At 34.2% G+C, this 72,089-nt stretch overlaps 4 protein-coding genes across 4 annotated transcripts; 1 reads left to right on the forward strand and 3 right to left on the reverse strand.

The window, feature by feature from the left end:
* Window positions 1-7,159: 7,159 nt before the first annotated feature.
* On the reverse strand, window positions 7,160-10,149 carry LOC131629589 (calreticulin). The gene is made up of 11 exons (XM_058900369.1): window positions 9,983-10,149; window positions 9,272-9,379; window positions 8,982-9,174; window positions 8,613-8,871; window positions 8,415-8,519; window positions 8,251-8,337; window positions 8,107-8,164; window positions 7,952-8,016; window positions 7,770-7,865; window positions 7,633-7,680; window positions 7,160-7,535 (listed from the first exon to the last, which is right to left on the reverse strand). Exons 1-11 carry the CDS (start codon window positions 10,080-10,082, stop codon window positions 7,386-7,388), a joined length of 1,269 nt encoding a protein of 422 aa, XP_058756352.1. The 5' UTR covers window positions 10,083-10,149; the 3' UTR covers window positions 7,160-7,385.
* A 28,932-nt stretch (window positions 10,150-39,081) lies between these two features.
* On the reverse strand, window positions 39,082-40,415 carry LOC131629613 (RNA pseudouridine synthase 1-like). The gene has a single exon (XM_058900402.1). It carries the CDS (start codon window positions 40,320-40,322, stop codon window positions 39,234-39,236), a length of 1,089 nt encoding a protein of 362 aa, XP_058756385.1. The 5' UTR covers window positions 40,323-40,415; the 3' UTR covers window positions 39,082-39,233.
* A 4,477-nt stretch (window positions 40,416-44,892) lies between these two features.
* On the forward strand, window positions 44,893-48,388 carry LOC131629591 (uncharacterized). Its single transcript, XM_058900371.1, has 3 exons — window positions 44,893-45,274; window positions 45,422-45,537; window positions 47,837-48,388. Exons 1-3 carry the CDS (start codon window positions 45,167-45,169, stop codon window positions 48,201-48,203), a joined length of 591 nt encoding a protein of 196 aa, XP_058756354.1. The 5' UTR covers window positions 44,893-45,166; the 3' UTR covers window positions 48,204-48,388.
* Window positions 48,389-49,591: 1,203 nt separating this feature from the next.
* Window positions 49,592-50,799, reverse strand: LOC131629590 (uncharacterized). The gene is made up of 4 exons (XM_058900370.1): window positions 50,515-50,799; window positions 50,257-50,430; window positions 50,071-50,177; window positions 49,592-49,961 (listed from the first exon to the last, which is right to left on the reverse strand). Exons 1-4 carry the CDS (start codon window positions 50,773-50,775, stop codon window positions 49,664-49,666), a joined length of 840 nt encoding a protein of 279 aa, XP_058756353.1. The 5' UTR covers window positions 50,776-50,799; the 3' UTR covers window positions 49,592-49,663.
* Window positions 50,800-72,089: the final 21,290 nt, after the last annotated feature.

Consider the following 72,089-nt stretch of genomic DNA (forward strand, 5'->3'; position numbering starts at 1 on the left):
GTTGTCGACCCCATATCTTTCCTTTTTTGTTCACCATTGAAGCCTTTGAAACTTTTTCAATAGCTTCTTGTTTAGGTTCCATCATTCTTAATGATGTTAATCTCGATCTCTGTGGAATAGGAGAAGCAAACGCAATATTTATTTCCTGTGTCTTTCTATCATGATTGATGAATGTGTCCATGTCCATGTCCATACAAATCAAACAGTGCCCAAAAAGCATCAAGAGGACAATGGTTTTTAGAATCAAGTCGAAGCCATGGTTTACCACTCCCATACCAATGAAGCGAATTAACAGGGCCAACATGTAAATCTCTTCAACTTTCTTCACATTATCACCACCTAATCCATATTGATTCCACTTGTGTTCAATACACGTTGTTGGTGATTTTAGTATCATCAATGTATTTTGGTAGTAATGTGATTTACTGTAGGCCGATGCAATTATGCTTTAAGCTTGAAACGAGTTAGGGTAGTGCGGAGTGCACACTCGTAGAGCCAAACATGCAATTGAATACGAATAATAGAAACGGGGTTCCAAGGGGTGGAGCCCCTGGCGGGGTGCGGGGCAGCACCCCGTCGGAGTCCAAGGGGCAGAGCCCCTGGCGGGGGTCCCGCTCGAAATTTTGTTCGAATAGTTGTACCCTTTCCCAACCGGCATAACCGTTTTTACCGAACAGGTGTGTCATTTCCCAACCGATATAACCATTTTTACCGAACAGGTGTGTTATTTCGGTTTCTGTTGTTGATCTCCTATATAAGGAGTCATTTGGCCTCGGTTTCGGATACAAAAAATTATACTTCCTCTCTACATTCCTAATCATTTTCTTTTGCCAGAAATAGATTGTTCTTCGAGAATTATTCCCGCAAAGATTTCGTGAACCCAGGCAAGAATAGGGTCGAAATACTTTGTTCGGAAAGTGTACGAACACGATTCTTCGAAGTTATCCAGGATTATCATACCCGATTTCTAACAAACGAACAAAGTAATATTTCTGATAATCAAGGAGATGACTAAAAGTTTCGGAAAATTGGATAAGTTTCAAGGACAAGACTTCAGGCGTTGGCAGAAGAAGATGCATTTCATGTTGACAACGTTGAAGGTGGTGCACGTCCTGTCCACACCAATTCCAGAACTCGTGGAGGATGACGCGGTTGAAAATCTGAGACGCTGATCAAAGGGGGAGAGCAACGACTACATATGCAGATGGCACATTCTTAACGGTATGTCTGATCTCTTATTTGATATTTACCAAAATGTGGAATCTGCAAAGGAATTGTGGGATTGTCTCGAAGCCAAGTACATGGCAGAGGACTCATCCAGTAAAAAGTTCTTGGTGACCGATTTCAACAATTACAAAATGGTTGAATCGAGGTCTGTCATGGAACAATTCAATGAACTCCTCCGAATCTTTGGACAGTTCACACAACACGGATTGAAGATGGATGAAACAATATCTGTCTCAAGCATCATAGACAAGTTGCCTCCTTCATGGAAGGATTTCAATCACAATCTGAAACATGGAAAAGATGAACTGTCTTTGATCCAACTTGGAAGTCACTTGCGCATAGAGGAATCTCTAAGAGCGCATGAGGACAACAAAGGAAAAGGCAAAGAAATTGCTGGACCCTCGGTTAATATGATCAAAGAGGATGGTAAGAACGATAACAACAAAAACAAAGGAAAGAAGCGTGCTTTCAATAACAAAAAGGGCAGTTTCGGTGGTAACAAGAAACCGTAACTAGAATGCTGGAAATGTGGCAGAATAGGCCACTTCAAGAAGGATTGTCGTTTCGGCAAAAAGCACGACAACGCGAACACAAGTGGTTCAGGAAAGGGGTCTAAGGACCAATCCGAAAACCAAGGATGATGCTATCGCGTGTAGTGGATTGATTATGGCGCCACAACACATGTTTGCAAGGATCGTTTCTGGTTTTCAAGACTCTTGTTCCAGTGGAAGATGGTTCTATCCTCTACATGGGAGATGATCACTTCGCTCCCGTTGAAGGTAAAGGAAACGTGGTGCTAGAATTCAGTTCTGGAAAGACTATTACTTTGTTTAATGTATTGTATGTTCCTAAGTTACGTAAGAATTTAATTTCTGGTCCTGTATTGAATAAGCTTGGATACAAGCAAATGTGTGAATCCGATAAATATGTTTTATCGAAGTCTGGTGTGTTTGTAGGATTTGGATATTATAATAATGGAATGTTTATGATGAATTTGAATGGAGTTCCTAATGATTCTGGTTCTGTATTTATGTCCTCTTTGAATGTTATCAATTTTTCGTTATGGCATGCTCGTCTAGGACATGTACATTATAAAATAATGCATGAAATGTCTAAGGACGATTTAATTTATGTTTTTGATGAAAGTAACGAAAAGTGTAAAACTTGCATGTTAACAAAGATCACTAGGCAACCTTTTAAAAGTATAACAAAGAAATCTGTCATTCTTGAATTAATACATAGTGATTTATGTGATTTGCATGCTACTCCATCATTAGGGAATAAAAAATATTTTGTCACTTTCATAGATGATGCATCTAGATTCTGCTATGTTTATTTGTTGCACGCTAAGGACGAAGCCTTAGATAAATTCAAAATTTATAAAACTGAAGTTGAAGTGCAACAGAATGTGCTGATTAAAACATTACGTACCGATAGAGGTGGTGAATATTATGATCCTATATTTTTCCAATCCGTAGGAATCATTCATGAGACTACGACTCCTTATACACCTCAACAAAATGGTGTGGCTGAAAGGAAAAATAGAGTTCTTAAAGAAATGGTAAATGCCATGTTATCTTACTCTGGTTTGAGTGAAGGGTTTTGGGGAGAAGTTATGTTAACGACTTGTTATTTGTTAAATAGGGTTCCTAATAAAAGGAACAAGACTACCCCATATGAACTTTGGTATAAGAAAAGACCCAACTTAACATTTCTACGTGTTTGGGGTTGTAGGGCCGTGGTTAGACTCCCGGACCCAAAAAGGAAAACTTTGGGCGAAAAGGGTGTAGGTTGCATCTTTGTTGGATATGCTGAACACTCCAAGGCTTATAGGTTTTATGTTATAGAACCTAATGACTCGATTTCTATTAACACGATTATAGAATCATGAGATGCCATATTTGATGAGAATTGTTTCTCTTCTATACCTAGACCAAAGATATCTATACCTAATTCAAATAAATCTCTAAGGGATGATCATTCAAATGATGTGCCAAGTGAGACACTTGAACCCCGTATGAGCAAAAGAGCTAGAAAATCTAGATCTTATGGATCTGATTTTCAACTATATTTAGTTGAGGGATCAAAGGATCAGATTGAGACTCAATACTATTATTGCTATAGTGTAGAGGAGGATCCAAGAACGTATCATGAAGCTGTGAAATCTCGAGATTCTGTTTTTTTGGAAAGAAGCAATTGATGAAGAGATTGGTTCTATCATGGAAAATAATACTTGGGTATTATCTGATTTACCACCAGGCTGCAAACCATTGGGTTGAAAATGGATCTTCAAAAAGAAGATGAAAGTCGATGGTACAATTAACAAGTTTAAAGCTAGATTAGGTATCCAAGGCTTCAGACAAAAAGAAGGGATTGATTATTTTGATACCTATGCTCCAGTTGCCCGTATCACTACTATTAGATTGTTGATTGCTTTGGCGACTATTCATAATCTAGTGATTCATCAAATGGATGTCAAAACAGCATTTCTAAATGGTGATTTGGAAGAAGAAGTGTATATGAAGCAACCTGAAGGATTTGTAATGCCTGATAATGAGCACAAAGTGTGTAAGCTAGTTAAGTCGTTGTATGGGCTGGAACAAGCTCCAAAGTAGTGGCATCAAAAGTTTGATGTGGATGTTTTGTCTAATAGTTTCATTCTAAACCAAGCTGACAAATGTGTATATAGCAAATTTGATACATCCGGTAAATGAGTTTTCATTTGTCTATATGTTGATGACATGTTGATCTTTGGCACCGACCAAAGTCAAGTCGATAAAACAAAGAATTTCTTGTCATCAAAGTTCTCCATGAAGGATATGGGAAAAGCGGACGTTATTCTTGGTATTAAGATTAAACGGGAGAATAAGGGGATTGTAATTACGCAATCTCATTACATTGAGAAAATACTCAAGAAGTTCAATTATGAAAATTGTTCTCCAGTAAGTACTCCCATAGATCAGGGAGAAAAGCTTATGCCAAATACAGGTAAACCTGTGGATCAACTCGAATACTCAAGAGCTATAGGCTCTTTGATGTATGCTATGATTAGCACTAGACCGGATATTGCTTATGCGGTTGGAAAGTTCAGCAGATTTACTAGTAATCCTAGTAGACATCATTGGCATGCAATAACTAGGGTATTCAAGTACTTGAAGCGTACTATGAATTATGGATTGTCATATATGGGATTTCCTTCGGTGTTAGAGGGTTATTCGGATGCTAGTTGGATAAATAATGTTGAAGATTCATCCTCTACAAGTGGATGGGTGTTCTTGCTTGGGGGAGGTGCCATCTCATGGGCTTCCAAGAAGCAAACATGTATAACTAGTTCCACAATGGAATCTGAGTTTGTAGCATTATTTGCTGCTGGTAAAGAAGCAGAATGGCTAAGGAACTTGGTATATGAGATTCCAATATGGCTTAAACCGATATCACCAATTTCTATCCGTTGTGATAGTAGTGCCACACTGGCTAAAGCATATAGTCAAATATACAATGGAAAGTCTAGACATTTGGGTATTAGACATAGTATGATTAGGGGATTAATCATGAATGGGATGATATCTAATGAGTTTGTTCGGTCGCAACAAAACTTAGCTGACCACTTGACGAAGGGGTTAGCTAGAGACTTAGTGAAGAAGTCGGTAATTGGGATGGGATTAAAGTCCATTTAAATCTATTAGCTATGGTATACCCAATTCCCTTCTAATACAACGTTAGAAGCAGGATTCAATGTGGAAAGATCATAATTAAAGATTGGAGCAATTGTGTTTATCTTCCCAAGGTATGTGCTTAGACCTGCAAGTGATGGCTAGGTTGAAGTATATTTTATTAATGGTTCTTTTGAAAAATAGCAAATGCAGGTGCAAGATTAAAAGGATCACCTATGTGAGCATGAAGTTTTGTCGCTTCAAGAAGCTTGGACTTGGCTTCCTATATGCTTATTAATGGATAAGGACGCATGGCTTGTAAAGTGTCAAGTATGAATAGTAGAGTATTGTAAGAAACATATGTGTACTATATCTTCAGATATTCAAATGGATTGACGGGTTCAATCATTGTGACACCCCGATTTTCGAGTATTTGGAATGTGTATTTGTACTAAGATGAAAATTCAATCGCAAGACATTTTCGTCTATGCATTTGTTTGATCGTTATACTTGTGAGTAAATCAAGGATTACACTAAAATGGGGGGAGTTTGTTGGTGATTTTAGTATCATCAATGTATTTTGGTAGTAATGTGATTTACTGTAGGCCGATGCAATTATGCGTTAAGCTTGAAACGAGTTAGGGTAGTGCGGAGTGCACGCTCGTAGAGCCAAACGTGCAATTGAATACGAATAATAGAAACGGGGTTCCAAGGGGCGGAGCCCCTGGCGGGGTGCGGGCAGCGCCACGTCGGGGTCCAAGGGGCGGAGCCCCTGGCAGGGTGCGGGGCAGCGCCCCGTTCGAAATTTTGTTCGAATAGTTGCACCCTTTCCCAACCGACATAACCGTTTTTACCGAACAGGTGTGTCATTTCCCAACCGACATAACCGGTTTTACCGAACAGGTGTGTCATTTCGGTTTCTGTTGTTGATCTCCTATATAAGGAGTCATTTGGCCTCGGTTTCGGATACGAAAAATTATACTTCCTCTCTACATTCCTAATCATTTTCTTTTGCCAGAAATAGATTGTTCTTCGAGAATTATCCCTGCAAAGATTTCGTGAACCCAGACAAGAATAGGGTCGAAATACTTTGTTCGGAAAGTGTACGAACACGATTCTTCGAAGTTATCCAGGATTATCATACCCGATTTCTAACACACGCGACGTGTCCTGCAAAAACTAGAAGAAACAATGGCAATAACCAAGCTCATAGATCCTTTCACTCTTCTGAATATCCATCCATTTTTTTTATCTTCTTTGTGTACCCTTCTTTTCTCCACGGTACCAGATCCATAACCATGTGTTGAAGTAGCAAACCTTTCTCCTCTCAAAAGTCGCTGCAAAAGCCGATTCTGACCAAAACTCCGTTGTGATTTATACAAATTGATGAAACTTGTTCTTTTAAACTCTAGACTTAAATCATTAATTTTTTTAGATTCAAGTATAAGAGCCCAACAATTTATAAAATTAATGATTCAAATCTAGAGTTTAAGAAACGTACTAGTGCATCAAACTAATTTTTTTGTTTTAAATACATATTCAAGCATAAGAGCTCGATATTTTATAAAATTAATGTTTCAGTTCTAGGGGTTAATAAAAAAACTGCTACTCAAAAACTTTAAAAACCTCACTAAGAAAATTATTATTATTAATTTATATTAAAATCAAGAGTTCTAATTTGGAGTATATTTAAAGAATTGTTATTTGAGTCAACGACACTACTCTTTTTAATCGTTATTTTCTTTAGAATTTAATAATTCAAATCTCAAGGATAAACTGTTTTATATTTGACTATATTAAACATAAACGTATAAACAATGAAATGGTTAATTTAACCTGCATTTCTTTGATAACTCAGCCGGTTTTGGCTTGCATGTAGTAATTTTATAGTAGAAGAATAAGTTTTGGGTTGCAACATTTTTATCCGACTTTTTTTAATGAATAAATAATACTTCAAAACAATTTTGAACATTTTTACCAGACTTTTTTTAATGTCTATACCCCCTTATATACTTTACATCGCATTCTCATCACATGATTATAATTCAAATCTCATTTATCCATATCCTTTTGGATAAGAAAAAAATTTGGTCAAAGCTAAGTTACTAGTAGGTGTGCTTTTTGTTTTCCAATAGATTAGTTTACCATTATTTATATTCTTATAATCATAGCTGGCCATAGATTATCCAATGCATAATATTCTCCTTTTATGGCAATTCTTTGGGACCGTAGAAGCAGGCCGATTGACAAAATACTTTAGAAAATTAGAATTTGAGGCATCCATAAAAGGCAAACTCGATCAAAACATAATAAACGATAAACTCAAACGAAACATTGTTGTTTGTTCTAATCAGCTGAATAGTCTAATGGGATGAAGCAAAAAGCTCGAGCTTTTGCTTACAGTTTTAACGGTTTGCTTTATCTAAAAAGAAAAATACTACACAGCTAAAAAAAAGATAACATCCACTCAGGAATAAAACTTTTGCTAACTCTGGCATAAACACCCTAGAGCTCATCATGTACATCCTCTTTATTGGTTTCATCACTGTCTTCACCAGCTTCTGTCTTTGATTCAGCATCAGAGTCATGGCTAGCATCATCAGTGTCTTCATCATCCTCTTCCGCATCAGAGTCAACTGGGTCATCCTTTGATTCCTGCCAATTAGTACAATACAAAGTTTATGATCTTCCACAATAAATTGGTAAAATGAGAGTGATAAGTTTCAAAAATGTTTTCAGAATGAGAATTTACCTCCTCTTCTTTCTTCTTCTCAGCCTCTTCAAATGCTGCCTTCTCAGCCTGCAAAGTGTTTTCACCAAAGAGATTAACATTCATTCAGCATTATAGAGTAATAAGGGCTACGGGGTTGGTGAATATAAACAACTTACATCCTTCTGTTTGCCCCATGTTTCTTCAGCTAGTTGTTTGGCATACTCGGGATCATCAGTAATAACAACATTGTCAAACAAGGTACCAGATTTCACCTGCCAGGTTAAGAAGGTTGCTGGTCAGAAATTGGGTAAAAAGGCTCAAATGAAAGTAAGTAAAGCAAACATAATGAACACTTTACCTGCCACAATTCAATACCAACATACTTCAACTTGAAAACATATAGGTCAGGATCATCCTTGAAGTCTGTCAAATATATATACTTCAAATGTTCAGAATACACCGTAACAAAAAAATTACATAACATTTATTGTTAATACAAGGATGAAACTAAACCTGGGTTGTCAATCAATGGTGCCTTCCACTTTCCGCTGTAGTTGGGGTTCTTAATTTTCTGCAGAGACAGAACACAAAGTTAGTAAACAAATTCATCCTAAAACATACTGGAAAAATGCCGTCAATTAATGTTTCCACACAAACCTTTGGCTTCCATGGTCCCTTGTACTCTGGGTTGGCAATAGTAGGTGCTGTCCACTCACCATCTTCCTCATCATCCCAGTCTTCAGGCTATAGCAAAAACTAGTCTAATTAGTAACCAAAACATAATGAGGGACAAATAAACACAGCAATAGGAAACAACAAACCTTCTTGGCATCAGGGTCTGCAACCTCTTTAGGGATGTCATCGTATCCCTCTGGTTTCTTATCCTCAGGATCAGGAATAAACTCTTTGTCATCCCAATCTTCTGGCTGTGATTGGACAGATTACAATTGGAAATTATGAGCACACAACACAAATAGGGAATCAGACAATTAAATTATTAGGGTAGGTGGAAAAGGTACCTTCTTAGCCTCAGGATCCTTAATTTTCTTTGCAGGAAGAAGATTCCAATCAGTGTAGAGGCTACCGGTTTGCTTCTCAACATTATCGATCAAGATACTGTAGGTAGCATCAGGACGGATGATGAATGTGTATACATGTGTAAGTTGGTCAGTCTCACATGGAACATCCTTCTTTATCAACTGGTTTGTGTCATTGTAGGTCAAAATAGCATGTACTTTCTTGGTACTGTAACCACAGATATCTGGACCAAACATGATACTAAAAAACAACAAATGCAAACACAAAAAAATCAGTTATTCTCCATCCCATATGTCTAAGAAAGCATTATCCATGAAAGAGAATTGAATCAAAGGGGTCCTATGTATCACCTGTAAGGAGTGTCACCTCCAAATTTCTTCTGATCAACATCGCCGCTAAGCAACTTCATGTATCCACCACCACAGTCAAGCTTCTGTTCATGCTTGACAGAAAATTGGAATACAAGTGTGTTATCCTTGTTGGTGAATTCAGGGAATTCAGCAGAGATAGCATAGAATCGGTAATCTTCGCTTGTTTGAATACCTGAGGAGATATAAAAAAAAACCTTATCATTATCATCTCCATTTCAATTAAATGTAAAACACCTGCAACAACAATACTTTATTACAATCTACGTTACCTTTATCATTGGCATCTCCATTCCATTGACCAGAGGTGTAGTTCCATTCTCCGGCCAAATTCTCATCCTTCTTCCATTCAGATTTTACCCAACGACTTTCCCATCCATCTTTATCAATCATCATAATGTAGCAGAACACAAGTTAGAAAAACGTAATATACCGATTAAAGATACACTAAACAAAAACTAACAGCCATAATACTATAGACTATGACTATCATCAATCAAAGAGATAGGATCAAACATAATTCTCGCAGTTTTTTATAGTTAAACTACTTAATCCATTTAAAAATATTTTAAAACAACATGAAAATTAAAATACAGTTAATTGTCAACACTAATTACTCATTAATATAACTAATCCATGATCGTAGGAAAATTAACCTAAAAAAACGTGCATAAACAAAAAACCATGAGATTCAGTGCAACACTCGTTTCTTCAAGTTCATTTTTCAAAATCCCATTCGCAGATCTACTCCAGAAAACGACACTTCATATCAGAACTTGACGTTAAACTCAAAATACAAATCAAATTAAAACATAGTCGTTCAGATCGAGATTCAAAAACACATTGTAAAAACACCAATCGTGAAAATTCAATATCAAATTCAACGAATCACAATGCACAAACAAAAATCAAAATCCTAAATCCTAAATCGAAGGTTCGCGATCTAATAAAATGAAATGAAAATGAAGGAAATGGAAAGCTACCTTCGAAACGTTCTTCGAAGAAAACCTTAGCAGAAGCTACGGAGAGAAATGAGATAATAACAAGAGAGAGAACGTTAGGGTGACGAGCCCTAATCGCCATTGTTGCACGAAGGAATATTCTGTTAGATCGAAAGGGATCAGTGAGAGCTACTTCGGAACTTGACTGAGCATTGGGTTCTATATAGCGGCTCCTTCTTACATTGTTTCTTTCTGTGCAGTGGGTAAATTTGGTAATTTACGTGGCTATGGCTTACGTGGACAGGACCTGGCAGAGTTTAGCCAATGAGAGAATGCCACGTAGGTACAAGTTGTCATTTGTATTGTGTGGCGAAGTGTTATTGGTAATTACTGTGACTGTGGGAATTGGACACGTGAGCGGGATTATGAGATATTTACGGTATTGCCACCGGGCTGTTACATTTACGTTTTTGGAGGATGTTGAGTGTTTAACACCGTTATCATTACTCTTTCACTCCTTTTTTGGGATCAAATAATTTATTTTTGACGAATAAAATAAAATAAAATATAGCAGGTTATATTACATTGTGAAGTTGGTGTGAATAGATAGGATTTTGATATGATCGGAATTATTAGATTATAGTATCATCTCTATATTGTTTTTTTAATCATAAAATACTCGTGTCTAATTTTATTAGGAGAAAAAAATATGCAATAAATTAACTTTACACGGCTAATCAATGACAAGTATATAATTTATTAAATTAAATTGAAAATTCTAAATTATTTATATAACGTGAAGAATGATATATTTTTATTTGATAACAATATAAAATTTTAAATTATTAGAATATTAAATAAAATAATTATTCAAAAAAAATTAAATACAATATATTAAGTGTAGTTTATGCTAAATTATTAAAAAATAGTATAAATCACACATTAAAATTATATATAAAATTTCTCCGTTATTTACATGCTTTTGAATTAATTTTAATAATTGAGAATTAAATTAATAAAATAGTAATAGTATAGAATATAACTAACTGTTTATTATAATTATAATTTTTTATTTCTGGCATACATTTATTTTTACATATTCTTACATATACTTATTTGGATTTACTATCCAACTTTTCATTAATCAGAATATTATTTTTTTATAATGGGTTTATTTGACAATTAGTAACATATCATTATTATTAATAAATAATAATAATAATAATAATAATAATAATAATAATAATAATAATAATAATATGTCAAAGTCCAAAATGCATAAATAATAATAATGATATATCAAAGCCGGAACGACAACTTGGTTAGGAGACAAATTCTTATAGTTAATGAACAAAATTGCACAACAAGCTGTGATCAGTGTTAGAACAGGGATCATATCTTTGTTCGGTGTAATTTTTATGGGCAAATTTAACCTCTGATTGCAGGTTGGCTAGGGGGCTCATCAGCTTGTTCTACTGACATTCGGGAGCATCAAGATCACTTATTGACATTGGGTGGTTGGTCAAAGACGGGCGGTTCTACTTTTCACATCATTTAGCTGACAGTGGTGTGATCATTTGATAGGCTCGGAATCATCAAGTTTTTCAAAGTCGCTGCAAAAATTTGACCTCTATCATAGAAAAGGTTAAGCTTCAAACTTTCTAATGGTTTAAATCGTTAGTATTTTAATACCTCTTTTGGAGATTGAATCATATGTATTACAGCTAGAGTCTTAGTATAACTAGGGATGTCAACGGGGCAAATATTGTTCGGAGGATGCTTCTCCACTCCCCGCCCCGCCCCTAAATTTAGTCCCCATCCTCATCCCCAATCCCCGCCACGGGGGAATATTTCCCTCCATCCCCATCCCCACAGATCCCCACGGATATCCACGGAGATCGAATTTTAAGAAAATTTCTACACTTTTTGATCAAAACTATGACACTAGTATTTTGTTTTTTTTCCGTATTTTTTAAAACGCATATATTTGCATCTTTATTTTAGAAAAAAAATCAAAATACATCTTGCATCAATAATAAATAAAAAAAGCAAAAGAACTTGATGTTGCTAATATTTTTTATGTAAAAATAAATAAATAGTAACATAACTTCTTGCTACCGTGCTTCCACTAATTTACTACCACAATACCGATGTCGTCCAGCGCAAGTGGTTGATTATGTGTGACAAATCTATAACTTCTAATGACTCTTCATTTTCTAATACATTGTAAAATTATATAATTATATAATATATAAAATATATAAATTAACATATATCTTCGGAGTCGGGGAATCCACGGGGACGGAGGATACTTTCCCAATCCCCGCCCCAAAGTGTTATCGGGGGAACTTTTCCCTCCATCCCCATCCCCACGGGGAAAAAAATCCCCAACTTCGGATCTCCGCACAGATATTCCCCACAAGGATCCCCATTAACAGATGCAATTGACATCCCTAAGTATAACTTTGTCCTTCTTTCTTTTTCGAAGTTACATGTATAGTTTTTTTTATTTGATTGTATTTATAATATCTAGTCCTTAGTATCCCTTGTGCTTTGTGGTGATTAATATATCATTTTAGTTTTTTAAAATAATAATAATAATGATATGCCAAAAATCAAAATAAAGAAATAATAATAATAATGTGTCTTAACTAGTCTGACAAATTACAAAAATTAAAAGTATTTTTATTTAATATTTTTAATTTAGATTTCTATTAACAACACTAGTGAAAAATAAAATTAATCAAAAAATAAAAATAAATTAATTAAATAAACCTCACACTTTATTTTTATTGTGAAATCTCTCTACTTATTTGTAAAATGGAAAATCATAATCATTCATTAAATATCTCTATTATTTTTATGTTTTTTCAACACCTTCTCTTGCTAGCACACATTTAATTGAATTAACTATCCCATTTTTTCATTTATTGGAAATATGATTTTTTTTATAATGTATTTATTGGATGATTTATAACATATCAATATTATTAATTACAAATAATAATAATAATAATAATAATAATAATAATAATAATAATAATAATAATAATAATAATAATAATAATAATAATAATAATATCTCTTACCAGCCAGATAAATTACATAAAAATTCAAAATAATTTATTTAAGATTTCTAGAAACAATCACGTTTGTGGCATGTATCATACAATTTCAAATTTTAAAATAGTTAATCATAAACAAAATCTAAAATTGGTATTTAAATGAATTGTAAAATCTATTTTAAATATGTATAACTACATCACTTATACAATATATTCAAATTATTATGAAATTACATAGTACAAACTTATATAATATTTTAATACTTAAATAAAATTAAATAAATCTCATAATTAGTTGAATAATTTGATTATAAAATCTAGGTTTAATTGCAATTTTAGTCCCCTATTATCATTTTTTTTTAGTTTTGATTCCTCTATTTTAAAATCCTGAATTTTAGTTCCTTTATTTTAGTTTTTTTGAGGATTTTGGTCCCCTTGCAAATCCGAAGGCAATTTTTAATGAAATTGAACTCACATTGATGACATGTTCAACATAAATCTTATAGTAGTATAAAATTAGTTTTTTCACTGTTGAACTGACACTGACACATCATCAATATGAGCGTCATTTCATTTAAAATTGTCTTCGAATTTGCAGGGGGACCAAAATCCTCAAAAAAATAAAATATAAGGACTAAAATTCCGAATTTTAAAATAAGGGGACCAAAACCCAAAAAAAATGATAACAGGGGAGACTAAAATTGCAATTAAGCCTAAAATCTACTATACTTATTGGTAAATAGTAAATTATAATCATCATTGTGACATTACCATTTGTTGTTGGAGGAGTCCATGAAAGTTGGAAATACCAACAGACCCCAGTGCTTCATGATTGTAAGAGAGGGAATATACATTTTCACCTAAAACTTTAAGGCCTTATTATAAATTAAACATTACATTATGTTATAGGTAATGTGATTTTCAACCACTCATATTTGCATTCAACAATCTTTCCACGTGTGGTATTAGAGTTTGGTTCGACTTTCCGAAGAGCTGAGAGAATAATGAAAATAGGAAGAGCAAGGAGAATAAACTGCATTAACTGAAATGTTTACAGTTTTAGAATATATGTATATGGGTTATTTGCACACTAAGTAACCCAAGTAACTCTGACTAACTTTTGATTTTCTAACAACATAATTTTTCCCTTGCTTCACTCTTTTTTATTGGTCGAGTAACATAAAAGGACAATGCATATTACACATTTAACACGCCACTTAATTCATTATACTTGAGATTTCCACACTCATAATGTTTCTGAGCCTTTTAAACAAACCTACCTGAGATGCCTTAGTTATGATATCAGTTATTCAATCTTCACTTCAACAGTGCTCTAAAAAAAGTCTTCCATTTCTTATTTTCTCCCTGAGGTAATGAAACCCCATCTCTATGTGCAGTTGAGTTAATGGCCAAGTTTGAAGCAAACACATTGTTAATCTTCATAGTCAGAGCTCCATGATTCTTGCCTTCAATCAATTAAGTTCACCATACATACAACTTGACAAACTTAAATGGTGGATGTAATGTACTCTGCCTCACATGATGATAAGGCCATTATTGGTTTCCTTTCACGAGTTCCACACAATTGGTGCACCATCTAACATAAACACATAATCAGTTGTAGATTTTTTATCATCAACATCATCACACCAACTTGAGTCAATGTATCCAAAAGTTTCTACTCCTTTACTTCATATGCTGTTGGGAATAAGATTCCATAGTCTAATGTGCCTCTAAGATACCTTACTATCATCTATGTGAATGTAAGGTGTTATAACTTTGGCTTTTGCAGGAACCTACTCATCATGCCTATATTGTATGTTAGTTCAGACCTTGTGTGGAAAAGGTATCTCAATGACCCAACGAGCCTTATATATTGTGTTGGATCAATATCACCCTTATTTGAATCCTTTGTCAAGTGTAGTCTGGGCTCAACTGGTGTTGATGCAAAGTTATATTCCTCCATCTCAAATCTCTTGATTATCTCATTAGCATATCTTCTTTAGTGCCTTATTAATCCTCTACCACACTTGTAAAACTCATTTCCCAGGAAATATGAGATGAAGGCCAAACATTTCAAATTCCTTCATCAAGTTAAATTTAAAATCTTCAATCTTTTTCTTGTAGTTGCCTATGATTAACAAGTCATCCACATAGGGATAAAGTATGATCAACTCATATTTTTCTCATTTTAACATACACATCATGCTCAGTTGTACACTTCATAAATCCTACCTCTCTTGGGAATCCATACATATTCTATTCTAATCCCTTTGAGCTTGTTTGAGTTTGTTCCATTATGGAACAAAAAATGAATGATCTAGCTTCGTCCGAGAACTAGAAATGAAGAGAGTTGGATAATTGTTGATCTTGAATGATGGCTCTGATCTTATTTACAGTGGCGTGAGGTGGACCTTCGTGGTTAACATTCCAACGTCCAAGTCAGTTCAAAATTTAAGATGAGCATAGTGGAATTGGAGATCAGAGATTGTACCTTGATATTTGCATATGAACTGTTTTTATACTTTAGGTCGAGTAAAGTGGATTGATATGGATTTGGCCTTAGTTACTTAGGCCTTTGGCACTAAATGAATCGAGGGAAGCCTTAAGTATTAATGATTGGACTCTATGTTGTGGTCTGATCTAGAATAAAACTCAATCACTTGGGACCAGTCTTTGAAAAAATAATGGGGAACATGCGCATTTAATGCAGTCACATCAATGAAACACTTTGTCGCCCATTTATGACACGTGCAATGATGTGACTAGCTAGGATAGGGCACAATTTATAGAGTACTTGAGCGCACTCAAGTTTGTGTGTATCCATGAATGGAAATCTAGTTGTTGATTTTATGATTTATTTTAAGAGTTGGTCTTGATATTTAATTGTCGTTGCTTATAAACAGAATGAGTTGAGTATTTGGAAGTTTTCACAACCTTTTATCTTTCAAGTTTACAGTTACTTTCCATAAAAAAAAGTTTCTGCTCCTTCTTCCCTAAGAGTATAACTAGAGGTGATTCATTGCTTCGCTTAAAGCTTTCGCCTTGTTTCATTCCTCCTGCTTCGTCAATCTTCCATAATATGGTATCCTTCTAACTCTAGCTTTTCCTTCAACATCTCCTATTTTCTAGTCAAGATGAGTGATAATGTTGTTAATTTAATGAGTGACTTTTAAGTGGAAACTTCATTTGGGTCATCCCTTGATTCTCCTTTTCTTTCTCTTAGTAGTGATCACATATGACCATAAATCATATCCATATCTGACTATTCTAACTCATAAAGGGAATCTGGGAATTTATTGGAGTAAGAAACTTCTTCTTCTGGTTCGTTAGACGCCTTCATATCAAATGTTGGTGGAAGAAAAAATCACGCCAAAGTCCCTATGCCCATCACATCATAACAAGGAGAAGATGATAGCAACCTTGCAAAGGATGGAACATGTTAGAGATTTCATTGAGGCTCATTTATGGACTGAAGGTTATGAGCCTAGCAACACTGAGGTGCTCGAACACTTAAATATTCGGCGTCGTTTGGTTACATCAGAGATAGATGCAAAGGTAGCGGGAATTTCTTCGGATTTGAGCACTGAGGCCGCCTTGAAAGATATTGACATTATGGTTGGTGATCCTTCGAAGTGATTGACCCTTTCAGTTACAGGAGAGAAAAAGGTATTCATTTATTTTGATGACTGCATGTTCCTGTTTTATGAATGTTTGTTTATCATAATAGGGCTTTGGCTATCTTTTTCTGAATTTGAGTTGTCGTCATGGAACATACATAAGGGTTTTCCAACTATTTTCCAAGCACAAGTCCTGGAAGTCATCTCTTAATTTATTCTTTGATCTTTTCTATTAGACGTGTACTTCCCTCTATAACTTTCACAATTAGGGGCTCATTTACTCCCATTTATTCAACCATTGGTTCAGCCCATTTACTCTGGACAGGGGCAACTTCCTGGGGCATTTTTTATTGGTGAATCCCCTTCCCTGTTGAGTAGGACTGTGGATTAAAGGAACAATTTAGAGGGGGTGAAAGGACCCTTTTTAAAATTGTCTGATTTTCAAAATGAAAATATTAGAGTTTTCAATGCGGAAGTCTTAAAAGCGAAAAATAGAGACCTTCTTCTTCAATTGGAAATCAATCACGGATACAAATACACAATTCACAAATATCTCATAATGATACGAGAATATATCCAAAGATTTACTAACAACAATGAATTAACAATTCATAAAGTACACGAGATGTGTTCTTTACAAACTAACAATTGCTACAGGATACTAATACCACTAGTCCTCATATTTTAATCAGCACTAAAACATAAATAGGTTCTAATTCTAACAAAACCTAAACATATGTAATAAATCTCTACCAACAGGAAATAATGATAAACTACACTAAAAAACGATGACCTTAAAATGCAACAACATACAAAAGTTAAAATGTAAGAGAGGGAGATAGAGAGAGATAGTACACGGAGATGTAAAATGGTTCGACTCTATCATCCTCGCAGGAGCCTACTTCACTATCCAATGTTTTCCCGTTGAAAGTACATCTTCCAATATGTTTTGACAAATATTACATGAGTTCATACAATCACTAATCCACAATATTAGTAAGAAAAACAAATATCTTATATGGATCTTGACTTGTATACAACCTTTATGCCAAACTCTCTGTGAAATATTTACTTGATTACCTCTTCTTGAATCTTCTAGATTCACCAATCTTCTCCAAGTCTTCGTGTGTGGTAATTACCCTTGATCCCACAAATTTCTTGAGTGATAAATTGTCTGAAGATTGAGAAGAACTCTTACCTTGTATGTAAGCTTACAGACAACACTACCAAGGTCAATCTAGAGAAAAGAACCTCCTTCTTTTCACTAGAATTTATCACCACCAGTCATAACAACCACATTCTTACAAGCTTCCTGAATATCTTTACACACTCTTCAAGAAATGTTAGTTTCAAGACACGTATCCCTCAACAATTACAAATCTCCATAATCAGGATCTGAAATCAAACTAGAGGTTGAAGCTAAAAGAAATTTTGTTTGCAAGAGATTTTAAATTTTCAAAAAGGATGTTGTTGATTTGAAAAAAAATCATTTTTGGTTATGAGATTGCGTATGAAGAATGAGATGAAAAAAAGAATTTATATGTGTTAGAGATTATGCACATAAATAGGTGAAAATGGTTGTTAGATTCGAGTAAAGAAAATTATTGATTTGAGTTAAATGAGCAAGTAGAGTGGAACAAGATCAACATAAAGAGAAGTGACTTATTTTATGTGATTCGAGTCATGTTATAACTCTGGTTTGAGTCGTGAAAGCTCATGGTTCAAATCATGTACAAATCTTGATTAAAATCAAATTGGTCAGAACCAAACAGGAAAAAATGAAGAAAAAAATTGGTATTCAAGTCACGTAGAAAGTGTGATTCGAATTAAACGAGGCAGTGGCAAACAAGACTTGTGTGATTCAAATCATGTGCAACTTGTGATTCAAGTTACAGTGTTGCATGATTAGAATCATGTGTAAATTGATATTCGAGTCACAGACACTTGGATTTTCCTATTCTCCTCTGTTTGATTTAATTCGAGTCATAGATTATAAGTGATTCGAGTCACACACAATAAATCTCAATTTTCAAGTTTTTCAAAATAGTTTGAGATTTCACATCCCACATAACTTGAACCAACCTCAAATATGGTTGTTGTTCTATTAACTCAAGCAATTGACTTAAAACGTAATTGATCCGCTGTCGCTCGCGGGTCAAAACGAGTAGTTTTCAAAAACGTAGTATAGCGACAATGGCTCGAGTCGTATCGCAAGGATTCTTGATTCTATTAACTAAAAGCAAAGTCGAATTTGGGGGGGGGGGTTGGTTTGGTGGTCGAATTACAGAAAAAGAAGCGCTTAAAATAAGTGATTCTGAAATAAGCTGTTTTGAAAAAATGATTATTGAAACAAGCCAATCTACTGAACCAGTTCCTACTATCATCGATTATCATAATTTTAATTCCCTAAGCGGATTGTCTATTCCTATTTGGATACAAACTCAGTGACAAGCGGTTAAGTTTGTGAGAGGTATGATCCTATTGTCCGAATTAAGCAAACGGGATAGATTTTCATGGATTAAGCAAACATGATTGATCAGGCACAAGAACGGATTAAGCAAACGTATCGTGCCTAGGTTAGGATCATACAATCAACCAAATTTAATCAATATATTTCATGTAATCGAATTAAGCAAACAAGAACACAAAACATCATCGAAAGGAATTAAACTAGAATTAACATTATAATAATCTCAAGTATTGGAACCTGAATTACAGTAGATCGACTCAAATGCGATTAGTTCTCCATGAGTTCGTAAAAGCCCTCAATCCAAATCGTGAACAGTGTATTCGTGAATAGTGTTTCGGCTGCTGCCCTAGGAGAAACTAAGACAACCCGTTTTACAATCCAACTGGGTCAAACATACGACCCAGGCCCAAAACTAATGACCCGAAATTTAACTAAAAATAACGCAGCAGCTTGTACGAGTTTTCTGGCCTTGTTGGAGTCCGAATTTGCTTCTGACTTCTGAACAAAAGTCGTAGATATTTTTCTTAGCTTTCCAACGACTGGTAGAACGCTTTAATCCGATACTCCAAGCTCCAGTTATGAATTTATTCGTGCAGGCTGTTAATGCTGAAAATTAAATACGAAAATCAAATAACTATAAAAATAAATTAAAATATAAAAACATAATAAAATAGATAAATAAACAAACCAAACCATGGAAATGTATAAGTACAAACGTAGAGGAATGTGCATCAAAATGCACTGATCAAATTCCCCCACACTTGAACTTTTGCACTCCAAGCAAAATGAAAAACAAAACAAAGAAAGCAGAAATACATCAACAGTTACTCATCCTAGGCTACAAATCTTTTTCGGGTAAGTTTGCATCGACAGGTGCTAATCTTGCACACTAAGGACATCGTAAGAACACTAACCACAGATATGCAGACATAAGGCTCCTAAATACACAAACCAATTCAAATCATATTATTATACCATAGCCTAACTTACTCATCCTTTTTGCTCTTTTTCATTCAGGCGCAATCACATTAAGCCCGTTATCTCCACACACTTATAGCAGGACAACCGGTTAGTGACTCTGATCCTTTTGCACGGGGTTCCGGTACTTGTGTGGCATAACCCTTTGCTTACTCAGATGTAGTTGCGGGGGATCGGACCGTAATCCTCCCTACCAAGTTCAGCACCAGAAACCGCTGAACCAACTAACAAAGAGTTTTGAAAACTTTTTTTTTGAAGATTACACAACCGTTGGGTTAAGTGACCGGGTGAGGATCACCAAACTTAGAAGGTGTATTACCTTTTTCTTTTCTCTTTTTTTTTTTCTTTTCTTTTCGGAACATTCACTTATATTCATCGGCTTCCTGCGTAAAGTGTGTGAGAGATGGTGCCGACTGCTGAAATAAACTACTCAAGAGCTGTCAAAGAATGAGAAATTAAGGCTAAAACATAATAACAAATTCAAATCAATTTCCGTATGCAGGAGACTTACGGTGTTAGAACGATACCGATCTTGTGAATTTTTCCCAAATCTCCGCAAACCCGACTCAAATCAGTGTGTAGCCTAAAACTTTCAAGAAGATGCATTTTTTATTGAAATTAAACAAACAAAAAAAAACAAATAAAACACACAATTTCCTCCCCTACACTTAAACTAAGCATTGTCCTCAATGAAAGGACATTACTAATAAAGTAGAGAGAAGGAAAGAAGGACTCCCTGATCAAGTTGCAGTGTAGTCAGGTGCTTCTAAAGAAAGCTCCTCTATGCTGACATTTTCAGGCACCGAACTTTCATGGAATAACTTCAGCCGCTGCCCGTTAACCTTGAAGACTTTGTCAGTACCTGCACTTTTTATTTCTACTGCACCATGAGGGAAAACATTAGTAACAACAAAGGGGCCAATCCATTTGGATCGAAGTTTCCCAGCCATTAGCTTAAGGCGGGAGTTAAACAGTAAAACCTGTTGGCCCACAGAAAATTCCTTCCTAGAAATCATTTTATCATGAAAGTGCTTAGTTTTTTCTTTATAAATCCTAGAGCTCTCATAAGCCTCTAATCTAAGCTCTTCCAACTATTGCAATTGGAGTTTTCTTTCAATACCTGCTTATTGCATCTCCAAATTACAACTCTTCACCGCCCAAAAAGCACGGTGTTCTATCTCAACAGGAAGATGACATGCCTTACCAAAAACAAGTCGATAAGGAGACATCCCAATGGGTGTCTTGAAAGCTGTCCTTTGAGCCCAAAGTGCGTCTTCTAGACGACGGCTCCAGTCTTTCCTGTTTGGCTGCACCATTTTCTCTAAAACTTGTTTGATCTCCCTGTTGGAGATCTCATCTTGCCCATTAGTCAGTGGGTGATATGCAGTAGAGACTCTGTGCACAACTCCATACTTTCGGAGTAAGGCTTCCATGGTGCGGTTACAGAAATGAGTGCCTTGGTCACTTATGATAGCTCACGGTATTCCAAACCTGCAAAGGATATTAGACCTGACAAACTCTGCAACAACTTTAGAATCATTAGTCCTAGTGGGGATAGCTTCCACCCACTTTGAAACATAATCGACAGCAAGTAAAATGTAAAGGAAACCAAATGATACAGGAAAAGGACCCATGAAATCAATTCCCCATACATCAAATACCTCACAGAAAAGCATAGGCTGCTGAGGCATTTCACTCTTGCGAGTGATGTTGGTACCTGCTATCTGGCACTCTTTACAAGTGCGATAAATCTCAAAAGCGTCCTTAAAAATAGTTGGCCAATAGAAGCCTGAATCAAGGACTTTTCTTGCAGTCCTTTGAGGACCGAAGTGTCCGCCGACTTGAGATGCATGAGAAAATTTTAAAATAGATTCAATCTCATTGTCGGGGACACATCTCCTGATTACCTGATCACTGCCAAACTTCCATAGATATGGATCATCCCAAACATAATATTTGGCATCACTCTTGAGCTTGTGAACCTGTGATCTAGATGCACCTGTAGGAAAAACACCAGCAACAAGAAAATTAACAATGTCAGCAAACCAAGGTGTAATCCCATGCAAAAGAAACAACTGCTCATCAGGAAAGTCATCCTTAATAGGAAAAGGATCTTCATCTCTCTCTATCCTGCTCAAGTGGTCAGCCACTAAGTTCTCAGCTCCACTTTTGTCTTTAATCTCAACATTAAACTCTTGGAGCAGCAACATCCACCGAATCAATCTCGGCTTTGCATCCGGCTTCTTCAGCAAGTACTTTAAAGCTGCATGGTCAGTAAAAACAACAACCTTGGAACCTAGCAAATAAGATCTGAATTTGTCAAGAGCAAAAACAATAGCTAGCAGTTCTTTTTCAGTGGTAGTGTAATTAGACTGTGCAGAATCTAAAGTCCTAGAAGCATAGTAAGTAACATGGGCAGCCTTGTCAACTCTTTGTGCAAGGACAGCCCCAACTGCATAATTGGAAGCATCACACATAAGCTCAAAAGGAAGTGTCCAATCAGGGGGCTGAATGATGGGAGCGGAGGTCAATGCTTTCTTCAAGAAGTCAAACGCTTGTTTGCATTTGTCATCAAAATCAAAAGTGACGTCATTCTTCAACAAGTTCGACAGCGGAAGAGCTATCTTGCTGAAATCCTTGATGAAACGCCTGTAAAAACCTGCATGACCAAGAAAAGAACGAATCTCGCGAATGCAAGAAGGGTAAGACAATGTAGAAATCACATCAATCTTAGCAGGGTCAACAGAAATTCCTTTTTCAGAAATAATATGACCAAGAACAATTCCCTGCTCAACCATAAAATGACACTTTTCATAATTCAACACAAGGTTAGTCTCGATGCATCTTTCTAAAATCAAGCTTAAACTGTTCAAGCATGCATCAAAAGAAGAACCATAAACAGTGAAGTCATCCATAAACACTTCCATGCAATTTTCAATAAAATCAGAGAAAATACTCATCATGCATCGTTGGAAAGTGCCAGGAGCATTGCAAAGGCCAAAAGGCATCTTCCTGTAAGCAAATGTACCGAATGGACACGTGAAAGTGGTCTTTTCTTGATCTTCAGGTGCAATATGAATCTGAAAGTAACCTGAAAAACCATCAAGAAAACAATAATGTGATTTACCAGCTAGCCGTTCAAGCATCTGGTCAATCAACGACAAAGGAAAGTGATCCTTTCTAGTATCCTGGTTCAGTCTCCTGTAATCAATACAAACTCTCCAGCTGTTCTGGACTCTAGTGGGAACAAGTTCATTCTTTTCATTTTTTACCACTGTGAGTCCAGATTTCTTAGGTACAACCTGCACTGGACTTACCCACTTACTGTCAGAGATAGGATAAATGATACCTGCTTGCAAGAGTTTGGTTACCTCTTTCTTTACAACATCAAGAATCAAAGGATTAAGCCTCCTTTGGGGCTGCCTTACTGTTTTCGCTCCATCCTCAAGTAAAATCCTGTGCATGCACATCGAAGGACTAATACCTGGAAGGTCGGCTAATGTCCACCCGATTGCTTTCTTGTGCCTCTTCAATACCTGCAAAAGTCTGTCTTCTTGATTGAAATCAAGGTTAGAAGAGATAATAACAGGAAGTTTTTCATTATGCTCCAAGTAAGCATATTTCAGGTTCCCAGGGAGCTCTTTTATCTCTAAGGACGGGGGCTGAATGATGGATGGAAGGCTTGGGGCAGCCGGGATGTCAAGAGCATCGACGGCAAAAATAGCCTCATCGGTAACAACTTCACCTGTAGGAAATGTATCAGGCTGCAAGGAAGCATCAATCTCAGCACAAAGGGCACAAACGTTAGTGTCAGTGCAGTCAGGACATGAATAATTATCATCAAAATCAGAGAGAGATGGAAAATCAAGTGAAAATAATTCAGAACAACTCTCATCAACTAATTCAGAAATCAACTCAATGTTAAAAACCGAATGCTCCTCCACAGGGTGTTTCATGGCATCGAAGATATTAAATTTTGCGACGATGTCACCAAATTCCATGGACATGGTTCCATCATCAACATCAACTTTTGTCTTCGCCGTTTTCATGAACGGTCTGCCTAAGATGATGGGAGCTCTGCTTGACTTAGTTTCTCCTTCCATGTCCAGAATGTAAAAATCTGCAGGAAAAATTAAATCGTTAACTTGAACGAGGACGTCTTCCACTATGCCGGTGGGACGTGCATTGCTCCTGTTCGCCAGTTGAACGATTAAACCTGTATGCTGCATGGGACCAAGGCAAAGGTTATTATAAATAGAAGTAGGCATAACATTAATGCCCGCTCCTAAATCAAGCAAACAATTATCAAATTTCTTATCCCCGATGGTACAAGGAATAGTAAAAGTTCCCGGGTCCTTGCACTTTTGAGGCAAGACCTGAGAGATGGCCGAAACACTTTGTTCGGGCTGAATGAAAGCAAAGATGCTTCTTCCCAATTCGACTTTGTCACTTCCTTTTACTTTTCTCTTGTTTGTACACAAATCCTTCAGAAACTTTGCATACCTTGGAACTTGCTTAATCACATCAAGAAGCGGAATGTTTACCGCTACTTTCCTAAACATATCCAGAATTTCTTTTTCTTTGTCTCCCTCCTCAATTCTTTTATTTTTCAGAACTCTATGTGGGAAAGGAACTGGTGGCACATACTCATTTTCTTTATTTTTTTCAGTTCCGACCACAACAGAAGAAGGAGAAGAAAGCTCAGCTGGAGGAGGTTCAGAAGAAGAAAGTTCAGAAGTTACCTCAATGATTTTTTTATTTTTTTCAGGGGCTGGTTCTGTAACCTTTCTGGATCTCAAAGAAATAGCGCTCACATTAGCATTACCATTCGGATTGACAACAGTTTGTGCTGGAAGTTGGTTCGAACCTTGAGCTTGCATATTATTTATTTGAGTAGCAAGTTGTCCCATCTGTATGGTCAAGGTCTGAATGCTAGTGTCGGTTCTTTGTTGAAACTGAAGGTTGTTCACGGCCATTTGTTTAACAAGATCTTCCAAGGATGGTCCGGAAGTAGTAGTTGGAGGAGTGTGATGTGGCTGGGGTAATGGAACGGTGAGCTGTTGTTGGGAAGGCTGCTGATTTCCATATCGAAGGTTGGGATGATTCCTCCAATTGGGGTGATATTTGTTGGTGGACAAGTCAGGAGTGTTGTTGTACCTGTTCTGGTTGTAAAGGTTGGCTGCATAAGCTTGAGGCAGCTCGGTAACAGTATCATCTTTCAGAAGAGGACAAGTATCAGTGGGATGATCATGAGCTGTACAAATGCCACATACAGTTGCTGTTTGAGGTTTCGCTACTGCAAGTTGTTTGACTAGAGCGGTCAGCTCATCAAGTTTGGTTTCTAAAGCTCTGTTCGAGGAACCTTGAATTTGATGTACACCCTTGGTTTGGACAGAATTGGTTTGAGTGGTGAACTGCTGGGAATTTAGGGACATATTTTCAATGAGGGCCCTGGCAGCAGCTGGAGTTTTGTCAACAAGTGCTCCACCACTAGCAGCATCAAGAATGTTTCTATCCATAGGTAACAACCCCTCATAAAAGTACTGAATGAGAAGTTGCTTGGTAATCTGATGTTGAGGGCAGCTTGAAACCAACTTCTTGAACCTATCCCAGTATTCAGCCAATGACTCGTTGTCTTGTCTAATGCCACAAATCTCTTTTCGGATTGAAGCAGCTCTAGAGGCAGGAAAGTATCGCTCCAAGAACACTCTCTTCAGAGCATTCCAGCTTGTGATTGAATTCGGTTCAAGATCATATATCCAGTCCTTCGCTGCACCCTGCAAAGAAAAAGGAAAAGCACGAAGTTTGATATGATCTTCAGTGATCCCTTCAGGCTTCAATGGTGTAGAGCACACCACCTGGAATTCCTTCAAATGTTTGTGTGGATCTTCACCTGCAAGACCATTAAACTTTGGCAACAAGTGTATTAAACCCGATTTTAATTCAAAAGGAACAGCAACAACATCATATTCAATACACAAGCCATTATAATTAACATCAGGGGCTGCAAGTTGCCTTAAAGTTCTATTTTCAGCCATTTCAAAAACAAGTTCAGAATCAGAATCAAACAAATTATGCAAATAATCAGACTCAGAATCAGACTCAGCTATGGTCGGTGAAGGTGAACTATTGCTAGCCTGGCTTGCTCTACGAAGTGTGTGCAAGGTTCTCTCTACCTCAGGATCAAAAGCAACAAGTTCAGGACAAGAAGACCTAGTAGCCAGGACTAGTGCACAGCAAACGCAGCAACAATCGTGAAAATGCCAACTATGTCCCTAAAACAAACACAATGAAGCAAATCGATTAAAAATAATTCAAAAAAATAAACTGACACCGAAAATAATCTAATGACGTAAAAATAGAATTTTGGTATTTTTTTCGGAATTTTTCGACTCTATGAAAACAGAAAATAAATCATTAAAAATAGTAAAAAGGCTTTTTTCGCGATTTGAAAAATTTGTCACGTAACTACTTTGTAGTACGTGTTTTTTGATCGGGGAATTTTTTCACACCTAACTGTCGGGACAGATTTTTGAAACGGTGAAATTTTCCCAAAAACCGATTTTTCGACTTAAAAGGCGTTATGGCCGAAACCGTGAGGAACCTATGGCCAAAACACAAAAACACTACACCTAAGACTCTAATATCAGATAATATTCACAAGAATCCCCGGCAACGGCGCCAATTTGATCCGCTGTCGCTCGCGGGTCAAAACGAGTAGTTTTCAAAAACGTAGTATAGCGACAATGGCTCGAGTCGTATCGCAAGGATTCTTGATTCTATTAACTAAAAGCAAAGTCGAATTTGGGGGGGGGGGTTGGTTTGATGGTCGAATTACAGAAAAAGAAGCGCTTAAAATAAGTGATTCTGAAATAAGCTGTTTTGAAAAAATGATTATTGAAACAAGCCAATCTACTGAATCAGTTCCTACTATCATCGATTATCATAATTTTAATTCCCTAAGCGGATTGTCTATTCCTATTTGGATACAAACTCAGTGACAAGCGGTTAAGTTTGTGAGAGGTATGATCCTATTGTCCGAATTAAGCAAACGGGATAGATTTTCATGGATTAAGCAAACATGATTGATCAGGCACAAGAACGGATTAAGCAAACGTATCGTGCCTAGGTTAGGATCATACAATCAACCAAATTTAATCAATATATTTCATGTAATTGAATTAAGCAAACAAGAACACAAAACATCATCGAAAGGAATTAAACTAGAATTAACATTATAATAATCTCAAGTATTGGAACCTGAATTACACTAGATCGACTCAAATGTGATTAGTTCTCCATGAGTTCGTAAAAGCCCTCAATCCAAATCGTGAACAGTGTATTCGTGAATAGTGTTTCGGCTGCTGCCCTAGGAGAAACTAAGACAACCCGTTTTACAATCCAACTGGGTCAAACATACGACCCAGGCCCAAAACTAATGACCCGAAATTTAACTAAAAATAATGCAGCAGCTTGTACGAGTTTTCTGGCCTTGTTGGAGTCCGAATTTGCTTCTGACTTCTGAACAAAAGTCGTAGATCTTTTTCTTAGCTTTCCAACGACTGGTAGAACGCTTTAATCTGATACTCCAAGCTCCAGTTATGAATTTATTCGTGCAGGCTGTTAATGCTGAAAATTAAATACGAAAATCAAATAACTACAAAAATAAATTAAAATATAAAAACATAATAAAATAGAGAAATAAACAAACCAAACCATGGAAATGTATAAGTACAAACGTAGAGGAATGTGCATCAAAATGCACTGATCAGTAATGATCATATTCAAATACAAACAATTGACTTATTGATAAGTGCCAAGATGACGTTATTTTAAGTATATATTTGTGGCACTTATCAATTCTATTCTTTTCGTTTTTGTAATAAAATCCAACTTTGTGTAAATATTTGTTTACTTGAGTTTTGATTCGTTTGATAGTTTTTCCTTTGTTTTATAGGTATTTATGCATATCGGAGCCTCGAGGAATAAATTGTCGAAGACACGACTTCGATTATGCAGTTTTGAAGCAAGGAGAAAATTTGCAGAAGCTCGCTAAGTCAAGCTGAAGCGCGCTTAGAGATGGAGAAACAGAGAAGCAGAGTTTTCCAAAATTTTCTCAGCGAAGCCATCTCTCTAAGCGAGATTTCCTTTATTGTACTAGATATTTTAGGAATAAGCGTAGTTCGCTTCGCCAACCTAGCTCGCTTAGCGAGCTTGCGCAAATTTTGTTTATATGTTCTTCATTTGTAACATTTATAGGTTATGGTTTTTGGGGTTTTTTTTTACCCAAACTCCATCAATTTCATTCTTAGGTTATATAAGGTTAGAATATAACTATGGAGCTTGCATTTGGATGATTGGAGGTGGATTGATCGTCGATCGGAGCTGACAAACCGGAAGATTTTTGGTTCATCTCTCTTCTTATTTGTGTATTCTTTATTAATTGGGTCTGTATATGTATTTACCCTGAAATTATGTATATTTATCGCATGTGGCATTATATAAAGCTTGCTTTACAAATCTTTGTTGGTGATTGTCTTAGATTTTTGCTCTGTGCTCGGGGTTTAGGTTGTTATAGACCTATACTGCTCGAATCCTTATCTAGGATGATTATCGTTATATAAAAAAGAGGCATTGGACCTATTCTGATAGGTACATTTTTTTGCAAATTTGAACTCACTCATACATGCATTATTTTGAATGATCCTTAAAGCAAAAATGTAATCTTTAATGTAGGTTAAATATGTTATTGGTTCCTAACTTCCTATAAATATGATAATTTTCACATTTAGTCCCTATAAAATTTTTCTTTAAAGATCGGTCCCTATAAAGTTTTCCATCCACATTATTAGTCCCCCAACGTTAAAACTCACTAACCATTGATTACATGTCTTGACAGGTGGAAAAATGTTTTTATTTTATTTTAATAACTGGACACGTAATTCCCTATTTAGTTGTTCTCACGTATCTACTTAATATAAATGTAAGGTTGTCATGATGACAACCCTAGACAAAAACTCTAGCATTTGCTTATGTGTCATCTTCACATAACATTTGCTTATGTGTCAACTTCACATAGCCTCATTCGTATGTGTCATCCTCACAAAATTCTACCTCCCAAAATTCTACCAATTAATGGACAACAAATTAATTTTTACATTAACTCAAATTCTTCCAATTACTCATGTAATGATAATAACAATATTTTATTATTTAATATTTTGTAACTCTCAAATATATTCCAATTATAAAGTATAAAAATATTAGATAAAAACTTCTATATGTATGTATTTTAATGTTTATATTTTTAATATTTTATTATTTAATATTTTATAATTTTCAAATATATTCTAATTATAAAGTATACAAAAATTAGATAAAAAACTTTTATATGTATATATTTTTAACTTTTATATGTATGTATTTTAATATTTATATTTTTAATAATATTTTATTATTAATTGTAGTAATGATATAATCATTTACTGTGGCTCATGGTTTGAGAAGTTTTTTTTTATCTATTATGACTACACTAATTTTCTAATTTTTTTTGTGTTTTAACTAATTTGAATATTTAGTTAATAATTATTATTAAAAAAATAACATTATTAGTATATATATATATATATATATATATATATATATATATATATATATATATATATATATATATATATATATATATATATAGCCAAAAAAAATTATAAATTTTAAAATAATTCTTCTATTTTATAAATTAGTTGTAATAATCATAAAATGTTCAACTACCACTTTTAAAAAAAAATTAATAATGATAATGATAAATTATACATCTAATAATAATAATAATAAGAATAAAATTTTGTATATTTTATAAAATTATATATTCACCTTCCAATTTTTAAATATATTATACAATTCTATATTTCAATCAAATGTAACTCAAATATATTTTCCCTAAAAAATTGTCAAATTAATTTTCCGTTAATTATAAAAATAATTTACATATCCTTATAATAAAGATAATATATTAAAATAAAAAATGCATAACTCCGACAAATATTAATATTTCAATATTTTAACTTTATTTTTAATTTAAATATTACTCTAATTCTAATAATAATATATTTTGGTGTGAATGATTATAAATCTATATTTATTTTTTTTCTATTCTATAATTGATAACCACCTATTTTTTTTTTTTTTTTTAGTTTTTCCATATATTTAATTCATCATTAAAATTGTCATAACATTTTTATTTTTATTTAATACTTTATATATGTTTTTCGATTAGCAATTTTTCATTGATTGATAGAATAATAAACTTTTAAAATATGATAAGTCATAATAACAATATTAATAATAGTATATGAAAACCGTTATAAAATATTATTTCTTTTTGTATTCGTAGACACCTATATAACCGCCCTTATACCTACCTACCTTCATTATTTACTCATTATTTTTTCTATCCATTTCACATATTTGTTATTTGTTATTTTATAACATTTTTTACAATGTCTACTATTGATAACAACTTCAATCAGTAAGAATATTTTATTTCTAATAACTATTTGTATATTTGTTTATCTTCGTATTAGATTTCATATCGAATTATTCACCTTATATGTTTTTGCAGGATTAGCGAAGATAAGATATTGTTCACAATAGTAATAATAATAACAATTATTGATACTGAATTATAAGGTACTGACAACATAAATAATAACAATTATATTTACTTTAGAACAAGCACATGCAAAAGATTTTGCTTTTATATTTGTTTTCTTTTATTTTTGTCTATTTTTATTTTTTCATTTGTTAATTTAATGCGATAGGACTTTCCACTATTGTAATTTTTTTTAATTAAGATTGAATTTTTTAAATAAAATATAATTTTTTTTTTATAATATGTGATTGAGTTTATTATTAATATGAATTTAATTAATGTTGATATGAGTATAAATCAAGTTAATGAATAAAAATTGTATTATGAGAATAAATTCATAATATTGAAGTTGTTTATATTATATTAATTAAAATTTTTAATTCATTTTTTAAGTGGATTTCACTGAAGAGAATTATATTAGTATTTATCTATTTTTGTTTAATATTATGGACCAAATAGATATTGTGTGACATTTAAATGTCTGCACTCTGCCCAGTCATACATAGGTGATATAAGAAAAAATATATTTTTCAAAATATCCAATATTAGTATTATAAATTTATGGCAATGAACATATTTATATTATATTATAATATACTATATTTAAGATTTTTTATTCATTTTTTCAGTTAATTGCATTGAAAATGATTATAATAAAGACCATACATCAAAATACGTAACTCTAGAAAATACTAATATTTCTATATTTTAACTTATTTTAACTCTACAAAATACTTAGAATAATAAACACTACATAAACCAATTAACCAATTAAAAAATATAATTTATATATCCTTAATAAACTCAACATATTAAAATATAAAATACATAACTCTAAAAAAAATATTAATATTCTTATATATTAACTTTATTTTTAATTTTAATATTACTCTAATTCTAATAGTAATAATATATTTTGGTATAAATTGTTATAAATACATAACAATCTCTTTTCTATTTCGTAACCACCTATCACTTTTTATTTTTTCAGTTTTTTCCATCTCTTTAACTTTTCATTAAACATGTCATAAAAATACTATTTTAATACCATATTTATGTTTATGAGTTATAATTGTTAATTGATAGAATAATCAACTTTTAAAAAATGATTAATTTGTCATTAATTATTATTATAAATATATAGTCATCTCTTTTCTATTCCATAACCACTACCATATTTTATTTTTCAACTTTTTCCAATTAATTGTTTTAACTCTTCATTAAATATGTCATAAAAATATTATTTTAATATAATATTTTATTTTTGTTTATCGATTACTATTTTTTTATTAATTGGTAGAATAGTCGACTTTTATTTTTCTCAAAAACCATTTTAACCTCCATGTTTATGATTTTCTATTTTTAATTTATCTTTTCAATTTTTATTTGTTTTGTTATGCTTTTCTCATTTATTTTATTTATTTATTTCATTTTAAAATTTAGTGGGTTAGGTATTGCCCTCCCACAACTGTAATTTTATTATTTTTCCTGTTAATTTAGATTGAATTTATAATTAAAAAATATTATATATTTTATTAATAAGATGTGATTCCATTTATCAATACAAATATATTTATAGTTATCTAAATAATTATTTATCCATAATAATTTAATAAAATTTTCCGCGCATTGCGCGGGTAGACGTCTAGTTTATGTTAAAGATTATGTATAACATTTGTTGTTCCCTAACCCTAATTTCTTCTAGCCGTCGTGAACCAACCCTAAATTCTTCTAGCCATTGAAGCACCGTCTTCTTCATTTGTTAAGTCGCGATTTCGTTACAGTTTCAAGTCTGTGAATGTCTTCTTCATCTGTCAATGTGCGAATTATTAGGTTTTGTGGGTGCCAAGTCCGTATGAATTCCTATCAATGCAATAAAGGGCCTAACAAAGGAAGATTGTTTTGGAGATGTTCTTTCTGGAGGACCCCTGACACGTGCGATTTGTTCATATGGGACGAAGATTATAGAGCAAAATCTGCAAATGAAGATGCGAGCTTTATGAACTCAGAGGTCGAAGCTATGGCCTCTATGGGCTACTTGAAGGAGTTGTACGGAGAATCAAGAAAAAAGAACAAGATTTTGAAGAGTAAATTATTAGTGGAGAAACGTAATGGAAATTTGAAAATGTTGTGTATTGTCATTTATGTAATTGTCAATTTTTTTCCTGAAAGATTGTAAGTGTTAAGAGTATACATTACATGTGTTTTAATGTAAGTTGAGTTTGGTTTATAACAAATGTTGAAATGTTATGAGAAAATTGATTTTATCACTTAATTAGCACATTGTTCTTGGTTATGGAATGAAATATTGTGATTGGTTTTGGTTATCTTGAAATGTAACAACTTGGAATGTAATTTGATACAATTTGATCATAAGTTGGTTAAAGTTTGAAATCTAATTTGATATATTTTGGACATAGTTTGGCTAAAGTTTGGATATAATTTGATACAGTTTGGACATAATTTAGCTAAAGTTTGGACATAATTTGATATAGTTAGCACATTTATGTTGGTTTGTAATACATTTTGGACATAAGTTGGCTAAAGTTTGGAATATAATTTGGTATAGTTTGGACATATATTTGGTACATCCAAAATAACATAATTTGGTAACAGTGCATAATTTGATAACATACCATTTCATAACAGTGCATAAAACTTGTTACATCAACATGCCATTTCATAACAGTGCATAATTTGATACATAAAACCTGATACACCATAAGAGTGCATACTTTGATAGTATGACAATTACATCCAAAATAACATAAGTTCAAAAGTGGTACTGTATATGTTGTTTTACATTGGTTCATAACATTAGCTTCAACATTCTCCATTAACCCTTCATCCCTTTGATCTTCATCAAAGTCATGCATACTCTATTCTTTACTATTATCAAAGTGTATGTCATTCATAGAGTCCTCATCACTCTCACAATCACTGTCCTCAACATCATGGCCCTTTTGTTTCTCCATTAGCCTATTCGTGTATGTCATTTCACATGTTGAGGGTTTTTCATATATATATATATATATATATATATATATATATATATATATATATATATATATATATATATATATATATATATATATATATATATATATATATATATATTTCACCATCACATTTTTTTTGGTCAACAATTGTAGCTAACATTAATGCATATTCATCATTTGTAAATGGTTTCAGATCATTTTCAAGTAAACCATCTTCACTTTTCCACCACATTTTCACTTGATCAACGTTAAAGGATGAGTCCATTACCTTTAGTAGGTCAAGTGCTTCAAAGTACGACCACTAATGAGAATCTCGCCCCTTGACTGTATATTCATCCCCATCCTCGTACTTCATATCCGGGTCCTTTACAAAATGGCCCTTAGTATAAAATAACACCTTAAATAACCCCATTTTCCTGTAAATTGCAAGTATTTCTTAGGGTAAATTTGAGATTACATACTAAAAGCTAACTACAAAACCCTAAATTGCACAAGACAAACTATGTGGGATAAATGAAGTCCTATATACAAATGAAAAAATTCAACAACCAAGAAAAATTGATAACACAAGTAAGACTAACCTGGGACCACAACTTTCGCGGGCGCCTTAGAATTGAGGGACTACAACTATTTGTTTCGATGGAGAAGAACTCATAGACCACCTTCGAAAATGTATGGTTTTGCGTTTGGGGCTTCTTGATTTGGAAATTGTAACAAAATGCTTACTACTTAATTCCATGTGTACACTTAGGGAAAAGCTAAAGTTAAAAAATATATATTCCACCTATCAAGACATGTCATCATCCCTTAGTGAGTTTTAACGTTGGGGACTGAAAATATTGATGGAAAAGTTTGTAGGGACCAATCATCGAAGGAAATTTTTACAGGGACTAAAATTGAAAATCTCTATATTTATAGGGACCAATAACATATTTATCCCTTTAATGTAAGGAGTGAAAGCCCTATGCATTTGGATTGTGATTGTGCTTGGTTACAATTTAATTTAAATTTGAATTTTTAAGTTGTAAATTTTAATCTAAAAAATTAAAATTTATGATTGAGAATTAATTTAAGTTAATTACATATTTGAAATCCTCATAAAATTTCAAGCAAAATGGTATGTTTATTTTATTTTTGATGCATAAATGAGAAATTAGAATTTTGCCATTGTTGAAAAAAGTTACAGTAACGATGGATTGAAGAAGATGAAGTTCTAAATACTGTGTGCATTGTGTTTTGAATAGTCTCTCACCTTTAGAAGCAGTTTCTCACCTTTAGAAACTGCTTCTCACATTTAGAAGCAGTTTCTCGCCTTTAGAAGCTGCTTCTTACCTTTAGAAGTCGTTTCTCACCTTTGGAAGTTGTCTCTCATAGTCAGAAGTTGTCTTTCATAGTTAAAAGTTGTTCTTTCACAGTTAGAAGCTGTCTTTCATAGTTAGATACCTCTTTACAGTCAGAAGCTATTTTTTACGGTTAGAAGTTGTCTTTCATAGTCAAAATCTGTATTTCATAGTCAGAAGCTGTTTTTCATAGTTAGAAGCAGTTTTTCACGGTCAAAATCTATTTTCTCATAGTTAGAAGTAATTTTTCACAGTCAAAAGTTATTTTCTCACAGTTAGAAGCAGTTTTTCACAGTCACAAGCTTCCTACAGTTAGAAGGAGTTTTATTTGTTTTCTTGGTTTTTATGATTTCCTTTTTTGATTTTATCAAAATTTGATATTTAAAAAATCCAAAAAAATAAAATAATAAGTTTTATTTTTCTTGTTAATAATTGATATTTATTTCATGAAATACCACAATATATTTGCATTAATATGTCATTTTATTTAAGTTTTATAGTGATAAAAATACAACATATATTATGATTAACATGCTATTACTTGAGATACTTTGTCTTGATGCTTGCTTGAGATGTTCACATGCCTACTTAATTCCTCGTTGATGTTGCTTGTGTCTCCAATCCAAAGGAGTGAGATGATATTGACTAACATTGTCAAGGTACTCACCCTCTTATGTTTACTTATTTAAAACTTTCTTCTATGCTTTGTATTTCTAAAATTTAGCATTCAAAACCTTTGCTTTGCACTTCTAAAGCCTAGCAAATCAAAATTATGCTTTGTAATTTTAAAACTTGGCATTCAAAAACCTTTTTTTGCCACTTTGGCTTTATCTTTTAAAAAAACGTTTTTTTAAAGGGAACTACAAATGTTCTGACTTCCCTATTGCACTCAAGGGGTATGTAAGAACAATGTGTGATGTCTTGCCGAGCACAATAAAATTCACTTCTCACCTTTCCACTCTTTTCACAAACAAGAATAACAATAATATACATATTTCAAAGATGTTCCTATAGAGTACTATAAATACATAAGGTGTTAATACCTTCCCTTTGTATAACCAAGCCTCGAACCTAAGAACTCTATTTTGTTTTATTAGTTTTGATTTAAAAACTTTTTTGGGTTTTACTTCGTTATTTTCCTATTTCTTTTGGAAACAATAAAGCGCAGTGACGACTTTCAGTGAAATACGAGTTGAGTCAATCAATGGTTTAGTCTCAAATTTTCACCGTTACAAAAATGACCAGCCTTCAGGTCGTGTTTAAATGCTTCAACGAACATTTTCTGATTTGGGTGAGAAATTTTGATGGTCTCCTCGTTGGATCGTGCTAAATACTCTCTGTGTGACTCAGAATATCCTTGAAGGACACTAAACAAGCTTGTTGTTGACAAGCTTGTTGTTGATACCTTTTTATAATTGCTAGCAGAGAAATGATGTACCATCTTCATGGTCATGTCTTGATAACTGACGATTGAAGATCTGGGTAAACTCCCATACCATCGCAAAACCACGTCTTTGAATGTTCCTGCCATAAGTTTGAATTTTGAGAATCGGAGGCGTCAACGATTGCCATCTGATTGTTGATTGCAATGATGTCCTCATAAGGATCACTTTTATCGTCGAAAGATGCCAAGGGTGGTGGCTTGAATTTTTCTGGGACTTGATCATCCCATATCATCTATGCTAGAGGTTGAGGATCTAAAAGCTTTTTTTTTCTGCCATCCCATCACGCTAGCTCTGAGTTTGCTGGAGTACGTGAACGCTATCTTGCAATGACTCATTTTGTCGTTGTAGCGCCTCTACGATCGTTAATAACTCTATAATGTTTGGAGGAGGAGGCACGTCATTTATGTTGTTCGATGATTCAGACATTATTTATGATGCTGTAAGATTAGTGAACCACAATGAATTTTGTGTGTCCCGGATTTTTTTTACCGAACTCCATGGGGGGAGTCAAATGTTCTTGCAAAAAAATATCGTTTGGATAATCCCCCTGACGCTAGTAAGGTAAGATCGCAAATGTTGGAAAATTTGTTTCTAGTGTGCTTCTTTATCAATGTCTTTCTGTCAGATCTTTTCAGATATTTCAACATTTGCTTCAGTGTTCCTTATATAGCCTTCGTTTCAAAGCTCTGATTCATTCAACAATGAGCCATAATGAGTTGCCTCTACGTTTCTCGTGATTAAATGTTCAAGGTAACGTCTACTGTCTTAATAATTGCCACTAATCATGAGTTGTAATGGATCAAACATCAACTTCGTAACCTCTCCATGCGAGCTCTTGGACTGCCTCTTTACCGTCACGGTGGGTTACCAACCCGGCAAACCTACTTCTATCATGGTGTGGCTCTTGTGATCTATCCAGGAACCTTCATGACCCACATTATTAATCTGGCAGACCAGTTTCTATCATGGTTTTTCTAATCGTATAAATTCTTGTATCTATAAACTATCATCTCATTCGAACTAAAAGAGATATCTCGACTAATTTAAAAATTTGAAACCTGTAATAATAACTATTAGATTTGAATTAATGACTCAGATTTATCTCATATTTTAAATATATATATATATATATATATATATATATATATATATATATATATATATATATATATATATATATATATATATATATTCACAAACATATTACTAATTTCACCATCCAAAAAGATGGTAAAGAAGGGCCAATGCTTGATTACATAAACAATAAAGACAATCACTTATAAAATCCAAAAAGATGGTAAAGAAGGGCCAATGCTTGATTACATAAACAATAATGACAATCACTTATAAAATCCAAAAAGATGGTAAAGAAGGGCCAATGCTTGATTACATAAACAATAATGACAATCACTTATAAAACCAAAGAGGTAAAACAGAAAAAACGACAAATTTTTATGGCTAAATTATCCGAGGGATGCGGCATTCATTATTGTTGAGAAATTAGGATGCTTAAATCAGAAGCCAAGCCATTTGATCTAATACCTTGGAAAGAAACTACAATCAACAAGAGTTTCTGTCTTTTATTACGTGGGCCACATTATTTATGATTCTAGAGTGTTCCAATTTCCATGAAGCACTATACAAGTGGCCTAGATTCCAAGATCTAAACTTTGCTTGGTTTGTACACACATCACCCCAATACGTAATCTGTAAGCGTTTATCATTACGGTCCCAAATAATAATGCATCCTTCACGTGAACGGTAATGCACAAGCTTCTAATTGCTATATCGGGCTAAAAGGAAAAAATGCAATGAGTTTCTTACAGCATCAGTTTTAGCCTAAAACTGATGCTGTAATAGCTAATAGGAACTCCATTTCATTAGTCTCACAACATACATGTACCAAACTCTTTTTTTCAGGCAAGGTATACTTAAGAGTGATACTCCACGTTAATACTATAACATACACTGAGTGTCACCATATGTAGTTTTCTGTTGTCAGACATGATTTAATGAACTCTTAGCACGAACATTTTAAACAGGTAAATTGTATGTATATGAACAATAAGTACTAAGTAGCAAAGTCTGATTTTACATAAATATATTCCCATCCTGCATGACAAACTTCAAATGTTCCTTTCCATTTTTAGTCCCTTACAACCCCAACAATTTCTCGTAATGATCATATAAACTATACAGAAAACGGACAATAAAACGTACTGTAGAATAAAAACTCAATGGGGCTTCTTTATGTGTGTTCTATATTTTAGATAGGTCTTTTAATAATAGAAGTTATTTTTTTCTAAGTTATAAAAGATTAAATTAACTTCTTTCAGGCATATCATCTGCTTTGTAACATTTTTAAACCAACTATTATAAACTTCTTGGATAAGTTTCTTCTTTTAACCGTTTAACAACTCTTCTCTGAATCTACAACATATTTCAACTGTCTCAAGACATAGCATTTTAAAAAACTTCTACACTTCTCAAATGAAGAGATGTTCTAGTTACCTTCTAAAAAATCTCAATACTTCGAATTCAAATGACAATAATTCTAATTAAGCTAAGGATAAAGCTAATACAGGTACCACACTTTGTGTAAGAATTTCATTCAATATATAAACCATAAACAACAACATTTGTGCAATCAAAGGCAGAGCTATTCTTGACATAAAACCAGCCAACAAGAACCTTAAAATCATATATAGGGTATGTGAAAAAACTACGACTAACTTTTCACGTGTACAGTGTCTATGTTAGTACTACTATTTGACAACGCCTGGTTCACCCATTGTGGGAGTGGCGCACGCACCATAACATGAACCCCAGTAACAGGATGATCAAACGACAACGTTTCAGCATGAAGGTGATGACCATCATGAACCCTACCATTCCACTCATAAACACCTTCATATTTCACATCCCCAATGATCGAAATCCCTAAATATTGACAATGCAATCGAATCTGATGCGTTCTTCCACTCCTCGGATAAGCTCTCACCACTATCTCATTCCCATCATCCCCACCGTCAATTTTCACCGCCTTTTCTTCAACAACCACCACACTCCTCCCTTCAAACTCCGACTCACAAACCTCCGTAAAACTCCCTTTTCCGTTTACAGTCAAAACCTCGAAAGAAGTTTCCATTTCACGTACACTCGATCCACCCGGTAATCCACGTCCGGCATCGGAAAAGGCGTAAACTCTCCACGCACCGAATTTTGACCTACCGTGACCGGATCTAACAGTTATCGTTTCCCAATTAGGTTTAACGCCGGTGCAGAGAGCGATGTAGGTTTTCTTAACTTTGTGATCGGTAAAAGCTTTGACGAGATTTGAAGCTACTTTGTGTGATTTTGTTATGAGCATGACGCCGCTAGTGTCGCGGTCGAGTCGGTTGGCGAGATGAAGCTCCGGTGGAGCGGTTTTTTGTGATTGAAGGGAGGAGAGGACGCTGTCGCAGTAGATTCCTTGGGGTTTGTTGACGGCGAGGAGCCATTCGTCTTCGTAGATGGTGTGGGTTTTTGAGAGGGAGAAGAGGTCTGAGTTTGATGAAGCGATTGTGGCTCTGTTTAGTTCGATTGCTTTTGAGATTGCGGGGAGTGGAGGCGATAGTGGTGTAGGGTAAGTCTCTGCGAGTGTGGGGGTATTTATGGAAATGTTGGATTGTTTGTTCTGGGGTGATATTGACATGGCTACGGCGGCGGATGAGGTTGGTGTGGGTGGCAGCTTGCACGGGTTTCTGAAATGGTGGTAGTGGTTGTGGTGAATATGGGATCCGGATCCGGATCCCAACCATATTGTTTGCTTCAGCATGGTCCGAGCATGCTCTGAGCGGGCCAAGTTTATTTATCCCTATATTACTAGTTTCTGGCTTGCTACCTACACCTTCATAACATCATTTTCACCCCCACCCCACCTCCTTTTGTCTTTACAAAAATTATAAATCTTGTTCAAGAAATACTTAGGCATAGTCACAATAACAATTATTTGAACACACATAAATAATACAGGATTTAATTATTTTGAACAAAATATATTATTTTATTCTATTTATTTTTTATTCTAATTGATTTTATAAAAAATGTAGTAAAATTTTAAAGTTATGTTTAGATTGATGGAATATAATGATGTGAAGCGGAATGAAATATAATAGAATAAAATTGAAATGAAATAAAAATTTCATTTCATGTTTAGTTATTTTATTAAAAATATATCATTTTATTATATACACCCCAAACAATTAAATCATATTACTTACCTAAATTATATTACTTACTATTCGAAATAGGCTAGGCCGTCCTACAGGGGCATATAGCCTAGCCTACTTAAGGCCAGGCCAAGTCAGACCTATTTGATAAAAAAGCCAGACTTGGGCTTTTTAAAAAGCCTATTTAATAAAATAGGTCAGGCCTAGGCTATTAAAAAAGCCTATAAAGCCTTGTAGGCCGGCCTATATTTTCATATATATTAAAATTAATTTAAATAGGTTGGGCTATATATGCATATATATTAGAAAAAATGTTAAATAGATTGGTCTATATATGCATATATATATTAGAAAAAATGTTATATGTCGGTCTAAATGTTCATATATATGCGACATATAAGACTTCTTAAGTAATACTCTCTCCATTCTCTTTTATAAGCAAATTTTACTTTTTAGGTTCATTCAATAAATGATGTATCTAGGCTATACGTAGTCCAAATATATCATTTATTGAATGAACCTAAAAAGTAAAATTTTCTTATAAAAGAGAATGGAGGGAGTATGAATTAATTAAAAACATTAATAAGAAAGAGGCTTTTAAATAGGCTTTCAGGTCAGGCCAGGCTTTTAAAAAGGCCAAACCAGGCTGAAAAAATGAGCCTATAGTAGGCCATAGGCCAGGCTCAGGTCTTGTAAGTTTACCGTAGGCCAGACCCAGGCCTTATAAAGCCTAGCCTAACCTATTCCCACCCCTAATTCGAATACTTTTTCAAATGGATTCTTTCTAATTTATTTTTTTAAAGAAATTATTTTTAAAACTCTTTCATTACACTTACCCAAACTCATCCACATACCCAAGCAGTTATTTTTACAAAATTTAACTTTTAAAATACAAACGTCCTATTCTATTGATGCCATTTATAATAAAGCATATGTAACATAACTCTAATACATTTTTCATTGATATTTATTCCAAAATAACAATGAAAAAATATATTTTAGAAGGATTTATCAACTATTACCAATACGTAATTTTATTCGGTTTGATAAACGAGGTAATAAAAAATATTGTAGAAAATATGTCATTTTTCTCTTTGGTTGAACTCTCAACCGAGAGAAAAAGTTACACTTATATGGCTTGATCCTCAATAACAATATTATTGTTTTTTCTTAAAAATCTTTTACTTTACCTCTCTGTTGAAATAATATTCTGAAGTGTGTATTTTTCATTTCAAACTAAAAAAATACAAATTTGTTGATAAATTATAAATCTTTTTCATTATCATCATGCACTTGAATACAAGTTTTATTGCACACTCGTGCGTTTTTCAAGTTCTATAGTTTTGCATGTATTTATTTATAGTATAAAAATAACAAATGTTAGATGAATAAAATATTGTAAGCAATTACAAGATAATAGCTTGTGTAAAGAATAAACCTTAAAATTATTATTTTTTTTACTCTTGCAATTCATCTCAGACATTATTTTCACATTTCTTTAAGTTTGTAATTCAGTGTTTTCAATCAAATTGTTTTAATTATCATTGTTTTCCTTTCAGTGTTTTGTATCCAAGATATATCTTTGTGCATGCATGTTTTTGATTGGAGGTGATGGTTTCACGCGGATCAATGATGTTTCATGTGGATTGATGTGTTGACAATATATTAATCGTTATTTTATAAATGGACGATGAAGATTCATTTATAGACAAAATTGAGTTACTTTTTTCCTTAGATTTTTATGACTACTAAGATAATATGTTATTTAGTTTTTAAATAAAAAATAAAATAAAATAAGGAAATTTCTTGTCGGTGCATCTCAGGTGATATTGCGAAATAATTGGTGAACGATTTTATTTTTGAAAAAGGAAGCAGTAACATGTATTGTTATCTTTTTCAATTTTTTTTACCACTCATTAATTTTTGAGTGAAGGTCCATTTTAGCCCCTCACAAAAACTGCAGATGTCAGATTAGTCCCTGAGAAATAAAAAAATCTCTATTAAATCCCTTACAAAATTTAACCGAGTCATGCTAGTCCCTCTTCTAATAATTTTTTCAAACCGGTTTTTTATTACTTTTGAACCATGATTGGACTGCCAATGAAGACCTGTTTTAGTCCCTCACAAAAAAGAAAGAGTCCAAATTAGTCCTTGAGAAAAAAGTTTCTATTTAATCCCTTACAAATTTTAACTGAGCCATGTTAGTCCATCTTTTATAAAAAATTCAAACGATTTTTTTCCTATTTTTATACTGTGACTGGAGTCCTATTTTACAACTGTTGATTTGAAATTATTTGTGAAGAGATTGTAGATAAATCATCGTGATACCACAATGTTATTTTTTTTGTTGGGTTTATTATCAGTCTTATGGGTGGATGACTACGATTTTTCTTGTTATGTATTCTTGTGTATTAGGTGTTGTTATTGTTTCAGTTGTTAATGATTTTTAGAAAGGTTTAGTCATACTAGTGGGGTGATTTAGGCTAATTTTTTACTTTTGTAAATAATACTTGTGGCAAAAATAAAGCACATGATATGTTGGAAGAAAATTGATTTATACCATATTATATAGGTTTTGATGATAACAAAGTATTTAATGAACAATTAGGTATACTAACATATGTTCAAGTGTGCAGGATCATTAGTCAACGAATTTATCGGGCTCTGACTCTGATTGAAACATATGAAGAGAAGCTTGAGACTCGGATTATGAAAGATTAGAATCTGATGACTCAAATTCTAAATGATAAGATTCTAATGTCTCGCAACTAGGTAACCCAACTTCTGGTGGAAACTCAGACTCTGAAGACCATGTGCAAAGGAACGTAACCTGTGATCCATACTCAATTTCTAAAAGCAGGTCGATCTTGTCAAGTCCACTTACGATTTAAAAATAAGAAAAAATCATTCGAAAAATATTAAAAGAGGGACAAACATGACTCAGTTAAATTTTGTAAGGGATTAAATATGGACTTTTTTCTTAGGGACTAATTTGGACCCTCATTTTTTTGTGAGGGACTAAAATGTGTCTTCATTAACAGTCCAGTCATGGTTAAAAAGTAAGAAAAATACCGGTTTGAAAAAAATATTAATAGAGGGACTAACATGACTCGGTTATTTTTTGTAAGGAATTTAATAGACTTTTTTTTTTCTCAGAGACTAATCTTACCTGTGCAGTTTTTGTGAGGGACTAAAATGAACCTTCACTTTTAATTTCTTTATGAGTTGGAATATCTTATTACTTTTTTAATATCTTGAAAGTTTGGCTTTGAATATTAATGTCAAGTGTTATGATCCATTTATTGAGTGTTTACTAGTGTTTTTAGTAAACAAATTATGAGTTTTAGTTCACTTGCAGGATCAAACTCGAAAAATCCTAAAGGACAATATGTGTGAAATGTTTGAGAAAATATGTTAGTGTTAAACTATGTTTTCTTGAGATTTCCACTAAAATCAACTTTGAACTTTTCAAAGGATCAATCAAAGAACCTTTCACAACAACTTGACATTTTGAACATAATCAACCCAAAAAATCTTTCACACAAAACGACCTTTTTGCTCTGACTCAATTTAAAACATAAACCAAAGCTTTACATAAGTTCAATTCAATAATCTTTACTAGAGCTTTTTAGAGGTTTAGCTCAATAAAAATCACCGGAGCTTTTTACATGTTCAACTCAATAACCTTAACCCACAATTTTAAAGGTTAAGATTGCAACCTTCGAAACTATTACAAATAAATCATAAAAAATTATGTTGTTGAATATAACTTTCAACATAACACCACTATAATAACTTTCAGAAAGAATTTTTCACTCTTATGATTCTAAGACAAGTTTAGTGAAAAAACGAATTTACAAAAGAATGAGCGAACTAATCTGATCAGTGATCAATTTTGACATCAAGTGATTTTATACTCCTCTCGATCGCAGTTGCGGGATTGATCCGTGATCTTTCCTATTAAATCTGTAATATTTTTTTTTGTATAATTATAAATGACGCTAAATTCTCTATTAAAAATTCAACACTATTGCATGTTTAAAACAAAATTCAAATTCAATACCTCTAAATCTAAAGAGATCTCTCTCTTATCCGAATACTTTTGGATTCCATGTAATATTTTAGATTGAGGCAAATGTATTTTATTCTTCATGAGCATTAAAAAAATTTCCAAAAAATAAAATATAATAATAATAACTCCCAGCTGTGCAAGGATCATATTGATTTGCTTCCGCTATCGTCTTCATCCCTCCTCCCCAGTATTAGGGTTTTCTCAATCCCAATTTCCTCAGACTAACACTGAACCCCATTAATACAACCACTATTCATCGCGTTTTCGAATCCTACATTTCTCTCTATCCAACCATACAAACAAATATCCGAACTCTTCAATATTTTCCCCTCATCGTTCCGCGCGAAATCAAACCGACTTCAGTGACTGCGATAATTCATGGCTTCTTCTTCGGTAATCACTCCCGAAGATGTTTTGGAATCGCTCATGAACGACGGCACAATTGATGCCCTTAGGTTGAAGATCATCAACCAGCTTAAAGCCAATGTAGTTTCTACTCTCCCATTTATTTTCTATTCAATTTCATTTCTAGATTCCGAGTTCCAATACCATTTTTTTTGTGTATTACAATATTACAAGTTGTTAAATGTCTGCAGAGTTTATCTAATTTGTGTTGTTTTTGTTTTTTGGCAGGAGGAACTCAAGAGCACTACTATAAAGATGGCTGAACAGAGTAAGGTTCTCAACACTCCTGGTGCTGAGAAACAGACCAAAAGAGAGCTCTTTGATGCGCTTCGTCAAGAACTCGAGTATGTGATAAATTAGCTTACATTTTATGTTCAATTAAATGTTGCATGTTGTGATATTGCTCTACTCTATTTAGCATCGATTAGTTTTGATTTGGTTGTGCGGTGTGCTATACAATATTGTTACAGTGTGGTGTAGAAGAAAGATATATGAATGCAACTTATACCAGGCTGAAACTAGAGAAAAAAGTTTTGTTATTCATTATATCTGTTCGGTAATCTATTCATCATAAGACGAAAATACTCTTCCCATAAAAAAAGAGAGGAAAAACTGTACTGTAATGTGTCTGCTGTCTCAGCTATTCATCTCCATCGAATGAGTATATGAAAATATAGATGAAATTACGTACTTAGGATAAATCTAATAACAATGTTTATTGTAGTACAGTGATTCTCTATGTTGACTAATTTTCCATGCTTGATCATGCTTGACATATTTCTCTGGCCAAGTAATGTCTTGGCTGGTCATATCAAAGATTGTTTACTTTTTTATTTATAACTGTTGATGTTAGTATTTTTTTTTTTTTAGGATGGGGATCAAACCCTATACTGTGTTCAATTCCATGAAGTGATATTTCAATATTAAGGTATTAAGGTAGTAAACTAGCTATTATTTCTAGACATTAAATGGTGTACAATGAAAATGAAAAAAATAATTCACTGGGTATTGATTTTGCGACATGTTTTGCACATGAATCGGCTTAATCGCCACGCTAACGAAAACAATTCTAATGTGAATGACCAGTAAACATTTATAAATATACACAACTGATAGGATAATATAATACACACACATACATAACATTCAACAGTTGGATTATTTGGATATATGAACTTAATTTCTACGGAGTAACTCAATCAAAACTTACTCTTAAAGTAAGTTGATCCTCACTATCTGGAATCTCCCCGTAAGATCTGACTTGATATCTTTGCGGTCATTTTGTCACCTGCTTTAAAACATTACTGCTGATGTGGAGCAAGTGTGTTTCTGATTTCCAAATTGATGTAGGATAACAAGGTCTGGGATTACAATTTAGTCCTCAGAATATTGGGTTAAAAGGATATGTGCAAAAGAATGATCTAAAAGCCAGCATGTGAAAACTTGGTTCTCCAAAAATGAAAAAGTATCAGTGACGCATGTAAATGCGTATGTGTATCCAATAGGTATTCATTTTCTGGTTTTCCCTGACACGGCTCAACTACAGCTTTGATACGGTTTAGCAATCCAAGACATTATTGGTACCCGTATACAGCACACCCAGTTTGGGGAGTTGTTCTCTTTATTCTTTCCATTAACATATCTAGGCTGTGCTGCACCTTGTATCTCTTAGAACCTAACTAGAAGAATGCTTAGAAACCCCTTTTACAGCCATTAAACCTCTCTATATGAAATAATGTGACTAGAGACTCTAACTAAATACAAATCAAATCCAGTAAAATAGGCTTAATCTTAATAACCATAGATAAATGGCAAAAGAGGATGAACAGTCAACTTGCTGCATATATGATTATATGGGTCCCTGTTTTGGTTCCTCGAATAATTTTACCACAAATTTATTGTTATCATAATGAAAAGTGTCATAAAAGTCATTATTCTATGTAAAGATCGCGGGATTGAGGAACTTAATTAATGTAAATTATTTTTGGGTGGAAAACGTTGAATTTTTGTGTGGCGAGTTTCATGTACTTTCATTGATTGATCGTTTTCATTGATGTCCAAAATCCAAATTCTTTTGAAGACCTTGGTGATGACATTTATATCTTTACTATGGACTGAAATAGGGGTTTAGTCTGTAGTTGCTGCCTTATATTGGTTTTGCATGCGGGAAAGTAGAATCTACTTGTTTGTATGTGTTTAACGCTTCTATAAGCAGGCCTCCTTGGTAATTATACAGATACAGTAGTGCCTCTTAATTTTTGTGGCTAGTGCCTAGTGAACCTCTTGAAATGAATTATAATAAAATATACGTGCACTACAAGGTAAATCTGTTTAATCTTGTACTTTGTTTTTTTGGATCATTGTCTTGAACTATACTTGATAAGTCTGCATTGAAAGTCTGGACCATTGGCCACATGGTCACCAAAAAAACGAGTGCATTGCATAAAGTTATTCTATTGTAATGCTTTCAGCTTTTTTAATGTCTATATGGTTTTGTTTCTTACTCGATGCTTTATGTGGGTTGGGGATCATAGAAGAATTGGTTGAAGTTTTTAGTCCTGATTAAATTTAATGGTCACTTCTTAGTTTTGGCTGGAATTCTGGTTTCCTGTTTTTTTCTGATAAAATGTCTATTTCATGCAGAACTTCTGTACTAGAGAAAGCTTCAAAATCAGTTTGGGATTTAATTTTAGACAACAATGGCTTGGGAAAGGAGATAAGTGAGACTGTTGAAAGAGTATTTTGCCGATTGAGCGGTCAGGAACCTCCTTTGTTTCCGCTTCTAAATGGAGAACCACAACCTGAAAAGGAGGCTGACAGCAGAAAAGAAAAAGGTAAAGGAAAGCAGAAAGAAAATGAAAATACGAGTTTGATTACGCCTCCATCAAAGAAAAGAAGCTTTGGAGAATTGAATTTGGATGGTGCAGATGAAACTGCCACCAGGTCCTCTGATCCTGCAGCAATATCAGAAGTTTCTGGCAAATCGCCTTTATCGATTTCAAAGACTTGATTAGTGAGTTCAACAAGTTTATGTAGTGGAAGTAATCACATCTGGTAAATATATTGTAGAACTTGTAGGACTTCACTGGATTTCAGAAGAATTGTTCCGGCCACAGAAGCCGTGTATTATGCCTGAACTCCTTGTAATGCCTTACATATAATTTAGGAGTTTTTAAACGATGAAACTTTATCAAAGTCTGCTGTTGAATCACCAAATTTTCATTGTTAAACTTGAGAAGGCTAGGAGATTGTGGATTGTGATTTGGGTGTTGCTGTTCATGCTATGAAAAATATTAGCAACACCTTTTAAACAAAATTATTGTTTGGGGAATTCCACAGTGTAGGTGCTGCACAATTGATTTCAAAAAAGTTTCAATATAATTTTAATCTTTAAATTTTTTTCTTGTCTTTCTTATTCTTCAAAACTAATGTATCTTCTTAATTACATTGATGACAATGTTTGGTTTGCTTCATGGTAAATATGTATCCAGCTGATGTCTGCACATCTGCTTAATGAGTAGAAAAGACATGAACTAAAAACAGTTATGCTTAGTTAGCTGGATAGCCACCAGAGCCAAACTCCACCACAAATTATTTTGAAACCTCTCTGCCATGCTATCCGAAGACCAAGCTCCGAAGTATGCTTTGACGAAACAACAGACCAATATTCTTGGAGGGATAAAAAATAGAGGCTCCATTGTGGTCTACTCTAAAGATGCTAGTTGCCAAACAACCTTAGAGCTTCCTCTCTATTCAGCTTCACCTTCCCTAAATAAAGGTCAAGATCTATGTGGCTTAAAATGCACTCATTCAGGGTCTTAGATTGGATAGCAGTGGACATCAAGACATGCATGCGACAACCAAATTTAAAGAGGTATAAAACCTCAAGCCTTTGTTTAACAGGTTGCCACATATCACTAGCATCAAGCTATACTTCTAATCTAGCAGCTCAAAATCTTACACTCTTTTATTCATATACAACTTATCTCAATCTTTGTGAAAAAAATACAAAAAATGACACTTAATATGGAACAGAGTGAGTTTCATAAGTAATCAGGTGTACATGGACCAATCAAATTGTGTGCTTGTATTGGTGTTGTATTCAAAACTTGCTTCCACTGATTGACCAAAATTTGGACAAAACACACTGTCACTATCAATCATACGTGTTGTGTTGAATTCATTTTCTGGGTAATCGTAGCCTCTGATCGACATGTTATTGATGTGGCTTGGCAATTCATATTTTAATCCAGCTGGTCCATTTGGGTGTGCTTGTATGCAACTTGCATGTGGGGAAGACTCCATTGAAAGTGAAGTGTCATACTCATAATGAAACCCTTGACTCCAAGAGGTTGACATCATTGGTTCTTGATACATTTGATTGTTGATTGCCTCATCTGTAGCATATATATGTTTTTTAAGGTTATTAACTCTACTTAAAATGTTGTGATGAGCACACATGCATTATTATTATTTTTTTAAATAAAGTTTATTGAAATTGTTGTTACCTGAAGTTGATGAAGTTGGGTTGTTATAATTAGTAATTTGAGGCATATAGCCAAACATTTGAACTTGTTGGTCCATGTTTTCTGAATCATCGCGACAGAAACTAAGCTGTGTTGTCCTCTTGTCTAAATGTGAATCAAAATAAATAGAATGCGAAGTAGGAAAAGGTCTCTGGCTCAATTCGAACAATCGGTTATCACATTGCAAGAGCTTTGCGTAGTATTGGTCAAGAACTCCAGGAGGGAATTGAAGATAGTGCCTCCTGAGTAGAAATATTCGCCATCAACAAAAAAAACGAAGTGATATATTGTATAAAACTATAAATGAGTGAAAGTTTTCATGCAAAATAAAAAGGAGAAATTGTTATTTACCGGTATTTAGAAGCTTGGCCACGAGTGAAGTCATGAGATAAGGTCCACACAGTATGCTTTCCTGGCTTTGGTTCAATCTCTCGAAAGAAGGATGGTTCTTTGTCAAGCTGTGAAAGTTAGCATTTCATACACTGTTATTGTAAATTCTCTCAAGTGTTTATATCGGTAACCAAAAAAAATAAGTACCTCGATTTCTAGAATACCGGGTGAATTATCCTCGATAATAGCTTGAATGGCTGAAATATTTCGCCACTGTATTTCAATCTTGTCCTTTAAACCATCACGCATTATCTCCCAAACAAGTTTTCGTTTAGCATAATAAAACTTAGCTACCAGATCCGCGGGATATTTAGCTTCAATCTGCATGCACATTATATAACATAAGAGAAATATTTTTTTACTATACAATAAAATCACAAAAGTTATATTCATACTAGTTAGTACCTTGAAAAATCCGATCATGAGCATGTATATTGGAAAATGAACAGCTTTCAACTTCTCAGCTTTCTTGGTTTCAAGTTGACATGAAGTTTCAGTAACAGCATTCGTATTTTGTTCCGTGTAAGGAAGCATCTCAGGTGTCAATGTGAGTTTTAACCCGAGTGGTAGCGGATACTTGGATAACTCTCTCAAGTTCAGGTGTGCATCATCATTGTTGGATTCTGAGGGAGTCATGTTCCAGTCATACCAGTTACTGTAATCCATATTAATTATAGGACCTGTTTCAAGTGTAGATACAAAAAGTAGAGACTAGAGATAAATGAATATGAGTTTTATGGTGGGTTTTACAATGACATAGACTATTTATAGAGATTGATATCATATGAAATTGGGGTGACTCTGTATGTTTGTGTTTGTGTGCATATATATTATACGAATGTGTATTAATTAAGCTTTTTTTTTTAAAAAGGCGCATGCACTAACTTGATTGTTATAAAGATAAAAGCCAATTTGAGATAAAACTTCTATAGTAGAAGCTTCTTATCCTCTTACACTGTACAATTTCCAACTTGCTATCCTTAAAAAGTTTAACAAAAAAATATATATAATAAAGTACATGAACTAAAGCATATATATATATACCATTTATGATAAACTTAACCCATCAAATTTTATGTTGAGATTTTATTTTAATTATAACATAAGTAAAGTTGCAAAACAAATATATAGATAATGTGAAAATGAATTATGGCAATTATATCTAAAAGTAAAGTTGAAAAACAAATGTTAATCATGTAACTAGTTCAATCATTGTTCATTCTTATCTATCTCAGGGCCAACTTGGTGAGAGTCAGTGGTTTCGGTATAACTACATTTGTGGGTCAAACTTTCCACTTTAGGAAATTGTAAGGATGATAATTACTATGGGTCGCTTCATCTTTTTCTCACAAAAATATTTTCTTTTTAGCTTATTTACAATTTCCCCTCATTCATGGATAGCTAGGGAAATTAAATCATGTTGAAATGACTTGATTTTAATATATGACAGTGATTGATCAGAATCTCATTAAACTTGATACCTTCACCTTCGTCTAATTTTGAGTTCATAATCTTACAATTATACGTGAGTTTTAGTGACAATGTCACTAATAATGGCTTCATAGCAGAAATTTTAAAATTGTTTAAAAAAAATTATGGGTGAAATTTGTACCAAACATTTTTTTTTTTTACAATTTTATATTTTTCTTTACAATTTTATATTTGTCAATTTGTAGATTAGTAGGCCTTGAAATTTAAAGTAAAGAAGAGAAAGAAAAAAGTTTCATGATTGCAAAAGGCATAAATCAGTTTGAAAATCAAAGGAGGCCGGTGAATGGGCTGGTGGTGGGTCGGGTTCGTAAAGTATCGGATCTAGTCCAAGCAATTTTTGTGTATCAGGCTTAGTTGTTTCGACTTATGGTTCGGTTTGTAAATTGGTTGTATATTTGAGCCTGTTAAGTATCTATTGGGTTTCAACCGTTATAAACATGTATCTCCATCATTTTTGTCTTAACAACCTTCAGAACTTTGGAGCCGAAGACAGAGAAAACGGTTAGGAACCCTTAATAAATTTAGAGAGACAAAGGTTAAAATTCCTTGGAGTTCTTGGAATTTGGAAAACTTTTGGAGGTATCCACGGGGGCTCAGAAACACTTATAAATACCTTTGACTTGTGTGATTCATATATAGAGAGTTAAGCAGATTGAAAAACACAGATAGAAAATAAGGTTTATTCTTGAGAACTCATGTGACTATTTTTTTGTAACCCATTTGTAATCTTTTGTAACACCTTTTAGAAGTACAGTGAATAAGAGAACCTCTCTCTCTCTCTCACATAAATTAGACCGTTTTATTGAACTGAGTAATTCTGTTTTTTGTCTTCTATCTTTTTTTTTTTTTGCCAAATTAAGTTGTTGTTTATTGCACAGAGAGTAATTTTCGCCAAAGTCCATTTATTTTGGTTGTCATTATTCATTGTCCACACACATCAAATTTTTTGGTGTGATTGAAACTTTCAATTTCACAATAAGTGGCGCCCACCATGAGGTAAAATGATGGATAAGGCAAGAAACGTCATTATCTTGTGCCTCGGGAAAAAATTATAAGGGAAGTCGCCAAGGAGAAGACCGTGACTTCGATGTGGGCAAAATTTGAATAATTGTATATGACCAGTTCGTTGCCTCACTTTGTGTTTTAAACAATAACTATACTCATTGCAAATGGTAGAAAATAAATCTATAGTGAAGCAGTCGATAGAATTTCATACGATCATTGATGATCTAGAGAATATTAAGGTGAAGATTGAAGATAAAGACAATGTTATATTCTTGTTGAGCTTGTTACCAAGATCCTTTGAGCACTTTAAAAATTCCATTCTATAAGGTGAGGAAAATAATATTACTTTGGATAAAGTTCATACGAGTGTAACATCCCATAAAACTTCAAAGGTGAAATATTTGAAGGGTGAAGATAATGGTGAAAGCTTGAGTGTCTCAACAAGAGGAAGAGAGCGTAAAAAATATCCAAATCAAAGAGGTTTGACAAGTATGAAAATTCTTTATTTTTCAAAAATTTGGTCACTTCAAGAGGGATTGCCTTAAGAGGGAGGACACTGAAGATTATGTTTGGATTATAGTTGCCTCCGATAAAAATAGTTATGAGTATTAATAGTGTAGAGTTTGTAGATTGAAGAGGGTTGGGTAGTAAGCTTATGTTGCTCTTATCACATGTTTCTAAAAAAATAATACTTTGTTACTTTTAAGTTTGAGGAAGGTGGAGTAATTCACCTTGGCGACAATAACGCTTACAAGGCTCATGATATTAGTACAATCATACTTAAAATGTTTGATGATTGTGAGTTTCTTCCTCACAATGTGACATATGTTCTAGAGTTTAGGAAAAATATGTTATCCATAAACATGTTTGACGATGTAGGCTATTTCAATAGAGTTGAACATGGGGTGTTGGATATTTCATATGGTGTAGTGATTACATCTAAGCGGTCTAAAATATGTGGCTTATATATTTTAGAAGATCTCGATGTTATTGTTCATTCATCATCAACTAGTGAAGACTTTCATGACGGATGTATGTAGGTTATATTAGAGCACTTTAATAGTTATGTAGAATAAACTTACAAACACTTATAAGAATAAACTTTCAAGGGCTTTCTAGGGTAACATTGGTGCCAAATCAGATTAACTGATTGGTAGGTATTCATTTATAAGAATAAACTTACAAACACTTATAAAAGTTTAGAGTAGGAATACTATAACCTAATTTATTTTGATTGTCTTCAAAACATTATTTATCAATTAAATTAAGCCAATTCAACTTGATGGTAAAGTTGTGGATTGTGTCTTTAATGGCTATTCAAAAGGTAGGAAAGGGGTATGCAGTGTTGATAATAGAAATTGGAGGATTAAAGTTCATCAATCACATATGTATTGATAGTAAACGTATAAGGATGATGATTTTAAAAACTATGGCGGAGAAGACTCAATTTGAGGTGAAGGTTGCTACGATAGATATTAGTAGTAGTGAGGAAATTGTTCCAGAGACCTTTGGTTATAACTAGACTCGTGATGAGGTAAGAAGAGAGATTTTTCCATCTCAAAGAGATGATTATACTTTCCTTGAGTGTTATGCTTCGAATGTGGCTGTAGGGCTGCAAAACTCAAAAGTAGGGACAACCAGGGATGCATTTGAAAGCGGGAGTGGTACATCAAAGATGGTTGAAGACGCATACTTATGAGCTTCTTAGATTATAAATAGAAAAGGTGTTTGAGAGAAAGTGGATGCAAGTGAAAATATCAAAGTTCAAGTAAGGTTTGAACTTGATAAAAGTTGTTCAATTTATGTTGAATTGGTACATAGTCCCAAAATGGTTGATGGGTAAATTGACATCACCATAGTTTCAAGTCAAGACAGGTATTGTTGAAATATGTCTTAAAACCTGAAGTTGATGAAGAGAAAGAAAATAATATTCGAGAGTGCATAAATAAAAAATTAGCTTGGAAGTCGACTGTAGGTCACTAGTGAGGTGAGCGAAGGTGGCCAACGGGTCGAAAATGACATTTGTCAGGTCGAATCTAGCGGGCGACTCAGGTTTGTCGAATATTTTATTAGTTGCATGTGGTTTTCGTGTATCAGGCTTGGTTGTTTCGATTTGTGGATCAGTTTGATAATGAGTTGTATTTTTAGCTCGTCAAGTATTAGTTGCGTTTTAACAGTTATAAATATGTATCTCAATCATTATTGTCTTAACAACCTTCAAAATACAAATGAAGACAGAGAGGAAGGTTAGGAATCCTCTACAAACTGAGAGTGGTAAAAAAGATGAAATTCTTTGGAGTTCTTGGCTTGTGCAATTCATATATAAAGAGTTAGACATATTGAAAAATACTTAAGTAAAAAATAAAGTTTGTTTTTGAAAACTTGAGTGACTATTTTGTTATAATTCATTTATAACATTTTGTAACACTTTATAAAAGTTTAATGAATTGAAGAACTTATCTATCCCAAAAATAGATCATTTGATCAAATTATTGTGTTTCTTATTTTTTATCTTCTTCTGCCATTTAAATTGTTATTTTATTACGTATAATATTATTTTTATTAATCAAAACTATTTGTTTTAGTTGCCATAATAACTCTTTATCCTGACATATTATTTTTATCGGATGCTACCACACATTAACACACTCTCAAAGCTCCACATTCTAGAAGAGTAATCATAAGCTTTGATGATGCTATCATTTCATAATTAAGGACGAGATGGAATTATCTTTTGACTACAAAAATTATAATTCACCGTGCTCCAAATTAGACCTACTTTTTTTTTTTGACTCAAACCCTACTTTCTACTTATATATCTCTACATACAGAAATAGTATATGGCAATTTGAGAAAGTGACGTTAGATTTTGTAGATAAAAAAGTCACGTGCATTTTCCTTGAAAATATAATTTAAGGAATGTATGAAAGTAAAGTGGGATCCAAGAAGGACTTATCACACACATGTATGGCTTTATCTAGTTTTGAGATCAAAGAATGTGATCTCACTCTCACACATGGATCTTTAATAATATTCTATATTCTAATATAATGTGTGTGTGCGCTCTGAACTTTACACGGAAGTGTGATTTCCCTTTTTACTTGCTAATAATTGCAAGTTCATGCATTGAATTTTAAGCCATGTTAGCACTGGTATGGTAGGGTCTCCACTCTCTATTCTGCACATTATTTCATCCTCAATATCATCATTTGGCGCCTCTTTATTGATAAGTGACGTTTCGTGGCTTCAAATGGGAAAGTCAGATTGTGTGTGCATTTTCAACTCAAACATTATTACTCATCGTCATTATCGCCATTCATAACTACCATGCTTGCGCAGATTATTATATAGTTGTAAACTTGACCAATTGAATTCAAAAAGTTTAAAGTGTAAAACAAATAACAATGACAATTATTCTGGAGAAAATCTGAAAAATAAATGGTACTGTAAAGTTTATGGCGAAAGGTCTCCGGTGCGACAACGGAGTCTAGAAGGTCTCCGACACAACAACAAAAGTTTTCGGTAATCAAAAGAGAGGGTGCGCTTGCAATGTTTGTACTCCGACATTTAAATCTGTGTAAATAAAGAGGCGGAAGTGGAACTTGTAAGTATAAAATGGATTGTACTTGGTGTAACGCGAGTCACACTTACATAGAAATAATGGTTAGAACTGTGTTTGGTGGGTAAGGTGTCTCGTGCGGGAGACTATTGGATAAGTCCAATGTTGATGCACAGCGGAACAAAATGAACAAAGATGAACAGGATGAAGATGGAAGAAGAGAGAGAAAAATTGTGACTAATATTTACTCAATTGAAAAATGGTTACAAGCATGATTCTACACACTGCTCTATTCTCTACAAATTACCAAGCACAAATGCAATATATACTAAATTCATATTGGGCCAAACTAACTAATGTCCAACTCAAGGCCCAAAACAAACTAATAGCAAATACACTTTGAATGTGCAATTACACTTTAATACCATCCCTTAATTCACATTTAAAGTTAAAATTAACAACATCAATTTCATCCGTCAAATTAATGAAGTGTTCAGTCTTGACGGCTTTCGTCACAACATCTGCAAGTTGCCTCTAGGTGCTATAATGCACAACTTCAAGCACTCCATTCTGAACTTGATTCCCAAGATAGTGAAATTTCGAGTCAATATGCTTGCTTCTCTCATGCAGCACTGGGTTCTTAGCAAGGCTTATAGCTGATTTGTTGTCAATCATCAACTTCACAGGCTTCTTCACCTTGATCTTCAGATCCTGCAACAAATTCAAAAACCACACAGCTTGACACGCACATAAAGCACATGCAATGTATTCAACTTCACAAGTTGACAATGCAATCTCTGGTTGCTTCTTGGAGCACCAAGAAATGGGACTTCCCGGATATTTGAAAAAATATCCAGAAGTACTTCTTCTATCAACTCTATCACCACACCAATCAGATTCTGAGTAGCACATCAATTTTGAATCACATTCAACTCCAGAAGGGAACAAAACTCCAAACTCCAGAGTCCCCTTTATATACCTCAGAATCCTAACAGCAACTTGGTAATGTGACCAATTTGGTTTGTTCTTAAACCTACTCACCATTCCATCTGCATAGCATATGTTAGGTCTGGTATTATAAAGATATCTCAGTGAGCCTACCAACTGTTTAAAAATTGTAGCATCTACATCATCACCCTCGTCATAATAATCCATCTTGTGATTCGTCTCAGTAGGTGTGACTGCAGACTTGTAAATTGTCAACTCGAATCTCTTCAGAAACTCAAGTTCATACTTCAGCTGATGCAAAATGATGCCCTTCTCTGCATACAAAATCTCCATCCCTAGAAAGTATACCAACTTTCTAGGTCATTCATCTCAAATTCATTCATTAACACCTTCTTGAACTTGACTATTTCATCAGAACAACTCTCTATCAGCAATATGTCATCAACATAAAGACACGCCAGAATCATACTGCGTCCAGAAGTATGTTGAACATAAACACAATGTTCCATCTCACATTTCTGAAACCCATTTTTCTTGAAAAATGAATCAATATTCAAATTTCAAGCTCTGGGCGCTTGCTTCAATCCATACAAAGCTTTATGCAACTTGTACACCATCCCTTCTTGATTTTTTTTCAGAAATCCAGGAGGTTGTGACACATAAACTTTTTCTTGTAAAGGACCATTCAGAAATGCATATTTAACATCCTGATGTATCATAAACCAATTCCTATTAGCAGTTATAGCAATCACCAACCTGGTTGTTTCATGTCTAGCTACAAGCGCAAACACCTCAAAGTAATTTAGCCTAGGTTTCTGAAGAAAACCTCTAGCTACTAGCCCTCGCTTTATGTTTTCCAATTGATCCATTTTACTTCAATTTCACCTTGAAAACCAATCTGACACGGATGGATTTATTCTCCTTTGAAAGCTCAATCAACTCCTGAGTCTTGATATTGATAGGTTCAAAGTCAAACATCATGCCACACTAAATAACTTCCCCTTCAGAATCATTATCTATATCTTGAAGCATCTCAAAATCTACAAGTCTTCTAGGTATTTGTATGATACTTTTTGGCCTCTGAACTTGTTTAGAATCTCCTTCTAATTATTGAACAGTATCACCCTCTAGCATGCCTCCAGAACTTGGACCACCTTTAAAAGCTCCGCCTTTAGAAGCGTGACCCCCAATATCTTGACCACCAAATTCTGGACCACCTTCAGAGTTTGAACCACTTCTAGAGTCCGGATCACTTCCAGAATATTCTTCAAAGTCACCTTCAGAATCGCTTTCAGTCTCTGATTCGCCTTCAGTATCAAAATCAGATTCACCTTCAGAATCATACTCATCTTTTGATTCTAACTCATCTTCAGAAATAACTTCCAAACTTCCTTGAGAAGTACCTCTAACACCAGAGGCATAATTAGACATATTCCAATCCCAAGTTTCTGACTCTTTCACTATGACATCTCTGGTGAATTCCACCTTCTTAGAGTTTATGAGCTCCTGTACTGTGGTACCCCACCAGTAACATTAATTTAATTCTATCATCCAGCTTATTTCTCTTAGCATATGGAACATGTTTATAACATACATAACCAAATACTCTAAGATGATTCACACTTTGCTTATCTCCAGTCCACTTTTGAAAAGGAAGAACTTCCTCCAACTTCTTAGTTGGACTCCTGTTGAGAACATATGTTATAGTGGTAACAACTTCTCCCCACAATGAGTGGGGTAGCTTCTTCTCCTACGACATTCTCCTTGTCATATCAAGTAAAGTACGATGTCTTCTTTCAGCAATACCATTATGTTGTGGAGTATACGGAGCAGTCACTTCATGCTCAACCCCATTTTCTTCACAGAATTGTCTAAACTCTATAGAGTTATACTCTCCTCCACCATTAATTCTGAGAATCTTCAGCTTTTGATCACTCTGTCTTTTTGCCTTCACCTTAAACTTCTGAGACTCAGTAAACACCTCATGCTTAAACTGGATGAGTGTTACCCATATAATTATTTTTAACTCATCCACAAATGACACAAAATACTTGCTTCCTCCAAGTGAAGATTTTGGGAACGACCCACACACATCAGAATGCATAACTCCCAAAGCATGCTTTGCTCTTGGAACCACTTCTGATGCAAATGGCAATCTAGGTTGCTTATCTTTCATGCATACCTCACATGACTTCTTAGGCTTCACAATCTTGAGAGTTCCATATACTAGCTTCTTAGAACTCAGATGCCCCAAGCTTATGAAGTTCAGATGCCCCAATCTCTTATGCCAAGATATTCAATCCTTTCCATCATTAATGTCACACTTAAAGGCTTGTACAATCCTATTTTAATCTAAAATTTAACTGTTTACAACAATCAAACGACCATGGTCAAACTCAACCTTATTAATGGCATCATCTTTCTGTACGATATCTCCCTCAACTATTTCGCTCATACAGGTCTCATGCTTGAGAGACTGTGGACTCAAAAGTCTCTTACTTAACCACTTCTTCCTTACAGACATCATGCTTGAGGGACTATGGACTGTCATATATCTTACTTAACGCCTTCGCCTTTATAGATCTCATGCTTGTGGAACTGTGGATTGTTATCTTATAACTTATAAGTATCAATAGTTTTGTCCCATTAGCTTATCACCCCATAAGTTGGATAGAGAGAACTAATAAGAGGTTGGATGAGATTAATCGCATGTCACACGTGGGATGATTCCTCCACCTCCCTTGCTTTATAAGGGGTGGCTCACAAAGCATATTCTAAAAACTAATGAAACTTTCTTGGTCATGAACAAACAGTTCAAAGTCTCATTGTTTAGCTAACCATGCCCCTGTATAGAAGGGATGACTTATCCACACGTTTCCTAATAAGGTCAAGTTCTACATAGTCGGTTTGTAGGAAAAAATATCAACATCCCTGAGGTCGAGACCGAAACTGTAAATATATAACTCAATAGTTATGTCAATGTATCACTTATTCACATATCAGAAACCTAAAGACATATGTTAAATTGATCACAAATATCATATTAAGTGTACTCACCCTATGTAGGCATGTCAATGAGGCGGGGCGGTGGATACATCTTCACTCCTATCTCCGTCCTCAAATTTATTCTTCATCCTCGTCTCGAATCCCCACTGCAGGAGATTTCCCCCCACTCTCGTCTCTACGGTTCTCGTGGAGATCCATAAACATTAAAACATTATTTTTTTAAAATAAATTAATCGTAAAAAACTCAAAAACAAACTACAAGAAATTAAGAAACAAATCTTCTATGATATATTTATTGTTTTGACAATATATAATCTATATTTATTAGAGTCATGACCATTTAATAATTATTTAAATCTCTCTTTTACTAACATTGCATATATAATCTCAATTTTTTTTATAAAATAAATTATATGCAATGACAAATAAATTTATATAAAAAATTAAGCATGACTGAGGACATACTTATCGTTAGGGGTGTTATCGGATCGGTTTGGATCGGTTTTTGGTCCAAAAAAAGTCTGAACCAATGATATCTTCATCGGTTTAGTTTGGTTCGTTTTTTAACATTTCTAATAAATAAAACCAAACCAAACTAACCGGTTTGGTTTGGTTCGGTTGATCGGTTTTCAATGTTTTTTTCCAAACATTATATTCACCAGAGTATTCTTCACTATCGTGTTTTTTGGTGTATTTTATGCCATTATTTTTAAAATAATACATTTCATACAATTTATTTCATGCTCTATTTTTACAAACAAATTACAAGTTGCTATTAATTCATACGAAACAGTGACAGGATTTTCATTGCATCCTAAAATAAGTTTATTATCAAATATAAAAGTAACACTTGGTATCATAATGTTGGAAAGAGATTTTAAAGCTTAACAAATAGAACACAACAAAACACACGTCAATTAACATGTTTCACACCTCAAACACACATCAAAACTATTTTGTATCTAGGCTAGAAAAAAATTTGTTGAAGAAGAAGAAACAAAAAATATAAAAAAAAATGAAAATTAATGAAGAGAACTTGAAAATGAAGAAGACGACCATAACATATCAGAATGATGGTAATGAGAGCAACAATGGTAACGGACGGTGAAAGTAGCAGTTCACTGTGTGAGATATTGGATCGAACTCTAGTATGGTCGAAGGGTAGCTTCTTGGTTTGACAGGATTAAGCATGAAGTCGAAGGTTATTCACATGCTTGTGTCGAAGATGCTAGGGTCGTTAGCATGTTAAATTAGGTTTTAGTGTTTAAACCCTGATTTGTTAAGTTAGCTTGTTTATTAAGTTGGCTTGTGTAATGGGCCTTGTGGAAAAAGCCCATTAGTTAGTATGTTAGGTTTTATTATAAATAGCATACTAGTCTCTCATCATTGCTAAGCTGCAAATCCTAATTTAGGGTGAGAGAGGTTATTTGTTATTCTTGTAAACTTGTAATCTTGTTTTAAGAGAAAGTAAAAGAATAGCAGTTATAACCAATATTTGTGTTCTCCTCTTCTTCCTTGTCCTTTATTCTTCCTTGTTTTATACTTTGTTCTTGGCATTGAATTCACAACACACTGAAAATAAGTTTTTTTTTACTTATGGAATTTACTTTCTATGTATTGGAGTTTAGTTTTAGAAGTGTAAACAAATATAGATAATGGTTGAACAGAAGAAAAAAAAATTAGGCTTTAATGATGGGTAGAATAAAAAATTTAGAGCGCAATTATTTCTATTGATTCGGTTTGGCGGTTCCTAAAAACTAAAATCGAGAACCGAACCAAAGCACATCTGTTTTTATTGGTTCGGTTCGGTTTTAGAATCGAACCAAGAACAATCGATTTTATTTCGATTTAGTTTGGTTTAGTTTGATTTGAATTGTCGCTTTAATTGGATTTTTTTGATCCGCTTACACCCCTACTTATCGCCCCGATTTTTAAAATGTTTTTGGAAATTTGTTTTCCATTTTTGTTCCTGCAAAGAGAAATTGTTTATTCTCAAGATTTTAAATGAGACAATTTCTACATAATATTTGTTAGCCAATGAATCTATGTGCATATGATATACTTAGGAAATGCTATCATGTGTTCTTAGGCACTTTTTAAGTGATTAAAGTAGTAAGTTTTTTTAAAAATGAGTACATTCAATGTATTAAAAATGTATCGGAAATTAAAATCATAAGTTTTATAAAAAATATTTTCTTTATTTAATATGTTTAAAGAATACCCTAAGGGCACTTGTTAGCAACATCCTATATTTAAATACTTATATTTTTAACATATGTATATCTTCCTCCAAAAGATTCAAAATTAGGCATGATCTTAGCGTAACATTAACTTAATAAAAAAGTTCAGAAAACTAACTGTATTTAGATATTTTGATGCTAGCAACAAATCAAAAAAGTTTTGTATTCCAACCACAATGAAGGAAATGATCAAGTGTCACTTTCAAGGTTGGGCTCACACTATCGCATCTCAGATTCACAGCAACCCACTTTCAGATCCGTTGGCATGACTCGGACTAACCCACGCGTCACTTCTTTCTATTAAGATATTATTCTTAAACACTTGCTGACTCATTAAATAACTTTTTTAAATCTATGACTATTTTTTCTCTAGTCAAAATTTTCAAGATATTTTTTACTAAAACATTAAATTGGACATCGTATTTTTTATCTAGGATTAAAAAATATCTGGCTAGAATAAAAGAGAAAATATTGAAGATAATGTAGGCGTGGACATGAACAAAGATTTGGTACCTCTTACGTCAGAAAATCTAAATCATCAGCCGTCGGCAAAGTCATGATGTGGAAAGCAAGCACACTATATCTACAGTAGCAATATTGCATGTGCGCATTGTGAATGAAGTTAGAAATTAAAGAAATGTGTTGGACGATTCAACTAGAACCTTCATTTACCACTTATGACAATTAGATTATAATCTTGTCATTCATCGTATAACTTCAATTTTGGACAATTGTATTTTGATTCAGAATTTTTCAGTACACTTCATAAAATTCTGACGCACCACTGAATTGACTAAAATGTCATTTAACTTTCGTAGATGTATTTCAGAAGATTTTTTTTTAAATAGCTTAAATTCACTTTTGATCTCTGTAAGTTAGTGAGTTTTTTATTTTCGTCCTTATAAACTTTTTTATTTTTATTTGAGTCTCTATATTTTACTTTTTGCTTGAGGTTTAATTTCTAAAGCCAAAATCCGCAGGAAAATATGCAGGTTTCCTGTGTATTTTCCTGCGAATTTTCATGCTGATTTTGATTTTAGGGACTAAAACGAATGTGAAGTGAAATATAGGGACTCAGACCCAAAAAAAAAATTTACAGGGACGAAAATCAAAAACTCGCTAACTTACAGGACCAAAAGTGCATTTAAGCCTAAAAAAATTTAGTTTTTTTCTCGCATCTACGGAAGTCTTAAAACATAGTGAAATTTGAGATTTTCTCAATTAATTGGGAAAATCAGAATATTTTGTAGATACATCTACGAAACACTCTCTTTTCAAACCAGTTGTAGCTACGGAAGATAGGTTTGAAAATCGGAACATTTGGATTTTCTCAATTAATTGAGAAAATTTCAAATTTCACTATGTTTTAACGCTTTCGTAGATACGTCTACGAAAAAACTAAATTTTTTAAAAAATGTATATTTCTGGAAGTGCATCTACAGAAACAATAGACATAATTAAAATTTTGCGTGGTGTGTGAGATCTATATGTAGAGAAATCATCATCTTGATTTGTAATGATGAAAATTAATTTCAAATTAATTTATAAACCGAATTCACATGTCCAGTCATCTGTCATGTTCTTGACTCAATGATTAATGGACCTTAAAATAAATAAATAGAATGAGTTTTTAAGAAAGAAAAAAGTAGGTGAACGAATGAGATTTAAGTAGAATGGACAACATAAAACAATGAACAAGAAATAATTCTAATTCATTTGGATATTATCCATATAAATGCAAAAGGAAGACTCGTGTGAAACAGAAAAATGTCATAGGATCTCTCAAATTAAAATGGATTTTTTAATATAAAGAATAGGTTAAATACACAAAATTTTAAGGTTTGAAAACCTCTTTCTCTCTGGCACACATTTTCATTGGTCGGGACTATCTTTATGGCTATGAACTCGGTCAAAAGAAAGAACAGTATTAAATAAAAATTTTAAAGTGAGTTCAAATTTGAATTCAAGACTCTTTGTCACAGTATGTTCATGGCGAGAGAATTATTTGAAGACAAAGCAAGAATGTTTGAAATTCTACCCGAGATAAACGACAATAGAGAAGAAAAAAAAAGTTCGAGTATTACTTTAGAAAGAAGCGAAAGTAGAGATTCACTTGTTATAGAAGTGATGTGAATAGACCTAAAACAAAGATTTGCGTAAAAAAAAATTGATAACAAAGGAGAAAGTTGCATGCGAATAAGAAAAAGAAAGAGAAAAGTTTTTTAAATTTTATAAATGACTAAAGAAGAAAAGTGGCAAGTTTGAACATGTGTGTATCCCCGTTGTGATAAGCCACACAATCTCCTAAGTTGGGAAGTGGGAAATATGCCACTGAAGGTCCATATTTCCTTGAAAATCAGTTCGAACACTCTAGTGTCCTAGGACAAAAGGGGAATCATTACTGACAAGTTAGATACGCATGTCAAAACCTTTCTAAGAAGTGTTATACTTCTATATTGCAAGGAAGATATTAAATACATATGTTCCCAACGCCGATAATGATGTCTCATGAAGGCTCTTCACTTTCGTCTTAGGCCTTGTGCATAGTGCATACAATTTATTCTCATAGCCTTTGTCTCTGATATGTGGGATAAGGGATTTGCTTCGTTCACTCTTACCCTTATCTCGCAGAATAGAGACAAAGGTTGGGGGGACATTTTTATGCATCATGCACAAGACCCAAGGCGAAAGGCCTAAGGGCGAGAGTAAAGGAAACAAACGCGAGGAATAGGTGTTCTCTTGTTCTCATCAAAAATAGAAAAAATTTTCCTATAATACATCACCCATCATCCACAAGGCCGTCTCAATATTTTGGAGGCCCTGTGTAGGTTAGTCATGGTTTAACCATTACAAAATAATTAGAGGCCCTAATTAACCTCATTTTAATAGTGGCAAATATTTATGAGGCCCTTTTTAGTTACAGTTTAATCATAAAAAATTTGAGGCCCTGTGCGGTAGCCCGCTTTGCACGCCCTTAAAGACGGCCCTGATCATCCAAATCAATCAGAGGACTACAAGCATAGCGTGTCACGTCCCTCGCAAACAGTTTAATTGCTCCCAGTATATAAAGAGAAAGTATGTCATTCTGAAATATTCATATTCATTCTCACTTTTATAACTTATCATTTTTCTTTCTTTTTTATTCTTATTATTTTAATAAAAATTCAGAATTTTCTTTATATACTTCAGTTTAAAATATTTTTTCACGATCCATTTATGAAAAGAGTATCACATTCCTCATTAAGAAAAAGAAAGAGAATTTTCTTTTCTTTAAGTTCTACTTAATTCGAATTTTTTTTTTGAATAACCATATTTTTAAAAAAAATTCCAAAAATAACTAGGTTTTCAAAAAAATTACACAAATGTCACTTTTCAGCAAAATATTACACGTTGTCGCCAGGGGGGTGGCGACAACAATGGGCTAGAGGTGTACTCGCTAGGCCCACTGGCGCCTATGTGTATTTTTTAGGTGTTGTCGCCACCCCCCCGGCGACAACACCCCCCCTTATTTTTTTTTTTTTTTTTTTGTAATTTTTTTTCTTTAACATAATTTCTCTTAAATTTTTTTCAGTATTTTTTTTTAATAACTACAATTTTTTAATATTATTTTTTAGTATTTTTTTTAGTATTTTTTTTTTGAAAACAATTTTTCAATAATTTTTTTATATTGTTTTTTTTATCTATCTTGTTAAAATTATTTTTGGAAGTTGGTGGTGGATTCATTATTTTGAAAGTTGGACATTCGTTAAAATAATTATATATTAAAATACAATAACGATACATTGACGATACAAATACATTAAAACTAAAGACATTTCAAAATACATTAACGATACAAATACATTATAATTAAAAACATTACAAAATACATTCACGATACAAATAAAAATCTTATTGCGCGCCACGTGGACCATGGTACGATCCACATTGAGGTTGCCGAATGGGTCGTGTAGACGGGTCACGAGTTGGTAATGTCCCCCTATTTCCGCGACGACGCCCCCCTCTATTTGGTTCGTCTTGTGCCATAGTCGACGGTCCCTGAATGAAACCTGGGTCTTCAACATCTTGACCTATAGAATTCCCTCCATAGGATAGGCGGGTGCCCGCGGCGCTGTCGAAGCTGTGTCTAGGCGGGTTAAAATTTCTCCTAGTGGGTGCGGCCTGGAAGTTTTGGAAGTTGGTGGTGGATCCGGTTTGGTTAAAATACAATGGTTGTGGCGGTGTGTTGAGGTCAAATTGTTGGCTGGGGTACTGTGATGTTTGTTGGTCGAATGTGGTGTATTGCGGGTATTCTTCTTCTATGCCCATGTCGGGGGTCATTGGTGGTGATCTTGAAGAGCCCCCCGCATGGAATTCCTGGAAATGTGATCTAGAAGAGCTCCCTGCATGGAATTCTTGATTTTGTGGTTGAGTTTGGGATGGAAAAAACTGGTGGAGTTGTTGGGAATGTTGTTGGTAAAAAGGTGTTTGTGGTTGCATTGGTTGTTGGTGGTAACTTTGTTGTTGTTGTTGTTGGTGTTGTTGTGGGTAATGTTGTTGTTGGTAATTTGGTGGTGGTTGTTGTTGTTGTTGGTAATTTGGTGGCGGTGGTTGTTGTTGTTGGTGGTAATTTGGTGGTGGTTGTTGTTGTCCTCCAAAATATGGAGGTTGTGCTCGCGGGTCAGCTAAATAGAAAGGGGCAGACACAATCATTTCAGGATTTGTGACGGATTTGTACCAGTTTACATAGTCAACAATTGGCTTCATTTCTCCCGGCGCCACAGGAAATTCTAGAACCGTTTTTGATCGACGAGCCCATATTTTACGCTGATCTATGGCAAAGGACTTGTAATTTTTTACGTACCACTGTTCGCTAACCTTCGCAAGATGCCAACGTCCCAAACAGTCAGGCTCAGGTGGGTCAGGGATACCTTGATGCATGCCGAATTGGAGCTTCACACGGTCACTCGGGTGCATCTCCACAGTGGTGAACCGTATGATGGGTGATTTTGCTGTCCAAATAGCCGCCTCGTCAAGGTCGGGTACGTGGTCCAATTCCAAGTAAGGACGCCAAATAAACTGCAAAGCAAATAATATTAATTTCAAAATATAGAAGATAGTTATTTTTAAAAATATATTTAGAAAATGGACATTTTTAGAGGTATTACATCTTGGGGTCCTAGTCGATCTAATATCTGGCGGTAGAAAATAATTTTGGAATCAGGCGTTTTGGACCAATCCATTCCGAGTGCATTGAACCTAAACACATTAAAAGATATAAATCAATATAGTTACAAATAATAATAGAATAAAAAGCAATAATTAAAATAAGATCCAAAAGTTACCTTGAAGCGTAAGGGAAGGCGTAACTGTTTGGATTTGCAGGGGCCAATACCGGCATCCTCCACCATGCCCATGCTTGTAGCAAGAATGCACATCCACTAAATGTACAACTATCCTTTTTTGCACATTTGCACAAGGAACTATATAGGTATGCCAACACAGCCGAACCCCAACTATATGTCTTTATTGCATCAATGTCCCCAAGTAAACACAAGTACATAAAATTAACACTATTTCCCGTGCCTTCGGGAAATAGAAACCTACCAAACAACAACATAATATACATCCTAGTTTTCTGCAGTATAGTTTCTTCGTCAGAAAACTGATCCAATTGAAGCCCAGCATAAGCTAGCTGAAGGCCAGCAAGCTTTATACCTTGGCCCCTACCCCTTTGTTGCCCCTCACCCTCTATTAAATCCACACCCAACAATTCGACGCATAGGGCGTTTGGTTGTTGGACATTTCCATACACTGCCTTTCCATTTGTTTTGAGACCCAACAACATGTACACGTCCTCTAGAGTGACGGTACATTCACCCATTGGAAGGTGAAAAGTATGAGTCTCAGGCCTCCAACGCTCACACAATGCTAATATAAACTTCATATCAACTGAGGTATGTGTTAAGTTCATTACCTCACCAAATCCCGCACGTTTAACGTAGTCCACAATCAAAGGGTCAGGAGCATTCATCTTACCAGCATGGGTCCTAAATCTCGTGACATCCTATAAAAAAAACATTACCCATAAGTATTTGAAATTAGTAAATTTAAGTAAAAAAAATTAAGTGTTTACTCAAACTTACATAAGTGGCAATGTTTGCAATGGTGCCTCGATGCTCTTGACCCATAGTTAGGAGAGACATGTTTGTTGATGATGAAACACAAAGTTGCTCTGATGATAAGTTGCTCTGATGAAAGTATAAGAGGTGATGAAGAAAATGAACAAGTTTGGGAACATATTTATAGCCAAAATGCATAGGTTATTACGAGATTCCCTGCAGTGTCTTGTCCCGTCAAGTCTGTGGTGGGGACGAGATTCCTTGCAGTGTCTTGTCCCGTCATGTCTGTGGTGGGGACGAGATTCCCTGCAGTGTCTTGTCCCGTCAAGTCTGTGGTGGGGACGAGATTCCCTGCAGTGTCTTGTCCCGTCATGTCTGTGGTGGGGACGAGATTCCCTGCATTGTCTTGTCCCGTCATGTCTGTGGTGGGGACGAGATTCCCTGCAGTGTCTTGTCTTGTCATGTCTGTGGTGGGGGGACTAGATTGCTATAGAGGCATGCATTCTTGTCATGCTAAATTATGTTAAACCATTGCATGCACCGATTTATCATATACTTTTATTTTTTATTTAGATGTTTTTATTTTTATTTTAATTCATTTAACACATATACTTATTTGAATCTTGTGCAGAATTATTGCTTCATTTCTTGCATGCATTAGCCTTGTGTAAGAGGTGGGGACGAGAATCTTTTGTGTCATGCATTAGTCATGTCATATTTGAATCTTGTGCAGAATTATTGCTTCATTTCTTGCATGCATTAGCCTTGTGTAAGAGGTGGGGACGAGAATCTTTTGTGACATGCATTAGTCTGGTCTTGTCATGTTTATGTTAGATTTTGAGAATTTTATATTATAATAGATTTTAATTCATTATCATAATTTGTGACATGCATTATCATAATTTTTAATTCATTTAAAACATACAATTATAATAGATTTTGAGACTTTTATATTAAACTAGCGCAGATATATATATTATGGAAAACATTAATTCATTCATTAATTAAAAAGGTATATTGACAATAACCAACACAGAAACTAATACATCTAAGAAAATAACACATAACAACTTGTAGTACACGCTCGATCATTGCAACAAACACAACAACACTTAATCTAAACTACTCGAGTATCACTGCAAGAACAAGTGGATTTTCAACGCCTCGGTTAACCTCTCCACTGTGTGTCCAAAACATTAGATCCACGTCCACATCGTCTTTCACATGGTCCCAATAATACATGTAGGTGCCTTCTGGATTATTATCCGTCAACGTAATGTATGGACAACGGTAATCTATCTGTTTAACTTTTCTGGTCGGACCATCTAGTTGACGAAACCCAGTGTTGATGGCTCTAACAATTCTCTGGAAATTCCAATGGGGGTTAAGGCAGACACGCATGTGACTACCTTCCTCAAAAAAAAACGACAGCCCAAATTGAGTTCATTTTTAGTGTTTGCAGTAAGAATAAGAAAGAGTTGGTACTTCAACTCCACACACACACACACCTTTATTTATAGTGGGTGAAATACCGCGGAAAATAATTTTGCTAATTATTAATAACTTAAATACTAATTGGAAACTTTGTAATGTTAAAAAAACATTTCATTAATATATGCTCAGAGCATTTAATTGGACGGTACAGAAGTAGCTGAAATGATAAAGAAACTGCAACATCTAGGATATTACAACGGTTAGGACAATGTCTTCTCTGTCCTCCATCATTCGAGTGCATTGAATGTCGTCCTCCATTGTCTCCCACCAACGCTGTCTTTCAAGAAAAGCACCTCCCCTTGTTCTAAGTCTCTTGATAGATCTGATTTGTTCGCCTTGACTCCACTCTCCCTCCAAAAACCTGAGAAGGGTTCTCTTAAGCTGGTCCATGGATTGAATGTTCCAAAACATTACCTGCATGGGAGGTTTGACGGCAGAGAAAATAACGTATCCGTTCCTTCGAACAATGGGAGGTTGATAGTCCAAACGCCTTACAGGTGGTGGAGGCTCAGTAGTCCGGTGCGTGCTATCTGGCCTTATTCGAGATCTCATTTTTTCGTGTGTGTACTGATGCACACAAGAAACCCTAATTTATAGAGGGACAATTAGGGTTTCATTTACAAGGGAAAAACATAAACAATAATTTTGAAGAATAAAAATTAGGGCCCCACATGGTCCCCATCTGTTTTCTGTCCTTCGCATGCGTCCGAAACGAGTTCCTGTACCCTAGCATGCGCCTGTAATGATTCCTGAAGCGATTCCTGATAGATTCCTGCAACGATTCCCCCTATCTTCATGCATGCAGCCCTATCTTTTGTGGCATGCATTAGTCATGTCAAAGTTACTATCTTGTGCAGAATTATTGCTTCATTTCTTGCATGCATTACCCTTGTGTAAGAGGTGGGGACGAGATTCTCTTGTGGCATGCATTAGTCATGTCAAAGTTACTATCTTGTGCAGAATTATTGCTTCATTTCTTGCATGCATTACCCTTGTGTAAGATTTCTTGCATGATATATAGGAACTACTTCACATACTATTTTTTACAACCATCACAACTCTCCCAAACATTTCTTCCTTTTACAACACAACACAATTCTCACATTTCTTCTTTCACAAACACATATCAAAATTATGGCATCCACCTCGCAGTTCAAAGTTCGTGTTCATATGAATGGTGAGACATACCACTGCGACACAAACGGTTTTCTATTTAGAAACACAAACTCAACACGTTTTGCTCTAAATAGACAATCAGATTTCTCTTATCTAAAAAGGAAAATCGAATCCAAAATAAGAGAACAAGTGTCTCAGATATTTTACCGACAACCCCTTCTTCAACCTAACAACTCAGTCATATTTTGTCAATCACAGATAACAACTGACTTAGAGGTTCAAAACATGTTCCTCACCCATGAGCATTTTGGTTATGATTATCTGGAACTGTACATAGTGGTTGAACAAAATGCTCCTTTGCAAAATATTCAGTCACAAGTTATTGATCCTGTTGTTGATGACGAACAACAACCCGAGCATGTCATTGACGAAGAAACTGATATAGAAGATGTTGTTGATGAGTTGGTGAATCGTGAATCCGAAGATGAAGGTGACGAAGAAGTTCCAGTACCGGATCGAGTACCGGATACACATGCATATTCACCTCCGGCACATTTCACAACGCTTAATTTAGGAGAGGACGAGCCATCGTCCGATATGTTCTACAATCCATATATGAGGTCAAGCGAGGAGTTAAAAGAGGGTGACACGTTTCGTTCGAAGGATGATTGTCTGTTGGCTATAAAAAATTGGCACTTAGCAAATTGTGTTGATTTTAAAGCCGATCGATCAAATCCAGAGAGAGTCACTATTGCATGCAAAAACCCGAAATGTGGATACATGCTGAAGGCATCATTCAGAAAGAAGTTTAACGCGTGGGTGATACGTTCGATATCTCAAGCCCACACCTGCGTCACCACTAACATGGCGCAAGATCATCGAAAACTCAGTCATGACATGATATGTCATACCATCATTCCTCTGGTCGAAACTGACCCATCCCTGAAGGTGAAGACAATTATTTCTCATTGCGTTTCTGTGTTCAAATACAGACCTTCGTACAGAAAGGCTTGGTTGGCG

This window comes from Vicia villosa, unplaced genomic scaffold (genome assembly GCF_029867415.1).
Source record: "Vicia villosa cultivar HV-30 ecotype Madison, WI unplaced genomic scaffold, Vvil1.0 ctg.000585F_1_1, whole genome shotgun sequence".
NCBI classification, from domain to species: Eukaryota; Viridiplantae; Streptophyta; class Magnoliopsida; order Fabales; family Fabaceae; genus Vicia; species Vicia villosa.

Excerpts from the sequence above, each read along its gene's own strand:
- LOC131629589 (XM_058900369.1), bottom strand. The coding sequence starts at position 10,082 with ATGGCGATTAGGGCTCGTCACCCTAACGTTCTCTCTCTTGTTATTATC. Across the intron at positions 8,165-8,250 it reads AGGGACCATGGAAGCCAAAG|AAAATTAAGAACCCCAACTA; the intron begins GTTTGTGTGGAA and ends CTGTCTCTGCAG. Across the intron at positions 7,866-7,951 it reads TTGGTATTGAATTGTGGCAG|GTGAAATCTGGTACCTTGTT; the intron begins GTAAAGTGTTCA and ends TTAACCTGGCAG.
- LOC131629613 (XM_058900402.1), bottom strand. The coding sequence starts at position 40,322 with ATGCTGAAGCAAACAATATGGTTGGGATCCGGATCCGGATCCCATATT.
- LOC131629591 (XM_058900371.1), top strand. The coding sequence starts at position 45,167 with ATGGCTTCTTCTTCGGTAATCACTCCCGAAGATGTTTTGGAATCGCTC. Across the intron at positions 45,275-45,421 it reads TCAACCAGCTTAAAGCCAAT|GAGGAACTCAAGAGCACTAC; the intron begins GTAGTTTCTACT and ends GTTTTTTGGCAG. Across the intron at positions 45,538-47,836 it reads GCGCTTCGTCAAGAACTCGA|AACTTCTGTACTAGAGAAAG; the intron begins GTATGTGATAAA and ends TATTTCATGCAG.
- LOC131629590 (XM_058900370.1), bottom strand. The coding sequence starts at position 50,775 with ATGGATTACAGTAACTGGTATGACTGGAACATGACTCCCTCAGAATCC. Across the intron at positions 50,431-50,514 it reads TCATGATCGGATTTTTCAAG|ATTGAAGCTAAATATCCCGC; the intron begins GTACTAACTAGT and ends ATGTGCATGCAG. Across the intron at positions 49,962-50,070 it reads GGCCAAGCTTCTAAATACCG|GAGGCACTATCTTCAATTCC; the intron begins GTAAATAACAAT and ends ATTTCTACTCAG.